The sequence below is a fragment of the Cricetulus griseus genome (genome assembly GCF_003668045.3).
Source record: "Cricetulus griseus strain 17A/GY chromosome 1 unlocalized genomic scaffold, alternate assembly CriGri-PICRH-1.0 chr1_1, whole genome shotgun sequence".
NCBI lineage: Eukaryota > Metazoa > Chordata > Mammalia > Rodentia > Cricetidae > Cricetulus > Cricetulus griseus.
The window spans coordinates 258,038,883-258,110,971 of NW_023276807.1; the positions used below are offsets into that span (position 1 = coordinate 258,038,883).

Below are 72,089 nucleotides of genomic sequence, written 5' to 3' on the forward strand. Positions count from 1 at the left end.
TGACTCGGGGAATTATCAGAGATCCCTCAGCTGTGGCAAAATGTGTCCTGAATGCTCCCATTAGTAGAGCTAAAAGGGATACTTAAAACCTTATTAGTTTAGAGCATGAAGAAAAAAAGCAAGTTTTATATGAAATAAAGTGCTGAATGTACTCCCCTGAGACACCTTTTAGGAACATTCATCATTCATCGCTCCAGTTGAGGAAGTTTTGACAATGTTCTTCGTAAGTCACCTTTAATGCTACTCTGCAAAGCTCATGAGGCTGAGCCATTGACTGCAGGTATCCGCAAGTTAGCATGAATGATTGCAAGTCAGCTTGAGCTCTTTGTTACATTCTGAAGTTTCTAAGTGTCTAACCTCGAGAAGATGACAATTAATACTCTCCATTTTCACCTTTAGGTTTGCTCTTTTTCTAGTTTTAGCTTTCATTCGTTTTATATATGACTTACCATATTTACAGTCTCTTCCACTTTCTCATTCCTAATGTCATGGAACCAAGTTCCTGAAAGAGAAATTAACTTACACAATTAAAACAGAGGAAAGTGTGAATATTACAATTTTACTTTATTTCAATAAAGCAGCTTTACGATTTGACTTTCTTCCTCTGTCTCCCATCTTCTCTATTTCTCTCACTCCATTCCTTTCTCCTCCTCTTTACCCATCTTGTTTTCTTCTTTCCCCTCATGTTCTTTGTCTTTTTTCTTCTATGAAAACACCTGGATATTTCATTATGATCAAGCTTCAATGTGCTAGGTAATAAAAGAGTGCCAATCACCATAGGTATAGATGGATAAACAAGTGTTTAATTCTTTTCTTATATGAATTTAGAAAATTTTAGGTGTACTTTCAGGCATGAGATACTGATGGCTTTCATAGAAAAGCATGTACACACTAGAAAAGCACCTACTCGCGGCTTTTTGATGAGTAATGTCAGTGTTATCAAATACATAAACAGTTCTTCCCATGCAGAGGAGGGGAATGTGCTATGCAAAAGGAAGCCAGCATCACTTCCAATACTGTTGACATTCCTCAAAGTACTTTTACATTTGGATATGACGTCTTGTGAGAAAATAGCATGTTTGTTTTGAAATGGAATAAATGTGTTTCTATAATTCTGATAATAAAATGCTACTAAAATACATTCCTGCTAATAATATTAACCTAGGAAAGTTTGAGGTATACATTTTGAATTCATAGCCTTCTAATAGTGCAACCAAATAAATAAGATGAGATATGTGAAACCTTCAACTTATACGGCACAGAACAACTACTCTTCTAATACCCTTGTATTCTTTTGAGTATTGGGATACGTGGTCAAAGAGCAAACCTTTTTATCCACCTAATATTTCCTTGTTGAGGGACTCAAAACCAAGAGAGGCATGAAAGTCCCCTTACTAATACTGTTGTTTAAATGTCAAATTTGCCTTCTGTGATTCTTTTGTTATTACTCCTGTACATCTATATTCTAGTTATTACACCCCTAAGGCACTCAATTTGATTTCTAAATTTTGATTTTGAAATTTTTATTTCTAAATTTCTTTGCCTCCTGAATTAAGTTGAGAGTATATTTTCTGATTCTAATATTAATTAATTTATTAATAGTTAAATTATTTGGAAAGACTAAAGAGATTTTCAACCTACAAATAATTCAAGGACAATGAAATTCTGTTGAAATTCTTTTCACACTTACCATTTGTGGTGTGCGTATGTATGTGTGTATGTGTTTGTTCATATGTGTTCAGTGTACATACACTAATGTTGAGTGTGGTAGTTGGATGACAGGCATCATTTACCTGGTCTCAGACAAGGTCTCATGCTGTCTTTCATAGTTTTGCTAGGCTAATAGTTTTTCTAGACTTGTGGTTCTTCCAAGGATTCTCTTGTTTCTACCTCCTGTTTAGCTAGGTATGTTGTCATTATGGAATCATGCTATCATGCCTGGCTTAGGTAGGGTTTGGAAGGGTACCCCCAGAACCACTTCACTAAACATTTTTACATTTAATGTAACTTATTCTTACTCTTATGTGGGGAAGTATGTGTGTGAATAGTGTCAGTATATTTGTGTATGTGTTTACACGTATGCATGTGTGTATGTGTGTGCATATATGTTTGTGATGGCACATGTATGACTTGGCATGCATTTAGAAGGCAGCTTTCATGAATTTGTAATGTTCTACTCCCTGATATGAGACAGTCCATCTTTTGTTGTTTATTGTGAACACTGCATATTCCAGAGTAGTAGCTTCTGGAAATACTCTTGCTCCCCTTCCCATTTCACTGTAGGAGTGATGGGGAATATCTTTCTATGGATGTTTCTCTTACTGGCTGGTGAATAAAACACTGATTGGCCAGTATCCAGGCAGAAAGATAGGCAGGGGTAACAGAGGAGAATTCTGGGGAGAGAATGCAGAGAGAACCTTCCAGCAGACACCTTGTGGCTGTTGAAGGAGTTACATGCTGGAGCATTCTACGGTAAAATAACACAATCTAGAAATACATAGATTAGTAGTTATGGTTTAATAATTAAGAGAGAGCTAGCCAGTAAGTAGCCTAAGCCATTCGCCAAACAGTTTCTAATTAACATAAGCCTCAGTGTGTTTACTTGGGACAAAAAGGCTGTGGGCACCTGGCAGAACAGAAATTCTCTCCACATAGGAGTGCTTAGATTACATCCATCTATCTTCAATGGAATGACCAGTCAAAGTGAGGTTGTTAGGCAAGTGATTTTACCCACTGACCCTCTGTGCTTCCCCTCTGTCGAATTCTTAGTACAAATTATCCATCCACTATGTATGTTAAGGAATAAGAAGCAGGAAAAACATTCAAGGTATCTCTGTTCCAAGGGCTTACGAGACAGAGCAGCAACCTAAACAAAGATTCACGATGGCTTTTCTGTTTTTGTCCATTGTCTCCCACAAACCAATTATGGGAAGCCAACTAAGGAAACAAACAAACCCACAATGTTTTCTAGTTTATTATAGTTTGTTTCCTTTCCACTTTTGATTGTTTTACTGAGGCTTGAGTGCAGATTTATGAACTGAGCCAATTTAAAGAAATGGGCTATGCTTTGAAATTTTAAGCCAAATGGGAATTTTAGAAATCCTCTAAAATTACTTAATTTGTTTAGTTAGGAAAGTAAATGTCCCACAGTTTCTTCTATCTGACAATTATTGGCTTAAAGTAGATGTTAAAAAGTCACTCTTGTATCTGGCTTTCCATGTTGTTTTAATAGATTATTTCACTCCTTCTGTCACTTGAAGGACAATCAATTGATTACCACTCTTTTGGTCCTGTCACCATCAAGAGGAGAGCGTGTTTGCAGCCTGCTCTGAGGTAATCGTATAGTTCTTCCTCTCAAACATGACCCACTGCACTCATAGCTTCACAGTGACTAGTAACAACTCTCCTCTTTGAGTAAGAGAGTTGATTAAAAGAGTGTACTAGCTTCTTACTTTTTAACCAAAATATAAGAAGGGCCTAAATTTAAATTTAAAGAAAAAGATAAGATCTTATTCTTTTAAATAAAGCAAGTGAATTTTCACATACTCAGAAGGAATGTGAAATATTCAGCAACAACTTCAGTTGCTTTTAACTTTTTCATTAATCTTTTTTTTGACAGCCTCTTCAATCTTTTTCAAGTACTTTCTTTATGACTCTTTTCTACTTGAACGTCTTAATTTTACCAGATATGTTGGGTGTGAGCATGAACATAAAGTTATAGGAATGAATACTTTGCATTGGTATAGATTTTCATTCATTGATACAACTTTAAGGTCAATTTTGTGATATGTATATGTCTCCTATTGTTTAGGTATTGTGTTTATACAAATCTTTTACCTATAATAGTCAGAACTTATAATTAGGTTAGTTAGGTTTTCTAGATATACAGAGATGTATTTGAGATGGATAGGTATTCTTCAAACCTTTCAAAGACCTACAGAAATATGGCATTTAACTGGTTTAGGGTTTTTCTTGGCAGTAAGACACAACTGCTCCTGGCACACCAATTATGTCAGAAAGGAGGATGGGCATCGAAGAAACTCGTTATGGAGTTTGCTTTCAACATGGCAAGATTAATCATTTGGGCAAGAAACTGCTCTTGCCTGGACTGTTTGTTGCTGAATAAACTGGACATGCAGGACCCACAAGAAAGTTACTGCTGAACTTACACAACAAGACAGTACTGAAGGGTTCCTGTTGAAATGGAGAAGTGTGCCAGGCACACTGTGGCCTATGGGCTGAAGATGGATGCCCCAATGTTACAGAGGAACCTTGGGTGACTGTCCAGGTAGCAAGATGTCTCTGTCAATTCTAGAGTTTATATATTATCCTTCTGTGGTCTTTGATAGAATTGAAGACAGATAGTTATGGTTATAGTTTTCTTTAGTTATTATAAAAGATAAGTTATCCTTATTTTCTTTAGACAGAAAAGAGGAGATGATGGGGAATGTACTGTGTACGTTTATCTTATTGATTGTTAAATAAAATACTGTTTGGCCAATGAGACAGCAAGTTAGATGGGACTAGGAGTCAAAGAGAATTCTGGGAAATGTAGTAGAGAAGTGGCGATCCAGGCAGGAAGTGACATAGCAAGGAGACTCATATTTAAGTGAAGGAGAAACAGGAAGGGTCCCTTTTTCCACTCTTCTTCCCCCAGCACAGTGTGATCCACCAGCAAGGAGGGACACCAATAAGGCTTCTGATAAGATAAGTCTTATAAAATATATAAATTTATGATAATTAAGACTGAGCTAACAGATGAGGAATCCTAGTTATTGGTCAAGCAGCTTTGAACCCAATACAAGTTTCTGTGTATTCATTTGGGCCCTAACTCAGGCGGGCAGCTGGCATAAAGCTCACACGTGGCAGTGGGGCTCAGGCGGCTTTTGGCAGAAAGATTTATCGTAACATAAATTCACACCAATATGATTGTCCAAATATAGGCTAATCAAAGACAACTGGACATGCTAAAGTGGGTGGGGCCAGGGGAGTTTTTCATCACTTTTAGCTCTAATATTTGCATCACTTCATGGAATCTTTTGTGAAAACACTTAGGTGTTACCAGTTTTAGGATACTGGTGTATCCCTATGTCTTTGCAGTCTCTCCATTGCTCTTCCTGGTTCTACTGGAGCAAGATGTCTTTTACTGAAGTTCCTCCCTGATTTTGGTGGTTAGGCCTATGATGTCCTGTCATTTTCTTAGAAATTTCCTGACATTTGATACATTAAGTGCCTCTGCCAAAGAGTGGTGCTTGTGTCAACAGCCATTTAATAATATTGAGAATAGACTTTCCATTGCGAATACTACAAGTATGCATGTTGAAATAGCATTTGATGTAGTGAATTGCTTTTGCAACAAGTCCAGACTCAACAAATGAATGAGTTATTCATCAAATTCTCATGATAAAAGTCACCATTTCTTGGATGAACCTGATGTGTAGTAATGTTCTCAGAAGAAGAATGGATGGCATTAGCCATGGACCCCTCAGTGCTCCCTTTTCTTGTGTGAAGGTGATCATTCAGTATCTCCCTAGGAAAAAACTTTTCACTTTAGAAGTTTTAATTCTTTCTTAAAACTTTATCTTTAACACATGATTAAGCAAGTCCTCAGACTGTTAATGTGCTCATATTAGTTTCTAGATATATGGACTTGTCTTTCATGAATATTTAAGCACTAAATGCATGAAGTAGCATACATTGTTATTATATTATGATGTATTTCATTTATTTGGAGACATCAGGGTAAATGTATTGCATCTCAGTAGAGCAGCTTTGTAGAACCATCTGTATTTATTATTTGTGTTTTTTTATTGCTCTTTTCCTCCAAGGAGCTCACAATGCTCTAGTAAGAGGATTTTTTTTGTCTAAGTGTAACACAAATTCTGATTAGTCTTAATAATAAAAACTTGGAGTCATATATCAGGATAAATGCTGAAGGTCAGAGAAGTAAAGGAGCCAACCACAAGAGAGACCTTTTACCTCTCTGAATCCTCAGACCAAAGGGGAGGTCCTGTCCCTTTGAATCTGCACATTGAAAATGCTCACACTGCATTCTCAGACTATTTCAGACTGACTGCTGCTCAGATTGCCTAGGCTGCCATGATCTTCTGTCCCCTCCTGCCTTATAGTCCTCTCTCTGCCCAGCCATATGCCTTCCTGTCTCTACACCCATAGTGCTGCGATTAAAGGTGTGTCACTCCAAGTGTCACATTTGTGTGAACTGTTTCTTTTAGACTGGATCAATCTCGTGTAGTCCAGGATGGCCTTGAACTAACAAGATCTGTCTGTCTCTGCTTCCCGAGTGCTAGGATTAAAGGTCTGTGCCACCACTGCCTGACCTCTATGGTTAACTAGTATGGCTGTTGGGATTAAAGGTGTGTACCACCACTGCCTGGCCCCTATGGCTAAGTAATGTGGCTAGCTTTGCACTCTGATCTTCAAGCAAGCTTTTTCTGTTAAATCATAAACAAAATATCACCACATCTAATGATAAACTGCAGAGAACTGACACAGGAAAATATGCACAAAGTCATACCCAAAGCTTGTTGTTTTGCTGTAGATTTCATGTTCATGAAAAAAAAAAGTGGAAGCATTTAATCTTTTGAAAGTCTAAGGAAAGACCTTGAACACATCATATAATGATTTCCCCAAAGTTAATAAAGGGCCTTTTCATTGTCATGTTAAGTGGACACATAATGGATTTCATTATGGCATCTTTGTCAACGCATGTATCCTTTGATCATATCCACCCCTATCTTTATCCTCCCAAGATTCTATTCTGCTGTTTCACATAGCAGGAGCACTAGCAAAGTGTGTATGATACAATAACTGTATAATTACTATGTGATCTTGGGGCTTGTAGCGTATCTCTTCCTTAATTATTTGTGCTTATTTTAATTTTTTATTTTTAAAATTGTATGTATGTATGCAATGAAATATGATCATATCTACTCCCAGTCTTCCTTCCGACTCCTCTGAGGTCTATCTGCACACTTTCCTTTACCTCCCACATTCATGTCCTTCCTTCCTTCCTTCCTTCTTTCTTTCTTTCTTTCTTTCTTTCTTTCTTTCTTTCTTTCTTTCCTTCTCTCCCTAAATCCTGTCAGAACTGCCCTTGTGTGCAGGAGTGTGGGACTATGTGCTGTAGCATGGAAACCTACTAGTGCCAGTATCCTCAGTAAAAAATTATTTTTCTTCCCTTGGGCAACTACCCACTGCCAGGTAGCTCTGCAATAAAGGGTAGGTTTTAGAGGTAATCGACTCATATATGCTAGGATTTGGCTGGCTTAATCTGGTGTAAATCTTGTGCAGCTAAACATAGCTGCCAGATGATGACTGTGACAGATATATCATATTCAGAAGGAAGCACCTTCAGGCCTTTTTCCCAGATGTTCATCTTTCCTTTAACTGCTATTTACTACAGCAATATAGTTTTACTGTGTCAATATAGCACACTATAATCAGGGCACTTTAATATATTTAGGTTTCTATTAAAGAACAAATTAATATCAAATAAAATTACAGTAAGTCATTATTGGTAGCATATTCAAATAGCAACAATTTTTTTACATATAAGTTTACTACTTAATTTAAAAAATAAATTTGTATTGTCTCAAGAAACCAGTTAAGAGACTCGAATTTTAAAAATACAACCTGTATTTTTCTAGTACTTAAAACTATAAAATCACAGACATGAATCTAATCAAATATAAGTATGATATGCGGTGACAATAAAATTGATAACAGAGATCAGAGATATAAATAAATGAAGAGTCATTTTTAGACAGAAAAGAGGAGATGATGGGGTGGTCCTTCTATGTATATGTTTGTCTTATTGGTTGATTAAACAAAATGCAGTTGGCCAATAGGAAAGCAAGATAGGTGGGACTAGGAGTCAAGGAGGATTCTGGGAATTGTAGTAAAGAGATCCAAGCAGGAAGTAACATAGCAGGCAGACTCAGAATATAAGCAGGGACAAGAAAGAAATCATCCTCTTGCTCTTCCTCTTTCTCCTGCTCTCTGCTCTGGAGCTGCCATGTGATCCTGGCAAGACAGGATGCATTCCACCAGTGTCCTCCATAAGATAAATCTTATGATTATGGTTGATAATTAAGACTGAGCTAGCAGATAAGAAATCCTAGTCATTGGCCAACAGCATTGTAGTTAACATAAGTCTCTGTTTATTATTTGTGGGCCTAAATTGGCAGGCAGAACTTTAGGTGGCTTGGTGGAAAGATTTATTGTTACACATGATGTCTTTGACTAAGAAAACTATTACATAGATACAAATCCAAAAAAGACATCTTAGAAATAATAATATATATCTTGCACTTCATAAATATTAAGAAAGAAGCCATTAGAGCACAGAAGGAGATTGATTGTGCATTTATGGTAAAAATAATAATGCTAAAATGCTTCTTTTTGCCTAACTCACTTACAACACAAATAATGTTAAAATACTTGTTTTTCTCTTTAAATAAAACAAAGAACTATAATACATTTTCATATTTCTAGTGTCTACTTCAAGAAACCTGATGGTGTCAGATCATATTTTCATTATATTTAATGTTTCATTATATTAACCTTAAAATGATTGACCATTTTTTTCTGTAGTCAGATTCAGACAGTGGTTTTGCATGATATAAATAGCTTCTCCAATTAATCTCTTGCATTTGGCCCAAAGGTAACCCTAGTAAAATGATACTATGCATTCCCACACAAGTTTCAATAATACTTTATTAGGGCCCAGACTCAGCTCACACACAAATATTTGATTTCTACTATATGTTTTCAACTTTTTTATAAATACTTAGATTCTGTGGGATTTTTATTCTTTGCTATTGCTATTTTATATTGAAAAATACAGCTAACACCAAAATTAGAATGAATTCAAACTTTAGTTTTAAATCTGAGACCCACTTAACATACATAGCACTGCTCTCTGCCTCCTAATTAATTCCTCATAGCTGCATCTTTCCTGAGAATATCTAAACTCTAGCTTTGCCTTTCAATGAGTTTTCTTCAGATCCTCAGTAGGACGCAACTTTTACCTTACTGTGAGTGTTAACAAATGTGATTGCTTTTTATTTTGTTTCCCTTACATTTAATTGTTTTCTCCCACAATACCAAAGCTACTTTCCACAATCTCATTACTCACATACTTTAAAAATACAGTGATTTATCATTGATAGAAGCAAAACTTGTGGAATGTAGAGGTGCTTGTCGTTAGGCCATAGTCACACTGTCATTCACTCCATTGATGTTGAGGGCACAGGCAAGCTTGTCTTCTTCGTGTTTACCTCTGATACTTAGTAGGCCCACTACCAAAGGCTGGCTCCAGCATCCATTTTGGGAGATACCGTAACCATTTGTATGCATCCACAAGTGTGTGTGTAAATTATATGTGCTTATATGTTGCTATTGCATCTCTAAAACCGCAATTCTTCTTCCAGAAAAGATTGTTTTTTGTTTTTTTTTTTAAGATTCTTAAGGCTACAACATAAACTCCTTTCTCTCATAGACAGAATTTGTCACAAATGTAAACTGTTACATCCCAGAAAATTTCCTTTCTTTAGCTTGTATGTGGCTTATAGCTTGCTTCCTCCAGTGTGAGACATATTCTTTAAATAATTCATCCTTTCTCATCTCATTCACAGCCACTCTTTGACTCTTTGAATTTCTGCTTGGCCCTATACTCCTATTTCCTGGGTTAGTCTTATTTATATGTTTCCTACTGTGAAAATTGATAACTTTCCCATTTGAGTAGCAGTGAGCACTTATCGCCCCCACCAAAGAGTGTTTTTTCCATTGCACCTTCAATTTTACAAAACTATACCCATTAAAAATCTTTTGTCTTCCTAGGGCAGCCCCATAGATCTTTCTCATGCCCATTTTCTATTATGGAGCCCAGAGTACAAAGTAGATGTCTAGCAGTAACTGGCTCATACAAAGTAAAGGATGATTTTTGTCTCATTCATCATAGAAATGCCACATGGCATTTCATCAGCAGTGTGCTTCTCTACATACTCTTGATTTATGAGAAATGATATTTGGTACTGCTATAGTAACTGAAGGTAATTGCATAAATCTGAGTGGTGAAATCACGGGGCTGCAAATTTAAGCATATCCAAATAGTTTAAGCGATCCATTGCTCACACACCCAGTCTCAAATTTGCTTTCTTGGGCTTATATATCTTGTTTGGATTTTCTTATATAAGTTGACAGTTTGGGTAATGTTGGATGGAAAGAGAAAATTAGAAGTTACTACCCTTTTAGTGCCATCTGCTGTTATATTTCTCTCTTCTTGTTACTGAAGAAGCAATACTTCCCTATGCCTTTCTAGCATACTCCACCTTTGCTTGTTATATGTTATCTATCTGTGATTTGGTCTTACAACCATGCTTCTATATTTACTATTTTGAAACAAACTTTAATGCTCTTCAAATATTTGTTATTAGTTATGATAGGAGTATAGGCTTCAATTGGGTGCTTAAGAATTAGTTTAGAAATGTAGGCCAGGCAACTGAGAATCTTTTTTTTTTTTTTAATTCATACTGTCTTTTCATCTTGCTTTCCAAGGACTAAAAATACAGATTTATATGAGGAGAGGTATTACTGCAAAAATATTTTGCAATGAATTATTTTGTTTTTAATGTGTGTTGATGTCTGCTTTTACAAAAATGACCAGAATTTCACAGTCAAAAGTAAGTGCAATTTCCCTGAGTTCAGTAACTATAACAACATGCTGTTTTGTAATGATGGGTCCTGTCTCATTTTTTCAAGAGATTAAATTTTATGAGAAAAGTATAAATCATTTATGCTAAAATATTTATTATAATTTCTATTTTTACATACCCTGTCTTTTATAAGGTAACACAGACAAACATTCCACTTACATTATTTTTCTGGTAGTTCATTTGCCTAACGGTAGTTCTCATAGGTCTCTACTGGCAACATCTCATTTTCTTCCATTATAATACATCCTGGGGTCCAACAAATATCCCTGTTAGAGAAAATTCGCCTTGGAACTTGAGGGACTATGAGCCAGGAAAGATAACCCTTGGAGAACATTAAGTGTCAGTAAGAGAACTGAGAACTCCACTAGTTAAAATAGAGAATTATAAAATATTCATTCAGAAAAAAAGAATTAGAAAAACTAACTTATTGTAAATATGTAGAAAGGATTGAAAGAGAGACATATGAGAATTGTTGAACAAACAGTTGGGAGGGGTTAATGTAAGAACTTATAGCATACAAACTGTATCAATTACTTTGAGAATTTTATAGGATGATAGCAGTAAAAGGAGAAAAAAATCAAAGGATAATTAATGGACTTTGGAGGATGGTTAGCTGTGAGAGGAAAAAAGCAGAGAGAGATTTCAACTCAGTCCATTGGAATTTCTGAAGTTCTGGGATGTATCTCAGATAGTAGAATGTTTGGCTAGCAAGCACAAATGGCTGGCTTCATCTCCAGCACAGAACAAACCAGATCTGGGGACACATTATTCATATCACAATATTCTAGGCAATAGAAGTGGGGACAGGAAGATATAAAATTCTAGGTTAGGAGCTGGGGATTTAGCTCAGTGGAAGAAGAGCATTTGGCCTGCAAATGCCAGGCCCTCGGTTCAGTCCCCAGCTTTAAGCAACAACAGGGTAGTGTTGCTTGTCTGGTTTATTACATTTGTAGCATTCCCAAAATGCTGACACAAGGCTTATGGCCAGAGGCAGGAGGATCTCTATAAGTTCCAGACCATTAAATAGAGAAACCCTGCCCCAATCTTACCCCCAGAAAAAAATAAAATGAGAAAATATTCTAGGTCATTTTCAACAATTTATTTAGTGTAAGTCCATCTTGGTATATATGAGACTCTGTGTCATAAAAGAAATGGAAATAATAAAACATATCCAGGGAGATATTTTTAAGGTCTGCAAGATATTGCACATTAATGGCAACTTTTCTAATCCTTATTATATTTCCTCTTCTCTTGAAACAAAATATTTTTAAATATTTCATTATATATAAATATTAGAAAAACAGATGATTAGAATAGTGGAAATTTGAGGAAAGTGCAGAGTGGCATAAAACATGGTATATAATTATTAAAATTTTAAGTATATCTGGAGAAACTAAATCTAAACCTAGGAGTTTTGTCTTTAAAATAAACAGTAATTATTATCCAGATTTTAGTTATAAATTTCACTAGTTATCAGTGAGTAAATAATTTAAAACCTCTTTTAGTTCACACCCATAAAATAACATTTTAGAAGTTTCCATGGTAATAATGTACACACAAAGAAAAATGTGCAAGCAAATATATATTACGCCAAATTATCCTAAATTATTTTATTCAGCTAATTGGCACCCAGCTCAAGAAACAAAATGTTATAGAGACACCAGAGCATCTTTTCTGTAATATGGCAGCATCTTTTTAATAAATACCATCACATTTCTTTCCTTTTCATAATTTGTATGTTGTGTGTATGAGTGCTTTACTGCATGTAAATCTGTGTAACACATGTGTGCCCTGTGCCCAAGGAAGCCAGGAGAGGTTGTTGGATGCCCTTTAATATAGAGTTAGAGATGATTGTTAGCCCCCAGGCGGTGCTGCGATGAAAGCCCTGCCTTTTGGACGAACAGATAGTGCTCTTACCCTCTAACTCATCTCTCCAGCTGCAGTCATCACATTTCTACCAGTACTAAAGTAGTGTCTAATACCAAGATTTGCTTTCCTTTATTGTCTTTATAAAATGGAGCCATTTGCTTTTTATTTACCATGTTCAACATTAACTTCATGGATGTTTCCTGATGTCCTTTGTAATCTCAATAAAATTTAAAGCTAAAATACTGAAATGTATAATCTAGAGGTAATGAATGTAAAAACTTAGACTCATTCAGGAAAATCACTCACAATTGTGGGGAGACACTGCAGGCTTCCACATGTTTTTAAAGTAAGGTGTATATTAGTCTAGGATGGACTTTCCGTCTATTTCTCTGACCTACAGCTATGTTGGCCATAATCACTCTGGTCAAATGTCCTGTTAGAGTAGGTCACACAACACACACTGAGTACACTGTAATTTGTAAGGAAAAAAACTGGGAAAAAAACCCGTTCTATTCCCAACAGTGGTGTTGCATGGCTTATGGGCAGGGCTGGATCAGTTCCACAGATCGCCAGCTAAATATTTTCCACATTCTCTGAGCCATAGCTAGGGACGTGAAAGACTGGAAGAATAAACGGGCTTGCGATTTACAGTTCTGGCTGAATTCCCCACTTAGCATTCTGATAGCAGCTTTAGATGTATGCTAAGTACTATGATAAAGGATGGCAATTTCTGTACATTTTAATCTCCACCAGAGTAGGAGTTCTAGGATTTGAAAAAATGATGTTCATTCTTGTTTTCTTTACTCTGACCTAATTTCATGACCCACTGACTGCCTTTTCTTACTGACTATTCATCCCAATCTTGGGGTGTAATTGATTCAGAAGCCACAAAAACACATACAGTTAACATATTCTCCAAGATTTTCTGAAGATTATATCACCTTTTAAGCCCAATGGGAGTTCAAAATAGTAAAAAGTCCATTTAGGTTCAAGGAGATGTCTCAGCAGGTAAAATTATTAACCCTGCAAACGTAATGATCTGAGTCCCACCCATAGAACTTTTGGAAAAGTGGAAGCAAATAACCTACTTTACAGACTTGTCCTCTGACCTCTCACACAAGCCATGACGAGCAGGTGCCAGCACATTTAACATGTACACATACTCATACTCACAATAACACTGACTAAAATAAAACTTAAATACTATGTTCAGTAAAGGTAAATTATCAAGCATACTGACTGTGAAGATAATCCTATTTATCATCCTAAGAAAGGCCTGCCACTGCCAGCATTTCAAGAGAGAATCAAAACATGGTATGGCATATCTCTAACCCGGAAAAGGCCAAATTCAAAGTTTGAAGTATGGCTTAGAGTAAATGTGTGTTGTTTCTTCCCATCAGAAAACCAAAACATCAGGCATCAAGCTATGAGAAGTTAATACTCATCTGTATAATAGATTTTTACAATTATCTGAGGTCAGGTCCTCATAATAAGTCTATGCTTTTCATCTTTTCCAGTTTTATATCTTGGATTATTTAATGTATTATTCTGGGGGCAATTAATTATCTCAAGTCTTCTTCAAATTTTGTGTTGTAAATACATCATAAGAATAAACTAAGTCAACTACAGATTATTTATTTTCAAATTGTAAAATACTTAAGAGTTTAACAAAGAAAATCATACAAAGGACAATTAATTAAAAATTCCGAGAAATAAAAACTTGTGAACATTTAAGTACTTTACATATAAGATACTGACAGAAATATCAAAATATTTTGATTTCATTTGACAAGTGCTAACATATTTAATATGCAAAATACATTTGCAAATAAATAGAAAACTTGGATACCACTAGACAAAATTATGAGACATAAAAGCTAACTTTAAAAAATGTCAATTTCACAGGTAATACTTCAGGTCAATTCTTTTGCAAGTATTATGAAAATTATAATGGAAGCCACATAATTTATTGTAGTAGTTTTAAGGGAAAAACCATTCGGACTTACTGACTTAACAGGATATATAAGTCTCTCTCTCTCTCTCTCTCTCTCTCTCTCTCTCTCTCTCTCTCTCTCTGTGTGTGGTGTGTGTGTGTGTATGTGTGTGTGTGTGTGTGTGTGTGTGTGTGTGTGTGTGTGTGTGTGTGTATCCTTGTATTGGCATGGACACAGACATGCATCCTCAGAGGCCAGAAGAGTGCATTTTGATACTTGGAGCTGGAGTCGCAGGTATTTGTGAACCATAAGAAGTGGGTGCTAGAATCCAAACACTGGTCCTTAGGATTGAGCTGCAAGCAATTTAAACTGCTGTGCCATCTCCCTAGCCTCAGTTACTACAGTTTTAGCATGTAATTTTCACCAAATATGGAAGCCTGTGTCAGCTCAATAACTTCACACAAGCAGAGCAAAGACATACACTGCTTTAAAGGATGAAGACTGAAGCAGGAAGTTGTAGGGGAAGCTGTAGCCACGCCTTCTTAGGGGCTGGCTACAGGAGTACCTGGGCAGGCTTGTGAGGGCGTGGTCAGAGTGAGTAGGGGGTCTGCGTTTTCAGTTTCGTTTTCTCTTTGCTTCTTGCTGTACAGATTACCACCGGCTGGCTGGTTTGCTCTGTAAGTAAGGCTTTTCCCTATTAAATACCCTTATATTTCTACCTGACTCCGTATTGGTAATTTCCTACTATAGGAAGTCATTTGCAGGAACCATCCATTCATCTTCCATTACTGACTTCTCAATATTCTCCAAACACAACTCTCCAAGGGCTTCATTTGATGGTTGGATGTCGCTTTTGGGTAGTTCCCCATATTTCACACTCAAAATAAACAAAATCTCTATGGACACTAAAGAAGAGTGAAATAAAGTATTCATCACGGATACTTGTATAGTTCAATATACTCTTGTTGAATTTTAGAAGACATTAGTCACATTATTTATTTCGTCTACTGTTTCACATTTTCCTATATGTTATATAATACTCTGATAATATTGTGGTGGCTTGAAAGAAAATGGTGCTCAAAGGAAGCCACACTATTAGGAGGTGTGATCTTGGTGGAGCAGGTGTGGCCATGTTAGAGGAAGCCTGTTACTGTGAAGGTGTGTTTTGAGGTCTCATATATGTTCAAGGTACCGACCCCAGTTTCAATCTACTTCCTGTTACCTGCATATCAATATGTATCAGCTATATCTCCAGTGACCTGTCTGCCTGCATACTGTCACATACCTCTATGATGATAATGGACTGAACCTCTGACCTCTAAGTCATCACAATTAAATATTTTCATTAAGAGTTGCCATGGTCATGGTATCTCTTCACAGCAATAGAACCCTTAACTAAGACAAAAATAATGTCTTAATTAAGATTTCTATTGATGCTACAAAATATTGTGAACTTAAAGCAAATTAGGGAGAAAAGGGTTTACTTGGCTTTCATTTCAACCTTTGCTGCTCGTTATTTAAGGAAGTCAAGACAAGAACCCAAATAGGGCAGGATCCTTGAGGCAGCAGTTGATGCAGAGGGCCTGGAGGGTAGTTGCTTACTGTCTTGGCTGGCTCTCTCAGTCTGCTTTCTTATAGAATCCAGGAACACAAGCCTGGGACGGCACAACCCATCATGACCTGGGCCATCCCCCATTGATCACTAATAGAGAAAATACTTTACAGCTAAGTCTCATGGAGGCATCTCCTCACCTGAGGCTCCTTCCTCTCTGATGACTAAAGTTGGTGTCAAGTTGACACATAAAATGAGCCAGTACAACTGACTTCTTGTCAACTTGACATGTAAACACATCATTAAGCCACAACTGTTTCTTGTTCATCCCAAAGACCTTACATTAAAATCAAAAATAATTTTAAAAAGTCCCACCATCTTCAAAAAATTTAAATTCAAGAACCTGGAAGCAACCTAGATGCCCCTCAACTGAAGAATGGATAGAGAAATGTGGCATATTTACACAATAGAGTACTACTCAGTGGAAAAAAAGCAATGAAATCTTGAAATTTGCAGGCAAATGGATGGAACTAGAGGAAACCACCCTGAGTGAGGTAAACCAGTCACAAAAAAGACAAACATGGTGTGTACTTACTCATATATGAATTTTAGACATAGAGCAAAGAATTACCAGCCTATAATCCTCATCACCAAAGGAACTAGGAAACAAGTAGGACTCTTGCGGCGTCCACCCTTGACCAGCAAGAAAGACGCCATACCGAGGAATCTTCTTCAAACACAGTTTAATCGGGAACCTCTTTGCTTTGTACAATGTATAATGGAGGCGGCGGCCCCAGGCCGAGGGAGACAGGGCCTGATATAGTCTACATCTACCAATCACCTAACCCTACGTGGCACGCCAGGATAGGTTGTCTCCAAGCAGAATTAAGAGGATACATGACCTCTACCATATTTGGAGTTGTTTACCACAGAGAGCGCTCGCCGTCGGGCTGGCGGAAGGCGGAAACCGGCGCCATCTTTTGGGTGCGGTTTTCTGCAGCTCCCTACAGTTCCCCCTTTTTGTTTTAATATTATAGGAGTAGCAGTATCTATCTGTTGTCAGATTTCAGTCATCTCTGTCTTAGGTTCAACCCCAGTGTCCCTATCTTACCCGTCAAAGAGTCACTGTGTCGCCCTCACAGGCTCATGTCTTAGGTTGAAGGGAACACATGTATGCTTATTCGCTCAGCATGAGGGTAGGTGCCCGTCATTGAGCATGACTGATTCAGATACGCATTACTCACTCAGCAAGGGTGAGACAGACATCTATTTGTCTGTCAGCATGGATAACCATGCTTGAGGGGACTGTCCTGCTTCCACAGCAGCAAAGGCCTGTACCACATCCCAATATTGATCACCAGCTGCGCGATTAATCGCACCTTGATCATTGGCAAACTCAATTTGAAAAGCTCTCCAATCCAAATATTGTCCTGGTGATAAGCAAGCTCTTACCAAATTTGTCCAATCACTGGGTGTCATACAGTAGCGACCGAGCGCCTCTACCTGAGCAATTGTAAAAGCTGCCGTCACCCCATAGGTGCGTACCGATTCTGCCAGAGCTTTGACTATTTTAAAGTCAATTGGTTCATGATATCTCTGTTGGTTACCGTCTGTAAAAACTGGATAAGCCAGTGGTCGAGTAACCCGAAACTCAGTGCGAACCGTACGCCACACTTCCGGACAGAAGGTGGAGCAACCAGGACCTCCTACTTCCTCTTTCGAGCAGTAGGGGGGAGGAGCGATAGGGCGGTGCCCTTGTTTTACAGTCGCCATTTTAGGACGCTGTTTTTCTGATACTTTTAATGAATGTTTTTCCATGAGCTCAATAATCTCTTCCTCCTCTTCCTCCATGATGTCCTCATCCTCACATATATCCTCCTCTGATTCTGAATCCTCTCCTGGTTCTTTTAATTCCTTCCTCAACCTTCCTAGAGAAGGATAGACTCGCTTCTTATCCCTTTTCTGTTTCTCCTTTGTTCTCTCACTTTCTGACTGTTCTGACCTTTCTTCTTGGAGCATTTCAAGGGCAGCCTGTCCATTTGCTATAGCTTTCTTATTTCCCCCTTTGTCCTCTAGACAGCTGCGCACCAGACGCCAAACCGGGCGAACACTCGGCTTCAACGTTCCTTGCTCCCAGGCAAAATCCAGGTCTTTCCCTAATTTATCCCAACTATCCACAGTGAGATTGCCCGAGGCCGCAAACCAGGGTGCAATGGTGTCGCATTCACTCAGGAACCTCTGTAATGTGGCTTTAGTTAACCTTAAATTGTTAGAATGAAGTAGCTCTTGAAGAGCCAGAAAAATTGGATGTGATTGTGACGATCCCATTGTGCTTTTGTCTTAGTTAGCGCGCTCCGAAGGTGTGCAAGTCGGATAACACCACCAGAAAACAAAAGCCCACACTGCTATGTTAAAAAGCAGCCAAATCACCACTATAATAGCGGGGTCCATTAACTTACTCTCACTCTGCAAATTAAAGCAGAAGCGAGGTTTTTTACTTTCGGTTCGCTTTTGTCGCGAACAGTGTTGCTCCTTTCCGGAGACTTTACTGCCTCTTCCCCGAGGGCTTTGGTACTCTTTTACTGAGACCTATCTCCTCTTTCCTGAGGACCTTGGTGCTCCTTTACCGGAGACCTATCTCCGCATTCACCGCGGACTTTACAGTTCCACTTACCTTGGGAACTTACCGGCGCCGCCCCGACTGTGAGAAGTTCTGAATTCCCCGTACGGGCCACCACTTGCGGCGTCCACCCTTGACCAGCAAGAAAGACGCCACACCGAGGAATCTTCTTCAAACACAGTTTAATCGGGAACCTCTTTGCTTTGTACAATGTATAATGGAGGCGGCGGCCCCAGGCCGAGGGAGACGGGGCCTGATATAGTCTACATCTACCAATCACCTAACCCTACGTGGCACGCCAGGATAGGTTGTCTCCAAGCAGAATTAAGAGGATACATGACCTCTACCATATTTGGAGTTGTTTACCACAGAGAGCGCTCGCCGTCGGGCTGGCGGAAGGCGGAAACCGGCGCCATCTTTTGGGTGCGGTTTTCTGCAGCTCCCTACAGACTCTAAGAGAAGAATGCCTGGATCCCAGAAAAGGGGAAGGGGCAGGATCTCCTGTGCTAATTGGGAGCATGAGGTAGGGGAGAGGAAGCTGGGAGAATGAGAGGAGGGGAGAGGAGGAAATGGAGGAGCAGGAAGGTTGAGTCAGGGGGAGAATAGAGGAGAGCAGGATGAGACATACCATAACAGAGGGAGTCATTATAGGTTTGAGGAGAGATCTGGCACTAGGGAGATTTCCAGAGATCTACAAGGATGACACCAACTGACAATCAAGGCAATGGTGAGAAGGCTACCCTAAATGCTCTTCCCCTATAATGAGACTGATGACTGCCTTATATGCCATCCTAGAGCTCTCATCCAGTGGCTGCTGGATGCAGAGGCAGACACCAACAGCTAAACACTGAACTGAACTCTGGAACCCAAATACAAAGAGGAAGGAGTAAAGAGCAAAGAGGTCGGGGACCAGGCTAGTAAAACCCACTGAAACAGTAGACCTGAACAAGGGGGAGCACATGGACCCCAGACTAATGTCTGGGAGGCCAGCACAGGACTGATCCAGACCCCTGAACGCGGATGTCAATGAGGAGGCCTTGGCACTTTATGGGGCCTCTGTTAGTGGATCAGTATTTATCCCTGGTGTAAGAAGGGATTTTTGTAGCCCATCCCACATGGATGGATGCTCAGCCTCGACACATGAGGGAGGGCCTAGGCCCTGTCCAGGATGATATGACAGACTTTGGGGAACCCCCATGGGGGCCTTACCCTCCCTGGGGAGCAGAGGGGAGATAAGGTGGGGATCTGGGGGCAGGGGAAGGAGAGGGAGAAGTGATTGACAAGTGAAGTAAGTTTGTTTCTAATTTGAACTAATAAAAAATAATTTCTTTGGGAAAAAAAGAAATTCATTTCTGAGCTGGAGAGATGGCTCAGAGGTTAAGAGCACTGGCTGCTCTTCCAGAGATTCTGAGTTCAATTGTCAGCACCCACATGGTGGCTCACAACCATCTGTAATGAGATCTGGTGCCCTCTTCTGGAATGCAGGGATACATGCAGGCAGAACACTGTGTGCATAATAAATAAAAAAATTTAAAACTAGAAATTAATTTTTATGCTGGGTGTTGGTGGCATCGGCATTTGATTCCAGCACTTAAGTGTCAGAGGCAGGTGCATTTCTATGATCTCAAGGTCAGCCTGGTCTACAGAGTAAGTTCCAGGATGGCCAAGGCAACACAGAGAAATGGTGTTTTGAAAAACAACAAAAAAAATATTTTTGTATTTGAACAAGTACTTTCTGTATACATCATTTTAGTTGATTTAGCAAGTTCTGTAGGCATTGATTTGAACACCTTGCTGAGGAGTTCATTTGTCAATAGTGGAGTTCTTTCCTGAACTAAGGTAATCAATGAAATTTACCAATGCATGTCACTAGGTTGGGACATATCTGTGCTATGCAGCACAACTATGTGAATAGTTAAGAATAAAAAGCAATGTGTGGCAATAAAGAATAAAAATTAAAAAAGAAACTCTCTAAAAATCCAAAATCTCTCTTAAAATTTCAAGTCTTTCAGCTGTGGGCTCATATAAAAATCAGAATTAAATACCTTCTTCAAGAGGGAAGAAGCTGGGCACCATTACAATCTGAATGAAGCAAAACCAAACTTCAAAAGTGTAAATAACTCAATGTACAATTATCCAGCATCTACTCATCAACTTCTGGACTCTTGCAAAGGGCGATGGTCACATCCCTGGCTCTGCCTTCTGCAGAACACACATCTCATTTTCGAGGCTCTGGTTGCCTCCATTCCACCACTGCTTCTGTTCTTGGTAACCATCCATGGTACTGGCATCTCCAAACTGCTGGATCTTCTCTGGTTCATTCTATCATCCTCCTAAACAGCTTTCTAACCATCCCTCTGTGACCACAGAGACCATCTTCTCTTAACTCACCCTTTTGACCCTATCTGCACACCTGAAAACAGTCCCTAGGCCTGTAGACAGAGTCCTCAGCACAGGTGAAGCACATTCAAGGTCTAGCCCTGTTCTTAATGCAAACTAGGAGACATTCTTCACTGAGGCCATGCCATCCAGCAGCACTTAGCCAGCATCTGCAATACAATGGAGGTTCAGTACAGCCAGAGATTTGGACCAAGAGACACTTTCTAATAGATAATTTTTGGTCCCTGACAAGATGCTGTGTTGTTTGTAGGTGGTAGAAAGGTCAAAGGAGGGTCAATAGTGTATTAGATGTGAAGTACATAACCTGAGATAGAAAGTTATTTTGATACATTATTAATCATATTACAGAAAAGCATCCAGATCTGCTTTACAAGAAGATGTTTTTGATATTTGTTCATCCAGTATTTTCCTCAACTACAATAAACACTCTAATTGCTTTGGAATTTTCCAATTCATTGTAAAACTTCAGTATCCCCTCATAAGTGATGTGGAGATGCAGCCCAATCCCACAGTATTTCTTGTATTATACGAATCTATTCATTTATTTTTCTATCAATGATGTGGAATCTGGATTTGTTCCTTGGTTATTTTTTGATTTGTTGTCATTTTACTTAACAGGAGGCAAAAGAACATGTACTTTTCTATTTGCTTGCTTCTTATCTTACAAATCATGGTTATAGCACTCACTTTCTGGTGGTAAATTTACTGTGCTACTCTATTGTGTTGGAAGTGCTCATAAAGTTCTAACCTGGCATTTTGATAATTGTGTGTCTGCTTCAGTTTCAAGTGTCTCATGAATTGATGACTTTTGTAATGGGCTGAGAAAATGAGAATATTTACTAAATGGTGGTTACATTTGGATGTTTGCTGAAGAAACGGTTTTGTAATGTGAATGTTTTAAGTAAGATTTTAGATGAGCAAATGTATTTTTGTGTAACTTTGAGAAGTATCTATGCCTCCCTGAAAACTTAATTTGAAAAAGCATTTGTTGATTTGATGTGCTCAGGTAAATCTCCATAAATCTTTACATTTCCTCTCCCACTGGCTGCTCATTAGGCAATTTTGTTGTGAGAGGTAGAAATCACCCTCTGAAAGTTATAAGAAATTCATACAATCAAGTAGTCTAGAAGTTTAAATATTAAGGTAGAAAGAAGTATATTTCCTGAGAAAATTATACTTGTTTGTGGGAGTTCTAAGTAGATATTATTTCAATAGGATATGACTTTCATAATTGACAATAGAACTTTTGCACAAATATAAATGTTCAATGAAAAAATATTTTATGATGAGAACCAAAATATGTATTCAAAATAATTTAAGCATAAATAAGGAATGAAACCAATTTAAATAAAAATCAGTCAGCAATGCAGTCAGCATTTGCATACTTGCTGGCAATCATTGTAACATCCATTACTTTCTTTTTATATTTACACAGAAATAAGCTTTGCACAGAACATGACAGAACAATTTTTATTAAAACACTAATTACAATGTGTTTTATCAAGTTAATAATCTTCTGATGAGAAAAGTTTTATTTATGCAGTATCCCTGTATTGTCACTGCTTCATAAAACCTTTTGGCAAAGGTTCAAGGAAAGACTGCCTAGAATTTAGAAGTATGTAAAGCCATAGTTAACAAACAAAGTAGGGTGCAGAAGCAAACACATTTATTCAAATAAAAAAAACTTTTTAATAAAGACTATAGGTGCCTCTTTTATGAGTAGATTGATTGAAGTATTTATATCACTTTATTTTAATGTAGGAACTGCATTTGAAAATGATGCTCAGCCCAGGCATCCTTTACTTCACAGCTAACACTCACTGACAAGTGAGTGCATACCATGTTTGTCTTTCTGGGTCTGGGTTAGTCCCCTCACGAGGATCATTTTCCAGTTACATCCACTTGCTTGCACATTTCATGATGCATTTTTTTTAATTGCTAATACTCTATTGAGTATATGTACCACATTTTCTTATCTTTGACTGACGGGCATCTAGGTTGTTTACAGGTTCTGGCTATTATGAATGAGCTGGCTTTTGGGAACCTATTCCTCATTCTGGGTTGCCTTGCCCAGCCTTGAATCAGGGCAGAGAACTTGGTCCTCCCCCAACTTGCTGTACCATGCTATGTTGACTCCCATGGGAAGTCTGCCTCTTTCTGAACTGAAACAGAGAGGAATGGAGGGGGATGGAGAGTTGGGAGGTGGGGGGAGGAACAGAAGGTGGTGAGGGAGAGGGAACTGTTGTCAATATGTAAAAATACATGAAATATTTTAATATAAAGTGATTTTCAATTATGAATTAATCAAACACAATGACATAATTAATAGTTTATTGCTGCACATTCTTGGTGTGCTCAATGACTTCTAGACAAAGGAAAAAGTAAAATAGTTTTGAAACAATTGTCTTTATTTTATTTCATGTGTAGTGTGTTTTGTCTGCAGGTGTCTATGTGTATTACATGTGTGCTTGATGCTTTAAGAGGTCAGAAGAGGGCATCACATCTGCTGGAACATGAGATAGGAATGGTTAAGCACAACTATGAGTCGCTGGGAACCAAATTTAGGTACCTTTGTAAGAGATTAAATGCTCTCAACTGCTGAGCCAGCAGCCCAAGAAAAGTTCTAAGACAGCCCCTGCATCAAATGACATGGATCCTTGCTGATAAAATGTGAGGTTGTGGAAATCATAGATCCTTCATTGTTTTACTTGATATTCTGTTCTGAGAAAAATATCTTGGGAAGAATAGATAGCCAATAAATTATTTTGTTGACTGACTACTTTGTTGCCTATTTATTGCAAAACACATGGTATGTCCTAATTGAAACAAATGTGTTCATCTAAAAGCTGAAGTGTTATGGATGTCAAATAGTTTTATTATTGGACAAAACAATTACCAAATAAATCTATGTAAGATGGTTTCTTTTTTGGGCTCCCAAATCATGACATGGAGACATAATATGAGTTGTGAATGCTTGCCCATATCTTATGCTAGTTTCTTGCTAGCTCTAATAACTTAACCTGGTTTTCCCCATCTGCATTTTTGCCTTTATTTCCTTCTGCATGTCATACTCCATCTGGATGGCTTTCAACTGCCTGTCTGCCTTCCTGGCCCTGGGCATCTCCCCCACTCCCTCCCTTGTTCTGTTCTGTCTTCTTTTTTCTCTCTTCTAGATTTCTTCTCCTATTTATTCTCTCTGTCAGCTAGTCCCACCTATCCCTCTCCTGCCTAGATAGGGTCATTCGCCTTTTTAATAGACCAATCATGTCTTAGACAAGGTGAAGCAAATGCAACACATTATTACATAATTAAACAAATGAAGCACAAGCAAATGTATCCCATCTTTATATCATTAAAAACATATATCATACCTTTATGCAGTTAAAATAATATTCTGAAGCATAAACAAAGGTAACACATCTTTACATAGTTAAAATAATATTCCACAACAAATATGTAAAAGAATAGCATTTTTGTGCTCTTTAATATTCAAACCACACCACTACTATAAGCTTACTTGGCTAGGCTTCATTAAATGTCTGTACCATATGTGATTCCTACATAAATACTTGGAAATCATTTTGAGCTTCATGTAAATTCTATTTATTTATACATTTACTCTGAAAATCCACTTCCTTCCTTAGTATTCCATACAGAACATTTTAGAGCAATATTAATTAGTGACTAAATTTGGAGAGCTGAAAATAATACTTTATATTCCATTAAAATTTTGATTCAGCAAATGAGAGCATACTTGATGTCTGATTCTGCTCAATTTCACATGTTGAAAACAAACACATCTGGTTACTAAATGTTGTTACTATAAGGTTTTTAAGCAGCCAATGATCAACTCCCGGTAATGATGCCCTTCTGTATCACTAATGAAGTAATTTCAGGTTTCCTTGTTATGTTGGCTGGGTTTTATTTCTTTTGTGTAGTGCTTTGTGATTTGAATTGAATTTTCCAATTGGACTTATTCTACTAGTTTGAATTCAACTGTCTAGTAATAGTTTTAAGGGTACCTACTTGTAATTCTCCCACTAAATAAACTTACTGCTGATAGTATACATCTTAGAAGGCCAATTAATTTCAATTAATAATAATTAATAAATTAAAACTTTTCTGGGTGTAGCTGAGTCTTTAGAACACATAGTGTTCTTTCTTAGGTGCTGAGTTCAGTTCCCAGTACCCATGTGAGATGACTTACAACATCCTTTAACTCCACCTTTGGGGGGTCTAAAGCCTCAGGATGTTCAAGGAACTGGCTTACCTACACATATACACATAAAAGGACATACATTTAAAATGACAAAAATAAACCTTAAAGAATAAAAAGAAGTTTAAGGATGACAGAATACAATATAAGTGATATTTATACAAGGGTTTTCATTTACCTATTAAAAACATAATTTTGATCAAGTTAACTATCTAAAGAAAATAAAATATACATTTGAGTAAATTAATAACTTTGTGTCTAGAACTTATATACATATGTTTTCTGCAAGTCAAGACCCCTATAAACCTAAACTTTGAGTAGGAATTGATAATTCTTCCAGGAAGATATATGATAATGTATATTATTACATATTATTAGATGACTGTGTACAGTAATATATGTTATTCTATGGCACATTTACACATGTTCATACTTCTGATCTGAGAGATGTTTCCTCACACAATGTAAATGAATGATGCATTACAGAAAAGTCCAAAATTAGATGTAATTGTTCAGTCAGAACCGCATTACATCCTGGTAACCAGGAGTGAGAGAATCAATGTTCATACCATTTTATACATATTTGAAGAAAAGTCAATGGAGACAGAAGGTCGTTTCACTTTTCATTACATATGCCTCAAGGATGCTTCCAGTCGAAAATGACCCAAAATTTTCTTTCCATTTAAATATTACAGATCAACAATTATTATGAACCCAACAGTGACAATCCAGAAGAGACATTTTCACTAAAATCTTAGGTATCACTAGATAAATGTATCTTCTGCAATAATTTATGGGTTATGAGAGCACAAACAAATGATATGGCATCAGGAAGACATCAAGTGTTCACAGCATTTCCTCTTCCTTTCTTTTTCACAATAAATAGTTCTGTTTACCTTCTTCATTAAAAATTCACAGTACATAGATTTCACATATACTGAAGAATATAGGAGAAGAAGAGGTTTTAATGATGTGTATATAGTTAAAACTGGTTCTCAAGCCATTTCCTGATACTGAGAACAGGCTGAAGTAAGAGATGAATAAAACTTTAATTTGTTGTTTCTACTTCTGTGAGCTCTGAAAAAGGAGAACTTGGATAAAGGCTTTAAAAACAAGCACTGCATTTAATTGGTTTTGCAAAGGAAATCTTTCATGTTGATAGCCATAAATATTAATGAGTTATAAGAATAGAAAAATAAGATAATGAGACTAGAAGTCTTCATCTGAATAACAATTCATGAAAATCAATTTGGAAACCAAGTTCTGGACCTGTTTGAGTAGCTTTCATCTTGCTAGCCTCTTACTGAAAACAACTATTAGGTAAGAGAATGGGCCATAAGACAGCTGCTTGGATATTATCATCATATAATCAAGGCAAGAAGGACTGTGCTTAATAAAAGGGGAGAGGATAGTGCTTCTCCTCATGGTGAGGTTTCTGTGTTTGACTTTCTTTTTAAGGAAATTGCCTTTAGAAAACTTCATACATAAAGTAGAGACACTGCTCTTAATACTTGCCCATAAAGAAATGTAAATTGGGCATTATGCAAATTTCACTCAGCCTAGGGAGGATAGCTCATTGTCAACTCAACAGATTCTAGAATCACCTTATCGATGAAACCTACATGTGTCTGAGAATTATCTTGCTTTCTTGAATTGAGGTACATAGATTTGTTTACTGTGTGTGGCATGCCTTCCTGCCTGTGACCCTAGACTGTATTAATTGAGAAATTGAAGCTATGAAGCATACTTGCAATCATTCCTTCCCTTCCTAATTATGAACCAGCTACTTCAGGATCCCACTGCCTCAACTTCCTCATAGTTATTGACTCTACCTTGAACTGTTAGGAAAAATAAATTCTACATACTGCTTTCATCAGAGTGTTTTATCACAACAGCAGGAAGAGTGACTGAGACTGGTCTTTTGGGTTCCAAGGATACCAGGAATTTTGTTAAGTGAAGTTCTAAACTACAGACTAACCTACTAAAATTCATAAAAGTAAAAAACAGATAATAATACATATATAGTTTCATATATCCTAAAGACAGTTTAGTCAACTACACAATACTATTTTTAAAAAGAAAATCAAATTCAGACAAACTCAAGTTTATGACCACTTTATGTTATTAGAAAATGACCACTGTTAAAAATGAACAGAAGAAAAAATCATTTCTTAGCCTTTCACTTTAATACAGAAGCACTGAAGATTGTAGTATATATCAACCAGACAAATGAAATGGATTCTACATCATAATTAAATTGGACTTATTCCAGAAGTTCATTTCTATTTTAACAATAGAAATCAATATTTTACTTATGAAATAAGTAACAAACCATCAGTGGTATGCGAAGGCAAACTCTGACAAATTAAATCAGAAATTTAATTTAGTTGTGATTAAATATTCCGGAAAAATAAGAATAAAATTACCCTTTATAAATCTGGTAATGTACAACTATAAGATAATGAAAAAAATAACTTCAGTTGTTAAAAACTGTTAATTTTCCTGAAAGTGATGCCATTTCCAGTGGAGTTACAATTATGATTGTAATGGACATTGACTCTACTATGTACCCTTATGGTAAGCAACTTATCACCCAATTAATATGATATTCAAAAGGTATTTCAAGATACATTTCTCACAGTAACGTAAAGAATAAATCAATAATACTTTTAGAAGATACTATAGTGGGAATATGATTAGAAATTTGCAGAGCCATCATTTTTCTCAACAAAGAAAAACAATGCACCACAAACTATGAAATTATTAGCAAATTAGACATTAAAATTTATTCAGTCATAACAACACACATTGAAAAATTAGTGTCAAGCTCTAATATTTGATATGTACAAGTAGAATTATGTTTAACATTTAATTTTTTAGGATATATGACTTCTTCATCACAAGAAAGAAAGAAAGCAAGAAAAAATATCTGATGTAGAGAAAGCAAGGAATAGCCTTGAACACATCAGTACAGGAGACAACTTTTTACATAGAACACTGATGGCACAGAAAATATGATTGACAATTAATGGGACCTCATGAAACTGAAAAATTCTGTAAGGCAAAGGACACTGTAATTAGGAGAAAATGGAAGTCTACAGAATAGGAAAGGATTTTTACCAACTCTACATCTGACAGAGGGTTTATATCCAAAATATATAAAGAACTCTAGAAACTTTGTATCAACAAACTAAACAATCTATTTAAAAATGGGGTGAAGAGTTAACCAGAGAACTCTCAACAGAGGAATCTCAGTGGGTGAGAAACACTTCAAGGAATATTGTCAATATCGTTAGCCATCAAGGAAATACAAATCAAATGACTCTAAGATTCCATCTTCCACTTGTCAGAATGGCTAAGATCAATAATGCAAGTGACGTCTCAAGCTGGTGAGGATGTGGAGCAAGTAGAACACACAACCATTGCTGGTGGGAGTGCAAACAGGTACAGCCACTATGGAAATCAACATGTAGGTTCCTCAGAAAATCAGGAATAGATCTGCTTCAATACCTAGCCATACTATTTTTGAGTATATACCCAAAAGACACTCTACTATGCCACAGGGACACTTGCTCAACTATGTGCAAAATGGCTTTATTCATATTAGCCAGAAATTGGAAACAACCTGTATGTCTCTCAACAAAAAAATGAATAAAGAAACATGGTAAATTTATACAATGAAGTATTACTCAGCTGTTAGAAAAAAATGACACCATGAAATTTGCAGGCAAGAGGATGTAAGTAGAAACAAATCATCTTGAGTGAGGTAACACAGACCCAGAAAGAAAAGCATGATACATACTCACTTTAAAGTGGATATTAGCTTTTAAGAATTATCACATTACAGTCTATAGACTCAGAGAGGCTAAGTCACAAGAAAGACTCTAGGGGCAATGCATAGAATTCCCTGGAAAGGAGAAATAGAATGGACTTTTGTCGGTGGACTGGGGGCAGGTGGGGATGGGAACGGAAGGAATCAGGTAGGGGAGGGAGGAACAGAGCCATAGAGAGAGTATAGGGAGAGAAGACTGGAATGGGGGAATTCAAGAGAAGATGTGGAAACCTAGTATAGTGGAAACTTCCTGGAACCTGTGATGTTGAACCTAGCAAGGATTTCTACTAATGGAGGGTGCAAAGCATGACCTGGCAATCTTCAGCAACCTGGTAAGGCTTCCATTGTTGGGACTGAGACACCGACCCAGTCACAAAACTTTCAGCTCACACCTATCTGTCCTTCCTGTAAGATGTTCTTGTGCAATGGTGGCTTAGAGTTTGTGGGAGGGGCCAATCAATGACAAATCTAACTTGAGGCCCATGCCATGTGGAGGAGCCCATGCCTGACACTCCCTAGATGGCTAGGAATCAGAAGCTGAATGGCTCAGAGACCTAGGATAGAACCAAACTTGGCTGGCTAAAAATAAATGTAAATAAATTGTCAGTGAATTGTTTGCTAATGGTACTATAAAAACTGAAACAATGAAGTTTGGTACAATAAATATAATGACATAAAATCTTATGTATAGTCAGAATAAAAAGTTAGAAAAAATGATAAACTATTTTCAGTATCTACTCAATTTGATGTGACACTTATTTTATGAGCCATACATTTCATTCCTAAGAGAAACACTGATATACTATCACTTAAAGACATTCCATAAATGATCCATATTATTTAAGAAATAATAGTACCAAGCAAGGTTAGCAACTCACTTTTCAAAGAAACCATTTTATAATGATCTATCTATCTATCTATCTATCTATCTATCTATCTATCTATCTATCATCTATCTATCTATCTATCATCTATCATCTTTCTATCATTTGTCCATTTTCTCTTTAATTAATCTGTCATTTATCTTTATGTATGAGGTGATGAAATCACAATTATTTATTTCTATTTCTGCTGAAAATGGAACAAATAAAAATAAACTGAAACCATGAGCAAATAAATATGCTTAGAAACTAGATAAAACTTTGTCATGAGAATAGGAACTCAAATTCAAGAGAAGGAAATTATAGACATTGCTCTTTTGATTTAGTTGCAAAATGCCTAAGCAACACTGTATATTTTAAGAGAAGCAAATTGTTCAATTTACCCCCAAATTATTGACTTTTATGTTGTCAGCACAGTTACAATTTAAAAACTTTGCAAAGGCACAGTGCTTTCCAATTATCTAGCGAGACTTCAGTCCCTAAGTAGTATCTGAATTTAGAACAAACAAATCAGGGAAATTTTTAGACAATTGGAGAGAATTCCAGAGTCAATGAAAATGCAGTCACATTTTCAATATTTGTCATTAACCATGGTGATATTTTGTTTGTGATCTAACAAATAAAGCTTGTGTGAAGATGGGGGTGCTGAACTAAGCTACTAGTTAGCCGCAGAGGCCGGACAGTGGTGGCACACATCTTTAATGCCAGCATTTGAAAGACACATGAAGTTGGAGACCTCTGAGTTCAAGATGGCCGTGGGCTACCCGAGATTGGTCTAGTCTAAAAGAGAGACAGAGACCGGCAGTGATGGCGCACACATTTTATCCCAGTACTTGGGAGGTGCAAGCCTTTAATCCCAGCACAAGGAAGATGAAGAAAGGAAGAGTTATGGCTGGGCAGAAAGAGGAATATATGGTGGGAGGAGACAGGGGTCCACTGAATTCATTTTGAGGATTCATAGACAGGGACAGAATTGCGTCTTTGTTCTGAGGATTCAGGAGAGGTAAGATTTAGTGGCTGGCTGCTCTGCTTCTCTGAATGTTTGCCATTAACCCGTATACCTGAATCTAGGTTTTTATTATTAAAACCAATTAGAATTCTTGCTACAATCAACTTCATTAAAAATATCTTGAAATGCATTAAACTCTGATGGCTTCATTGCTGACATGTTGTACACACAATAAAGGTATCTACAATCATGTGACCAAACCCACACTTGAATAAAATATTGTCCAGGTGTGTACAATCTTCACTGAAAGCATGTTTCAAGTTTGCATCTCCATATTTGGATAATCTATTTTCATATGGATTACTGGATCTCTGAGAGAAAGTTTATTCCTTTGAATTAGTGCTTGTTCAAAATATCTTAATGGAGCATGCAAACAGCCCATTTCACTCTATGAAGAAAGACCTAAAAATAAAGTTGCTTATTATCCAGGATATTGGAAATAGGAAAACTACACTAATCTCTGCTTATTAGAAAAAAGAATGCCTGAGTACATAAAGGAGGATAAAATGATAGACAAAGGTAAAGTTGGTAGCACCAGAAACTTAGAAATACAAACAAATTCTAGGAAGCAGCTTGAAAATAAACTTTAAAAATGAATTTTGTTAATCTACCTTAGTAAATGTCAACATACACTTTGTACCACAGTTAGGTAATTAAAAAATTATGAACTATTTAGTTTTGTTTAACCAAGGTTAGTTATTAAGTGATATATTAATAATATATTATTAATTATAATATAATAATGATATATTAATAATAATAATAAATATTATTAATATATCACTTAAATGACTTATGCCTCTATTTTTACTTTTCTAAACAATAATGCTGCCAAACTGCCTTCCTATTATTTGCATTTGTACACATAGACCTTTATGACTCCCATCCTACAAGTTTGAGAAGCTACATCTGGTAGTGGGTATCAGTTAATGCAGAGATTTAAAACTGGTCCAAGTGTTGACAATAAGTATCTGAGAGTGCTTAGCCCTTAAGTACCCTGTCCTAAGATTCAGGATACTCCATGGAAGAGAGAGAAAAAAATATGCAGGAGCTAAAGGATGGGGATAAGTGTTGTGAGATGCTGATTTTGAGACATAGTCTGGAAGTTGTACTCATGAACTGACATAGAGAAGTGTGCTTACTTACCTCCACAGGCCCTACATGAGATGAAGTCATTCAAAACTCTACATAGGAGAATTGGTCAAAAGGCTTTGATGGGGAATGAGCTTCTGTATCTGTTCATCTTGCCGATTGTTGAATAAAGCACTGTTTGGCCAATGAGGCAGCAATTTAGGCAGGACTAGGAGTTGAGGAGGATTCTGGGAAATGTAGTAAAGAAGTGGTGATCCAAGCAGGAAGTGACACAGCAGGGAGACTCCTATTTAAGGAAGGACAAGCAGGAAGTGGTCCCTTTTCCCCTTGGCTCTTCCTCCAGTGTGCCATGTGATTGACCGACAAGGGATGATGCCAATGGAAGGCATCTGATAAGATAAGTCTTATAAAATATATAGATTTATGATAATTAAGACTGAACTAGCAGATGAGAAATTCCAGTCATTGGCCAAGCAGCATTTGTACATAATAGAAGTCTCTGTGTATTATTTGGGGCCCTAACTTGGGCGGGCAGCTGGCGGAGACCACACACATGGTGGTAGGGCTCGGGCAGCTTTTGGTGGAAAGATTTATTGTAACAAGGCCTTACTTATCTAAGGAGCTATTGACATTTGTGGTAGCTGGAAAGCCACTTTTCTTGGCAATTATGACCACTGGCAGGTTACTCCTTCACCAGTAGAAGATAATACAGACAGTATTAACTGGACACGGGAAATTTGGAGGGGAACATGGTGGGATATATCATCATTTGAATGGTGAAAGTAGGGGTGGGGTGGATATGATCAAATTATGTTATGCCGATTTGAAATTCCCAAAGAATCAATGAGAATGTAGTTTTAAATGGAATATATTAAAAACAACCAAAAATAACAAAAAGTAGATAATGATAGACAATAATCATCGCATCAGGCCAGCAATTAATAAGCATGAGAAAGCTATCTATAGAAGAACAAAAAGAAATAAGTCTATTCATAAAGTGGCCATGCAAGACAAGAGGTATCAACTGCCTGGGACATCAACTATAAAACACAATAGTTGCTTCTCTGACATTTCTAGAATACAAAAACTCAGGCTAACTCTGGCTCTTAGGATCTTTCAGGCCCATCTTCTGTAATCATCCCTGAGCCTTAGGTATAAGGGGTGTGTTATAGATGATTCACTTGGGGCTGAAAATCACTATAAAGTTACTTGTTCTCTTCATTTTGAGGGGTTGTGGTTTTCTGTAATGGTCTATTGTTGCAACGAGAAATTTCTCTGATGAGTGGGGAGAACTGTACTTAACTGTGGTTATAACGGTAAATACATTGAATGCAGTTAGGAAGCAAATACACACACACACACACACACACACACACACACACACACACACACACACCTAAAGAAATAGAGGCCATGCTTTTGAATGACAGGAAAGAAGCAAATTAAACCCTTAACTAAAATTGCAATCATTGATGAAACTTGAAACCATCATTTCCTTCTTAAGGCATATTCTCTTACTGTAATGTTAATATACACCTATATTTTTATATTTGTTAAACATTTTATTGATACTTGAATTTTCACTATGTCCACTAGGTCTTTTATAAATATTTCAAATAAATAACCAAATATTATAATGGCAAATATTTATGTTTATAAACAATTTATATATTTGTGTAGATATGCATTCTTTTTTGTAAACCGTCATACATACTATGTACAAACATCTCAATATTAAACATTTTGAATTTTTGGAAACTTATCTTCAACTCACACTGATATAATATGAATCTCAATTCATAAGAAAAGGTTCCATTATGATTCTGATAGTTTCTTTGGAAAATTTACATTGATATAATGAGAAGGAAGAATTTTGTTATTTTTAATGCTAAGTCCAACATAATTAGCTCCTTCCACACTTTATGTTTGGCTGTTTATTTTTTTAAGAGTAACCCTGTTCAAGGACTTTTACCCCAAATGCACAGTTTCCACCTTTGCTCTGCACTTTTCTGTTTCTTGTCAGCATGAAGGTGCTATTCACAGTTATAATCTGCCACTGTAGCTATAATGCTGGGGACAGAATTCAGGCTTTGGAATTCTAGGAAGGAGATGGTTCACAATGTAATCTTTTGCCCCAGTTGTGTCTACAGTTCTTTGCTTTTTTTGTTTGTTTCTAATGAAAATTGTACTTACTATGGTGAGACTGATCCCAGGGAAGAAAAGAATTCGTACAAAGATACAGATGCTACGCAGGATTTTCTCTTGCCTTCTGATAGCAAAACCTCACTACTTAATATTCATAATATGGAAGAAACACTTTCTCTCATTTTGTTTACTCACTTTTCAGGGATCTGTGTCTAAACAGTAACATTTCCATTTTTCCAGGGAGAAAATGTGGTCTTCAGCACAGAGGATTTGCCATTGTTGCTGATGGAAAGAAGGGGATCATTACATCCATGGTTCAACAGTTGTTCTCAGCTCTCCCAGTTCTCATGCTGTCTTTCTGTTCTGTGAGATAAAGAGAGAGCCTTCTGTAAGTGGGATATGATACGATCCCATATATTTAGTCTATAGGTTACTTCCTTCAGCCACTATAGAATAATTTTCTATAGTATGCATACTCATTTGGATAAAACATAAAAAAATCTATTAGGATTTTTCTAAGTGTGCTTATAAATTCTATTTAAACAGTTCCATAAAATACCCAAGTCTTTAACATTTCTCAACAAATATGTTTTGATGATTTAAAAATAATATATTCATGAAACAAGCAACGCTAGGGAGGTTAATCACTTCAAAAGTCTAATTTAAGATGCAATTATGCATCATTCACTTGGCTTCACAGGGAACTTGAGAAACCCAAATTCAAGTGGGTGTTACTTACAGTGCTTTGTTTCCTGTTTAATTTACTTATTTCACACCTCAAGTTTTTTAATCTAAAGTAACTATTTTCTTTAGTCACTTCAAGAGAGTGGTCTCTCTTTTTTTGGTAAAAAATTCATGGAAATACAACTAGTTACAATTTTAGTTAATGCTGGAGATTGAGTCTAGGTCTATCACCAAGCTCTCTTTGCAGATGCTCTACATTCTTTAGAAAAGGTTAAAAAAAATTTATGAGCTTTCTGAAAACAGAAGTAGCATTGAGATAGTTATTAGATAGATACATCTTTAAATAATAGTAGGCTCTTGTTTCTCTTAGTGGAAACTCATCTAAATTATTGTCTCCTGAAAGATAGATATAGATTTTTTTCATGATTTGATAATTAACACTTATAATATTAAAAATATATCTTCCTTAATATAACTAATGATTTGTGCCTGCATGAACCTCTGGATATACCAAAATAAAAATATTCCTTCTTAGGATTTCTCTACTAAAGATAGAATAATTACCAAATTTTAGAAAGTGGCTCACTTGTTTGGAAGGGGACAGTTCTGCACAATTTATCCATGACACAACACTAGCTATTATTAAATTTCCTAGAAATCAGTAGGGTCTTCCTATTGCTTATATGTTTACCTAGCTAATATTTCTTTTATAGATGAAGGATCTGATCCTTTCATTATTTATATGCTGTGTACTACCAAATTCATTTGTTTTGACAAATGATGAACTAAATAAAAAGTAAAATATCCAATTTCCTAAATATTTTAAATCAATGAGGAAATATATAATTGAAAGCAAATACTTCATTAAAATCGATGGATAAGTTTAGTTTCCACTAACGCTGGTGACCTTAGTTTGGAACCTGAGACTCACATGGTAGAAAAAAAAAAACAGATATCTGCAAGTGGTTCTCTGAGTTCCACATGCATGCAGCGCCATTCATGCACACTTGTACAGATACACACACACACACACACACACACACACACACACACACACACACGTAAATACGAAAACAAAAACATACAATAAAAATGTAAAGAATTCATTAAGTTAAAGAGTTGTATCATCAGTAAAGAATATTTGGTCTTCTGACAGACGATAGGGTTCATTACCAGCACCCATATTGTGGCTTTACAACCATCTCTAATTCCAGTTCCTGGGGCTCCTGCACCTACTTCTGGCCAGTGCAGGTAGCAGGAATAACATGGTATACATATATCCATGTAGTAAAATATTTATATGCATAAAATGAAGAATTTATGTGTAAAGGATGAACTTATAACTATTCTCTCAACATATTTAATCAATTCTGATAAATGGTTTGTTTGTGAATACTACATAAAATATATTGTATCTCACAATTCAGCAAGATATGTTGCAACTTGCTAATATTTAAATATTTTTTCTTGATGTGACTTGTTCACTGTTTTTTATAAAAATGATTGAAATGATACCATTGTATAGGCTTTTCTGAAGCAAAACATATCATATATGTTGTAGGTTAATCTTTTTGTACACTGTGAACTTGTGTCTCTGTTTTACCTCATTGGCTTAGAGCACCGTCTGGTTAGTTTAATGAAGAGTTGAATGGCCAATAGTAGGAGAGAATATGTGTTACTTCCTGGGAGGGACAGGAACTGGAGATAAATCTAGGTTCAGGAGATACCAGAGAGATACTGTGGAAATTGGGTGTACATTATGAAGTATAGGTAACAAGTCAAATGGCAGAATGTACATTAATAGAAATGGGTTAATGTAAGTAGTAAAAGCTAGTTGGGAACAAGCCTAAGATAAAGGCCAAGCTTTCATAATTAATAATAAGTCTCAGTGTCATTATTGTGGAGCTGGTCTTCCAACAAGAAAATCCAACTACAAAAATAATTTCTGTGATGAATCTTCACAAGTAAAGGAAATCTGAAATATGATAGAGACACTGTTTCTATAACAGCAAATCTAACACCCATATCATAATGTTTTAGGCAGTACATTCAAAAGTTTAATAATCAAACAGTTCTTAAATTCACCACAGAAAACATCCCAGAATTTTGACATTGCTATCACTGACATCCACAACAAGCACTTGGTAACATGGTACCACACAACTTGTTACTCAGGTCTTCAGAACTTCCCCCAGCTTTCACTCAGCGGGTCATTTGGCATTGGAACCCTCACCTGTTCACTGACAGCTTGTCAGTTGTGTTTTGTGTTTCTTTCCTGATGTTTCACGTTGGACAGTTTGAGTGAGGTTGAAGAATGGTTTGAGTTAGAGAAGCCCCTAGGGAATTACTGTGGGAGGTTAAACAATCATAAGTCAGGAAGGGACTGAAATGGAGATGAAAAAGATCATTGTGACAGTTTTCAGGAGGTGAACTCCCAAAAGAGTGTCAGGCCAATGGCTCTGGGAAATCTCTGCTGCACAACAGGGAGGCTAAAGTGTTCTCCAGAATCTACCGTGTTAGAAAGGGCATACACAGTGTTTTGATGAGACTTCTGTCAGGTCATTAAGAACCTACAGCACCCTTTGTAAGACCCCATGCAGGAAAACTTCAAGGTTTAAGAGATAAATCCTCAGTAACTAATGATGAGCATAATAGTTGTGAAAATTTTGAATAAAAATAACACAAAGCAATTGATATGATCCAGAAATTTTCTTATTGTGGGAAATATAACTCACATAGTCTCTTCATTCTGATGGACCATCAAGGACCAATGAATGGAAATCTGTGACACACACACACACACACACACACACACACACACACACATATATATATATATATATATATATATATATATATATATATATATATGTTTATTCGGTCATCTTCTCCCAGATTTTCTTTATCTTCCCATCCATCCACTGTCAGGAAACTTTATTTCTCTTTGTCAGGGAAAAAAAAGGCAGGAAAAAAGGAAAGCATAATTTAAAAAAAGAAAAATCATGAAACACACTATCATAAAAACACAAAATTGGAAACCATAATATATGTGAAAGACCAGCAAGATTTAAAAAAAAAGAAAAGCCCCAAAACAATAGTGACATTGTGAGGCCCAAATAAAACTTCAACAGTAACATTGGATTTGTTTTGTGTTGGCTTTCAAATGCCGGGTATATGTTCCTGGCCATTAAAACAGTGTCAAGAACTGGTTCCTCTCATGGGTTATGCCTTATATGCAATCAAATAGTACTTTTATTATTTCAACAAAAAGAGGAAACTTTATCCACTATGAGGCAGCCCTTCTAAGTTTTTGTTGATACAATATTTCCTCAAAATTCCCCATTCTCCCATTCAAGTTCACAAAAAAATACAATGTATCCAAAGGGGGAAAGATTATTATATTTCAATTGTTTTAGTGATTTCTGACAACTTGTCCAGAAATCTATCCAGGTAATGTTTCCTAGTCCTGTTACAATAAATCTTTCTGCCAAAAGCCGCCTGAGCCCCACTGCCATGTTTGCACTTTACACCAGCCGCCTGCATGAGTTAGGCCCAAATGAATACACAGAAACTTGTATTAGGTTCAAAGCTGTTTGGCCAATGACTAGGACTTCTCATCTGTTAGCTCAGTCTCAATTATCATAAATCTATATATGTTATAAGACTTATCTTATCTGGCGCCTTATTGGTGTCCCTCCTTGCTGGTGGATCACATTGTGCTGCTGGAGCAGGAGCGGAGGGGAAAAGAGGCACATTTTCTGTTTCCTCGCTTAGATATGAGTCTCCTTGCCATGTCACTTCCTACCTGGATCATCACTTCTCTACTACATTTCCCAGAATCCTCTTTGACTCCTAGTTCTTGCTTGCCATTGTCCAAACAGTATTTTATTCAACAATCAATAAGATAAACATACAAAAAAGTACATTCCCCATCATAGACCCATTCTATTACCAAAGGAAATACAATAATACCAAACACTGAAACTAGATTAATTACATGAGGAATAATCTTTCATGCACAGTAAATTCCCTATTAAAGGACATACTATCTGCATTAGTTTCCTTTTCATTCCTGTGACAAAGTGGCTGACAAGAGAGATGGGGCAGAGAGATGGCTCGGCACATGCAAGTTCCTACTGCTCCATCAGAGGACACAAATCCACTTCCCAGCACCCACATTGAGTAGCTTTGCTATCTGTGACTCCAGATGCAGATTTTCCACCCCTCTTCCAGTTTCAATGGATACTGCATTCACACACATAAACCCATATAAAGACAGACACATACACAAATAATCAATATTACTATTCAAAACATGTTTTAAAAAAAGAAAGCAAGAATGGTTAATTTTTGTTCATAGTTCAAGCATACTTCAAGTGAATATAATCCACCAAATTAGGAGAGGCCTGGAGGCAGGCCAGGGAGGGAGATTGTTGATCACATTGCATCACCAATCACGTAGCAGAGACAGAAAGTTGAGACAGCTATGGGAGCTCAAAGCCCATCCACTTATCAACTTCCTTCAGCAAGACTTCTCTTCCTAGAAGTTTTCAACAGCAACACTAGGCAAACTAATTTAAAACACAAGCATATGAGATTTTTTTTATCCAAATTAGAGTCTAAAATATTATGACAATTGTAACAATATTATTAATGTTGACTAGCTTAAAGTCATTTGTGTGAAAGTTCAAAGCGTTTCCTTGTCATACTGAATGACAGACAATAAACACAATTAGCAGTTACAGCTTATAGTCTCTCAGCCTCATCTTTCTAGTTTCAGCAAGTTAGTAAGCATTCTTTGAACAATAAACTTATGTTGGGAGAAAAAAATAGTGTACAAACATTAAATTATGCTCTTAATAGACTCTGCTGTCTTTTGGAAGCAGACATGGAATATGCAAGTATCATATAATATACCAATAGAGAATATATCATATCTGTGTCTGTTCTCAGTGCGTAGGAAGAGAAGAATGAAGAGCACTATCTGGTGGAGTTGCGATTTTCATCAATGTTAGGAGAGAAGGTTTTCATAGTAGTGTGATTTTTAAGCCTAATAGAAGGTATCTTATGCCTAAAGGACAGCATTCTAGAAAAAATCTTCCTTAAGTGAGATTGCTACAGGCAAATAGAAGGTCAGAATATTGGTCATGGTGGAAGAGTAAAGTGAGTGAGTCAGCGGCAGTAAACCACATAGACGGCATTGCTACATAGCATAGATGTGCCAAGAAACCAGATACTCAAAGCCAAGCTTAGTGGGGTTTCTTTAGATAAAATTCTAACACAGAGCATGAAAACACAATGTTTTTTACAGCAAGATATCCTTCTATAAATTCAATTGACCAGATTTTATTATATGTGACTTTTATATAGTGTCTCTTGCCTGTTATGGAGTAGTCATTAGTCATCCTGTGCAAAAGTAGCATTTCCAGTTGTGGCAAGAAATTACCAATATGGGGCCAGGTAGAAATACAAGGGATTTTAATAGGGAAAAAGCCTTACTTACAGAGCGACCTAGCCAGCTAGTGGGCAGCAGTCTGTACAGCAAGCCGAAAGTGAAACCGAAACCAGAAACCAGCCACCTGACCAACTCTCACTCTAAGTCACCCTGACCAAGTCCTTTCAGGCATGGACAGGCACACCTTTAGCCAGCTCCTAAGCAGGTGTGACTACAGCTTCCCCTACATCCAGTAATTGAGATGTTGTTCAATGCTTGTTGTTCTTACAAAGAACCAGAGTTTACTTCCCAGCACCCATGTCTAGCTGCTCACAGCTGCCCATAACTCCATTGCCAGGGGCTCTGACACCATCTTCTGGAGTCCAATGGCATCCTTATGCATATGCCAGTGTACACAGACACATTCCCTTTTAAAAAAAATAAAACTTATAAACAGCAATTTCCTAGAACTTTGTACGTTACTAGAAAGAAGAGTTAAAGTAGAGCTGAAAATGCCAAAAACAATTTTTTATACAGTAAAGAAGGTTAGAAAATAAATGCAAATTGTATCAAATGTGATTTTGTAGAAACACAAACAGGATTGCCACAAGAAATATGGATACACTTTCTTTAGGTAATGAGCTTCAGGTGCCATTCATAATCCAAGCACAGGTGTGTTGAGCCCCAGTAGCCTCTCATTTTCCAAGTGTCAGGGAAAATTCTCAGCTGGAATTCATTTCTGACAATCTTCACTATATAGGAGGCAGCTGAAACTAGGAAAGTAGACGTCATGATTTGGATAAAGCAGAGCTGAAGATAGAATCCAAACCTAAGTTAACATTTGTGAAAACAGAGAAAGGAAGAAAGTGAGCTTTGCTCTCAGAGTTCCCAGGGAAGATGATGAATTAGAAACACTATATTTGGAAAGGGGCCTGCAATCAATTACAGTTATTTTCTCACCATCTGTGTTATGTTGTTCAGGGTTCCTTAAAGGTAAGAAATTCAGTGATGCTCATGCCCTGTACAGAATATGACTTGGAACCTATGCTTGTATTTTAATTCACCCCAAACTACCTATAACACATACTGCAGGGTGAATGCTCTGGGGAAAGTTTATTCATGACTAATAACAGTAAGAAAGTCTACAAACTGTGTACATAAAAGCACACACTTTTTTTTCTCATAATCTCACCTGAAGGTCCAGAAGACAATGAAAAAGAGTGGAGAGGAGAGACTTTTGGCTAGATTCTACAATCAGTAATGCTCATGTTTTACAATGTGGACTTCATTCTTCAACATGGATGTAATAAATTAAGAATTACAATGTATTAATTACTATGTTTTTACTGCATATTATATTTTAGTAAAACAAAACCCCACAAAATATAGTACTTAGGTGTATACAGGTAATGTATAATACACTTATACATTCAACTGGCACTCATTAAAACAATAGAACATATATAAATAAAGTGCCTGAAATTTTTCATATTTACTTAAGTTTCGAGAATATAAGTCAAATGTCACTAGGAAAGATATTTTTTAATAAACTAATGTATAATTTTATCTAGTGAATGGGATATATGTGTATAATCTATATTGTGTATAATGTTATATATGAATACTTATGAGTATAATATATGAATAGACAATATATATTATACACACATATGTGTGTTCTATACATAAAAATCACTTTGAATATGATATACATTCTCTTTTTATTGCTGTAAATTCTATGCAAATACTACATGTGGGTATTCCTGCATCAAGCAACTACAGACACACATAACAAGAATTAAATTGCTTCTCAAAATTTGTCATCATGAAACCTTTACAAATGTAATTGGTAATGATCCAGAACTGATTATGACATTGATGCATCTATGGTTTGGCAGCAGTCAGAAACTGTGTAACAGATAAAAGTTGAAGATTGTTTTTTTGTTGGGGAAATCTTATTTGATGGAGGATGCTACAGATGGCAAACACTGTATCCCTTCCACTCTTATGTTCTTCAGCTAAACCACAAGTGATCTGCATCACTGAAGAGGGGAACAGGGCAAGAATTTGATATTTTCAGGTCACACATCATGCTTCTGAAATGAGTTTTATTTGCTTTTTAATCACAGACCAAATAAAAAAGAGGCTCCGCTGTATGTAGTTTCTTTAAAATATCAGCCTGTGAGTCATGCGTAGTCAAATTCCCTGGAGAGAATTTAAGAACCAAGGACTCTGAGGGTGACAGAAGAAAAGCTGCTGATTTTTCCATTGGCCCATATTTTCACTGATGCGTAGAGCTCCTGTAACTACAGTTATGAAAAGGAGTGTATTTATTATCAACTTCACCCCCTATGGTTGAGTAGCAATTGTTTATATGTTTCAATAATAAATTATCCAATAACATATATTGTTGAACATTTCCTAATTCAAACATTTATTTACATTTGTATATTATTTATTTATTGTTTCTCTGTTTCTAGGTTTTCCTGGAAGCATAAAGCTAAATACAATTATCATATTATTTCTTAATCATATCACTCCCTTGAGTTGCTAATTGCACTGAATGTTGCGACATACAGGCAAAGGAAGAAAGGGAAGTTTTAGTTCTTTTTGTTGTTGTTCTTTTTTTTTAGTTTTTATTTAAATTAGAAACAAGCTTCTTTTACGTGCCAATCCCAGTTCCCTCTCCCTTCCCTCCTCCCCTGTCCCTGACAGACCTATCCCCTATTCCAACCCCTTTCTGCTCCCCAGGGAGATTGGTTCTTTTAAGCCAGGGTTTCTCTGGGTAGGAGCCATAGGTTTCCTGGAACTCACTCTGTAGATCAGACTGGCCTCAAACTCACATAGATCCCTCTGCCTCTGTCTTCCAAGTGCTGGGATTAAAGGTGTGCATGACCACAGTTTTAGTTCTTATTCTACTTATTTCATCTTTTTGGACAGTAACTGTAGAGAGTATAGAATGTGTGAATGAAGAAGTCAACAGAGTTCTATGTCATATTTTTACTTTCCCATGCATTACTGGAAGGAACAGATTACTTCATTTGTTTAATTCAATTGAACTTATACAAGACTGTTGTGAACAGTTACATTCAGATAAATGATTTAAATGTCCCACCACAAAGAACAATGTGAATACCTTGTATCATGAAAGAAAGAATAAAAAAGAAAGCACACGGTAATACCAGTAGTATAATATTGACCCTTTGTGGAAGCTTCTCACAACTAGGGGTTTTACTAATGTAATCTTCTATTTTACTTCCAAGTCCTCACTCACCCCAACCCTTGAAGGAACAACATATTTAACTTTAGTACAAAGTATGCAAGAATAGTTGAGTTTTTCCTTTTACTTAAAAATATCATCTAAATGGACTTAGTTCATAGGCGTTTAAGACTACAGTCTATGTTCACTAAAGTAGACCAACAACCTAAAATAGGTTTTCCTATTTCAATCATTCATAGTTTAAATCCTTTGAGAATTTATATTTTAAAATGTTTTCTGTAGTCTCTGAGACATCCAGAACATGATTTTTCAGTGAATCAACAATTATTGACACTATGTCCACGGTGAGAAGACATTCTTCATTATCTCTTATTCAATTCTAACTAATATTACTCTGAATTACACAACTGAATTTATCAGGGATTCTGAATTAACATAAAAAATAATGAAGAAAATAAAATGAATAAAGATATGGAAGTAAAAAAAAAAGCAATCAACATAGCTGACACTATTTGGGTGTCCACAAACCAGAGACTAGATAGCCCAAAGACGATGTAGGGTAAAAAGTAAATAAAGTAGTGGTAAAATGGCTCTTTGTGTTATACTTCTATACTCATAGATCAGTGCCTAAATCAACCATCATCAGAGAAGCTTCATCCTGCTGCTGATGGAAACAAATTCAGAGACATACAACCAGAAATTAGGCAGAGAGAGAAAGAGACAGGGAGACAAGAGAGGGGGGAGAATAAACAGCTCCTCTAAATGGGATGTTTCAATCAAACCCCTCCCTTCAGAGATCAGGGATTCTCACTGAAGGGGAGATGAAGAGCCAGAGGGAAGGTAGGACACTAGGAGGACAAGGCCCTCTAAATCAGCTGAGCAAACTCACATACTCACAGAGGCTGAAGCAGCAAGCACAGGGCCTTTGTGGGTCTGCATAGGTCCTTTGTGTATATATTATAGTTTTCAGTTTAGTGTTTGTTATGGAACTCCCGAGTGTGTGAATGAGTGGCTCTGTGATTCGTGTGTCTACTCATAGGTTTGGGCATTTTTCTTCTGTTGGTTTGCCTTGTCCAACTTTGATGTGATAGTTTTTGTTTTGTCTCATGTTTTATTTTGTTATGATTTATTGTTTTCTCTTAGAAGTTTATTTTTTTAATGAAAGACAGAAAGGGAAAGCATCAGGATGGGAGAGGAAGTGGAGAGGAGTAGAAGGAGGAGAAAATGTAATCAGGACATATTGTATGAGAAAAAGAATCTATTTTCAATAAAAGGGAATAAATAAATCATAACTAACAAATAAATAAATAGGGAAGACAAAAATCAACATAGAAATTACTCAAATCTAAATTTAAATCCATTTCCACTATCAAATTCTCATGGAGATTTTAAAATACTGGTCTAAAATCATTTATTTTTTTAAAAAAACTACAAGTTATTACAAAAGAAACTTTTTCCCAAGACTTTATCCATCCAACAGTTGCAACTTGGCTTTTAGATACCGTAATCAGGGTATCTTTAATTGAAGTGCTGTAATCTATTCAGTATTTTCCTTAACACCACTGATTTGATGAGTACATCTCAAAACCATTCCTGATTAAAATCTTTTATGTTACATAATAATAATAATAATAATAATAATAATAATAATAGAGAATAATATACTAATCATCTATACACATTCAATGTATTTTTCATTAAGTAGAAACATTCTGTGCTTACAACTTAGACTTAATGTCAAGGGGCACTTGAAGCACTACTAGAAAACACAAGTTTGTTTCCCAGCACACTTGTCACAAGCACCTATTACTTTAGGTGATCCGACATCGTCTTCTGGCCATTGGAGATACTTGAAATCAGTGGCACAAACACAGACAAACACACACACACACACACACACACACACACACACACACACACACACACTAAATAAAAATAAATATTTTAAAGAAAAACCAGTGTAACCACAACATCCCCTACCTCCTCACCTCGGTGTTTTCTCTTAAATTACTGCTTATTATTCTTAAAAGTAATTTATATCTTAATTGGTAATAGGCTATTTTACTTTGTGAGACTGTGGATACAATTTTTATGCTTATCTTCATTCACAAAATATTTAACTTATAATGTTATCAATGTTTTTCCATGTATATGTGGGTTGCATGTGTGCATTGATGTATCATATGTTATACATGAGGTTAATCTAGCTGGTCATGCTACCATTGGTTAAAAAATAATGTTTCATTTTACTTCTCTCTATATATATTATATAAAATTTTTAGTTGCATTTAGCTTGACTTGATTTGAAAATCAAGTGAAATGTGTTTTTCACTTACACTCTGTTGTCTCTGCTCCTTGAGCCATATAATGGTTTAAATTATTAACTGGAGGTCACTTCATTAGATGGTCTTATATACATAGAGTATTCATAAAGGCATGGTTATTGCCTCCAGATTATACTTATTGCACTAATGGAATTTTTAATCTAAAGAAGAGCACCTTCTTGTAATTGGAGCTAATTTTGAAGTACCTTTTCAATTGCTTCTATCTATAAATTTGTGTACAGCCAGCTCTCATTAAACTGCCTGAGGGATACAATTTTGAATAAAGACAGCAATATAATTAAACTATATTCATGTTAATCTTCTTTCCTGAAAAATTCATAATAGGATGTACTTTATAGCATTCAGATTGTCTACAATAATTGTGATCCTTATTAAGAAACTGTAAACAGAAAAGTATTAAATTTGGTTTCTATTTTGTATTCTATAAACTAGAAAGTGCTTTCCAAATATAAAGCTGTCTTCAAATCAACTTTATATTTGCAAAACAACTCCAGGGATGTCACTGTCTATTACTGATGTTAGGAATGATCTTCTAAATTGCGCTGAAGAGAACAGGGGAGAATGAACAAAATTACTGATCTAATTCTTTACAGCAAATATGTGCTATTTAAAATAGGATGGAGTAGAAAAATGCATTGATTTTGCTACAACTTCTAGTCAGTGGAGAATGTTTACTGTAAGCATAAAATGTGGGCTGATGTCTTAAAAGGAGCTAGATATCCTTAAAGTTTTTGTGCCATTTCCTCTGCTACAATTTCATCACCAGAGTTCTATTATTGAAATTATCATTGATCAGTAGAACAGGTTTCCTACTGTCTACAAAGTCAATAACAAGTATTTAGGCTGAAAGAAAACTGCTAACAGTTTTCATCTTAAATTCCTACTTTCTGATTCAAAAAATAAACACATTAAAAATCTTTACCCTCCCAGAATACTCCACATTGAATCTAGGATTGATCAACAATAAAATTATTACATTTGTTTAAAAGATGGTGATAAAGTGTTTAAAAACAACATGCACGGTACTGGGAAATATGGAAGAGTAGCACACACCTCCCGGTTAAGAAGCAGGCATTGGTACTAATGTGATTAACACAGGTGACAAGCAGAAAGATGTTAGTGCTATTGGGCTCATGACTTTTCAGGGCTTACACTACTTACTTTAGTGTAACTTGTTCTTACTTTATGTCTGGGAATCCTTCAAAAGGCATTTTGTTCTTATTACAAAAGAATGAACTAAACTGGGTTTAGTTCTGAGAGCCCATGCTTGCTGATAAATGAATGTCTAACAAAGTTATGTTGTATTAAAAGACTGTGTAAGTATAAATCAGAAGGACATGACCATTGAGGAAGTATTTACTTTTAATTTGCTTTTCTCATTCCAATAGGCTCACATTTATTAAATCCACATAGCATTCTGAAATGATTACCTTCTCTCCTGTAAATACAGACGAAGCTAGAGAGAGAAGCAACTGAGTTCTAGACATGGCCTGGAAAGTCCCAAGAAAACATCATGTTTAGGTAAAGAATGTTTTCAAATCCCACTATTCCAAGGCCTGCTTTTGCCAGGTCTGGTTTTAACAAAGCTGACAAGTGAAGCTAATCTCCACTGCACTTTATAAACCATGTCTTTCAAGGTAATTTTTGAAAGGATAATTTTGGTTATTGCTGTCAGTCTGCAACTGATCCTAGTCTGTAGGCACATCTTATCCAAAAGGGAATAGTTGTTTCAAGCAAACCCATATATCATGTTTTAGAAAGTACTGACTGTGTTTCTCTTCAGATAACTCTGATGTGAAATGGTTCACTGAGCTCATTATTTCCCATAGGATCCTGCTCTCTTCAAATTCAAACTGTTCTTTATTATAAAGCTTTGTCAAAGGGAAGGGAATACTCATTCAGCAGGTAATTTTAACCTTTAAAAATCAAATGTGCTAGAGCTCAATGTGAATGTGAGTATGTAGTGGAGGTTGTCGTGATTTACACCCCACTAAGAGCTATATTTTTGCTTTATATTAGCATGCAACTGCTAGTGCCAAAATATCGAAGCCTACTAGTTTCTCCAGCAAAAAGAGTCACATCTAAATAGAAAAGTGATGTGTCTGAAGATAAATTCTGGGGACACAATTTGCTCTTCTAAATCATTTCAGTTATTTTCACTTTGATATCAGATGAAAAGTTCAATTTAATATGGAGCACTTTGTATTATTTTCAGAATAAAGAGCTTTCTATAAGAGAAATATTTAAGGCAGCTTAATCTGTAAGTAAAGCTATAATAGCTCTTCCCAATATGTCAGATTCCTCCCTGTAGATCCCTTCAAATATGGAAACTGAAAAGTATAGTAGGTTTCTTTATGGTCATTTTTAATAGAAAAAAATACCATATAAAATACTTGAATACTGTCTTATGCTATAGGAATAAATTTATAAAAGTGTCATCAGTAGTAGCAGCAGTAGCAACTATAAGATTGTAGGACATACTGTAACATGGCTTGATGAATGTTTAGAATATTTAGAAACGATTATTCAATATAAATTTCAGACTGAGAAAGTCTTGGAGCTGTACACTTAGCCAAGATTGCTCTTTAAATTTTATTTAAAAATCTATGACTAATTTTCAAAACATCTAAGAAAATTATTACAAAATTGATACCCTTGTATGTTGCATTCTTGAATTTCTTGGAAAGTTAATATCTTCCTCATTATATCTTTGAGAGCCTGATGCTGAAAATATGATAGGAATCACATGAAAAGAGAATTTGAAACCATAATTCTGTCTTCAGAAAATTCTGGCTTCAAGCTAGACATGTAAGGGAAGAGGGTGCATATTTCTACAGTGATGGATGATCAAGCACCATCTACATGGTAATAAAGATGTAGACAAGCTTTACAGTAGATGAAAAATATAATGATTCAGTCTGATAGTGCTTATTTTTTATGATTTTCCCCTCTTGTATAATATAACAACTGTTGGCCTTGTGAACTTTTTATCTCCTGAGAAAATAAACCAATTAAAACATTTGATTAGTGAATAAAAAATTGGCGCTGGAAATTAGGTGTGGAGAGTCAATAGGCGGATAAGGTAGACAGGGGGTAAGGGGAGGCATAGTTAATAATGAGGATATACGGAGAAGATGAAGAAACTTCTTTTTGTGGACTTTCTTGAAAATATAATTTTTAGGAAAGGAGTTTTGGACAGAGGTACTCTACATGGTAGAATAACACTTTCAGAAGAGAGATATCTAAACAACAAAACTCTCAATCCTATTTGTAGATTTTTTTTCTAGGAGTTGTTAGTTTGGGGAGTGATTGCTCTTGGTTTCCCATCAGAACTGGATGTTAAGATGCTGCTACTGAACACAGCACAGGTTAGTTGTATGATATGAATAAATCAAGCTGAAACTGACCTACAATCTTCCTTCTGATGGCCAGTTTTTATGGTGTCAGAGGTTGCTAGACAGGCTACTGGTATTAATTCGTGAGCTATAAAAATGACCAGCCTTTAATGATGCAATAGTGACAAATAGGTTATGGAACTAACAAACTAATATCTAATTGAATTCATTCCTGATACTATAAACTTGTCCAAAAATCTGTGCTAGGGGAATTCATAAGCCCTAGTGAATAACCTTTTATCATTGTTTTGCTTAATCATTTGAGTGGAGTTAATGTGATTAAAAAAAAAAAAACTCTTTTTTTTTATTTAGAAACAATTTTATTTTACACATCAATCCTGGTTCATTCTCCTTCCCATGCTCCCATGGCCCCCACCGACCCCTCCCATCCCACCCCATCCACTCCTAAGGGATGGTGAGGCCTTCCATGAAGGATCAGCAAAGTCTGTCATATCATTTGGGGGAGAGCCTAGGCCCGCACCTGTGTATCTAGGCTGAGAGAGTAGCTCTCCATAGGGAATGAGCTCTTTTTCTATTATGTTTTCCTCTTGATATATAGCTTTCTGGGGTATAATAATCTGGGTTGATATCTCTCAGAACTTGAAATATACCATTCCAAGATCTTCTGACTTTTAGAGGCTCAGTTATATGATATGCTACTATCCTGGTGGCCTGCCTTCTTGTGTGACTTATCATCTCTTGCTGTGTACTTAATGTTTTAATTATAATGTTAATGGAGAGGTTCCTTTCTGGTCTTCTCTGTTTGGTCCTAAATGTCTCCCATATCTGACTGACATCATTTCCCAACTGTGGGAATTATTTGTGATGATAATGTTGAAAATATTTTTATGTCTTTACAACAAAAAAATTCTTCTTCTATGCATGTAACCATAGACTTGGTGTTTTCAGACTGTTGCAAATACCCTGGAACTCTCACTCATAACTTATTATTTGATATTGATTCTTAATTAATTGTTCAATCCCTCCACCATGTTTTAAATATCAGATAGTCTGTGATTTCCTTAATCCATTCTATTAGTGAGAGTTTCCACCGAAATTTTATTTATTGTTTTAAGGTTCCATAATTTTATGATAATTTTTATTCAATATTTTTGTTTTATTTGTTGAATTTTTCTTTCACATATTATACTGCATTCTTGTACCATTTGGTTGTTTGTGTTCTTATTCAGGACCTTATTTTATTTTATTTCTTTGAAAATCACTCTTTTTTTAAATCTTTAATTACTACTCATATTTACATATCCATCCCCCCATTTCCTCACCCTCCCATCCTCCCAAGTTTCCTCCCAACCCCCCAACCCAACACCCAATTCCTCCCCAGGGATAGTGAGGCCTCCCACCAGGGACCTTCAATGTCTATCACATCGTTTGGGGAAGGGCCTAGGCCCTCCTTGCTGAATCTGGGCTACAATAGTATCCCTCCATATGGAATGGGCTCCCAAAGTCCATTGTGCTCTAGAGATAAACACTGGCTCCACTGTTAGAGGTCCCACAGACTGTCTTGGCCTCCTAGCTGGCACCCACATTCAGAAGGCCTGGTTTGATCCAATGCTGTTTCCCCAGGTTTATGACAAGAGTCTCAATGCTATCAGTAGGTCAGGTCCACTGTTTCTGTAGGTCTCTCCACCCCATCTTGGCTCCTTTGCTCATCCCTCCTCCTCTCCACAACTGAATTCCAGTAGTGTGGTTCAGTGCTTAGTTGTGAGTGTCTGTTTCTACTTTGAAAAGCAACAGGATGAAGGCTCTCTTTCTTCTCCTGACCCTAGGCTCCCACTTTGGCCAGAGGTTCTTGTCCCTATCCCCTTCAAAGAGGGACTATGTAATCTTCAATTGGAGTCCTCCTGGTTTCCTAGCTTCTCTGGCAATGTGGACTGTAGACTAGTGATCTTTTGCTCTATGTCTAAAAATCAAAAATGAGTGAGTACATACCATGTTTATCTTTTTGTGATTGGGTTACCTCACTCAGGATGGTTTCTTCTAGTTCCATCCATTTGCCTGCAAATTTCAATATTCCACTGTTTTTCTCTGCTAAGCAGTACTCCATTGTTTTAATGTACAACATTTTCTCTATCCATTCTTCAGTTGAGGGGCATCTAGGTTGCTTCCAGGTTCTGGCTATTACAAATAACGCTGCTATATAACATAGTTGAACATATGTCCTTATTGTATGAGTGTGCATACTTTGGGTATATGCCCAAGAGAGGAATTGCTGGATCTTGAGGTAGACTGATTCCCATTTTTCTGAGCAACCCCCATACTGATTTCCAAAGTGGTTGAACAAGTTGGCACTCTCACCAGCAATGTAGGAGAGTTCCTCTTTCTCCACATCCCCTCCAGCATACATTGTCATTGGTGTTATTAATTTTAGCCATTCTGACAGGAGTAAGATGGTATCTCAGAGTGGTTTTGATTTGCATTTCCCCGATGGCTAAGGATGTTGAGCACTTTCTCAAGTGTCTTTCAGCCATTTTGAATTGTTCTGTTGAGAATTCTCTATTTAGTTCTGCACTCCAACTTTTAATTGCATTGTTTGGTGTTTTGGTGGCTAGCTTCTTGAGTTCATTGTATATTTTGGTGCTAAGCCCTCTGTCCGATGTGTGGTTGGTGAATATCTTTTCCCATTCTGTGGGCTGGTGTTTTGTCTTGCTGACTGTGTCCTTTACCTTACATAAGTTTCTCAGTTTCAGGAGGCCACATTGATTAACTGTCGATCTCAATGTTTGTGCTACTGGTGTTTCTCAATGTTTGTGCTACTGGTGTTTCTCAATGTTTGTGCTACTGGTGTTATGTTCAGAAAGTGGTCTTCTGTACCAATTCGTTCCAGGGTATCACCTACCTTGTCTTCTAGGTGGTTCAGTGTGGCTGAATTTATGTTGAGGTCTTTGATCCATTTGAACTTAAGTTTTGTTCATGGCGATTGATATAGATCTAACAGCAATCTTCTACAAGTTTGAATCCAGTTATGTCAACACCATTTGTTGAAGATGCTTTCTTCTTTCCATTGTATAACTTCAGCTTCTTTGCCAAAAATCATGTGTTCTTAGGTTTGTGGGTCAATATTAAGGTTTTCAATTTGATTTCATTGGTAAACCTATTTTTGTGCCAATACTAAGCTGTTTTCAGGACTATGGCTCTATAATAGAGCTTGAAGTCAGGGATGGTGATGCCTCCAGAAGTTCCTTTATTGTGCAGGGTTGATTTGGCTATCCTGGGATTTTTGGTTTCCATATGAAGTTGAGTATTATTCTTTCAAGGTCAGTGAAGAATTGTATTGGGATTTTGATGGGGATTGCATTGAATCTTTTGGCAAGATTGCTTTTGGCAAGATTGCCATTTTTACTATGTTGATCCTACCTATCCAAGAGCATGAAAGATCTTTCCATTTTATGGTATATTATTTAATTTCTTTCTTTAAAGACTCAAAATTCTTACTACACAGGTCTTTCTCATTTTTGGTTAGTGTTACCCCAAGATATTTTATGTGGTTAGTTGCTGTTGTAAAGGGTGATGTTTCTCTGACTTCTTTCTCAGCATATTTATCTTTTGTATATAATGGAGCTACTTATTTTTTTGGTTAATCTTATATCCTGTCACTTTGCTAAAGTAGTAGTTCCCTGGTAGAGTTTTTCTGGGTCACTTATGTAAACTACCATATCATCTGCAAATAGTAAAAGTCTGACTTCTTCCTTTCCGATTTTTATACCCTTGATCTCCTTTTGTTTTTATATTGCTCTAGCTAGAACTTCAAGTAAAATGTTGAAGAGATATGGAGAGAGTGGGCAGCCTTTTCTTGTTCCTAATTTTACAGGAATCACTTTGAGTTTCTCTCCATTTAGTTTGATGTTGGATGTTGGTTTGCTGTATATTGTTTTTATCATGTTTAGGTACGTTCCTGTTATTCGTGATCTTTCCCAGACATTCATCATGAAGCTGCATTTTTTCAAAACTATTTCTACTTCTTGCTAGAAGTAAGATGATCATGTGGTTTTTCTTTTTCAGTTTGTCTGTATGCTGGATTACATTGATAGATTTTTGTATGTTGAACCATCCCTTCATTCCTGGGATAAAGCCAACTTGATCATGTTAGATGATTTCTCTGATGTGTTTTTGGATTCAATTTGCCACTATTTTGTTTAATATTTTTGCATCGATTTTCATGAGGGATATTGGTCTGTAATTCTCTTTTTTCATTGTGTCTTTGTGTGTCTTGGGTACCAAGGTAATTGTAACCCCATAGAAAGAGTTTGGCAATGTCCCTTCTGCTGCTAATGTGTGGAACAATTTGAGGAGTACAGGTATAAGCTATTCTTTGAATTTCTGATAGAATTCTGCACTGAAACCATCTGACCATGGGCTTTTTTTGGTTGGTAGATTTTTGATGACTGCCTTTTTTTATTAGGGGTTTTAGGTCTGTTTAAGTTGCTTATGTGTTATTGATTTAATTTTGGTAAGTGATATCTATTCAGAAAATTGTCCATTTCCTTTAGATTTTTGAATTTTTGGAGTACATGTTTTCAAAGTATGACTTGATGATTCTCTGGATTTCCTCAGTGTCCCTTGTTATGTCCCCATTTTCATTTCTGATTTTGTTAATTAGCATGGTCTCTCTCTCTCTGCCTTTTGATTAGTTTGGGTAAAGGTTTGTTTATCTTGTTGGATTTGTGGATACATATTGCTTAAATTTGGTTTTGTCATGGAATGTTGTTTTCTCCATCTATAGTGACTGAAAGTTTTGCTGGATACAGTAGTCTGGCTTGGCATTTGTATGACATCGATCCAGGATCTTCTGGCTTTCAAAGTTTCCATTGAGAAGTCGGGTGTAATTCGCATAGGTCTGCTTTTATATGTTACTTGGCCTTTTTCTTTTGCTGCTCTTAATATTTTTTTTCTTTATTCTGTAAGTTTGGTGTTTTGGTTATTATGTGGTGAGGGGACTTTGTTTTGTTGTCCAACTATTTGGTGTTCTGTAAGCTTCTTGTACTTTCATAGGCATATCCTTCTTAAGGTTGGGGGAGTTTTCTTCCATGATTTTGTTGAATATGTTTTCTGTACCGTTCAGCTGAATTTCTTCACCTTCTTCTATACCTATTATTCTTAGGTGTGTTCTTTTCACAGTGTCCCAGATTTCCTGGATATTTTGTGTTAGAGATTTTTTTGGACTTGAGATTTTCTTTGTTGGATGACTGTATATCCTCTAATGAGTCTTCAACACCTGAGTTTCTCTCTTCCATCTCTAGCATTCTATGCTTACATCAGTGGTTCCTGATCGTTTACCCCCTTTTTTATTTCCAGAATCCCCTCATTCTGTGTTTTCTTTATTGTTTCTAATCTGCTTTCAAACTGTGAACTGTTTGAATTGTTTCCTTCACTTGTTTGGTTGTTTTTCTTGGCTTTGTCTACATTCTTTAAGAGATTTATTTATTTCTTGGATTGTTTGGTTTGTCTTTTCCTCTATTTCATATAAATTTTGCTTGGTTTTTCTTCTATTTCTTTAAGGGATTTTCTTGTTTCCTTTTTGATGGTCTGTATCATCTTCATAAGATAATTTTAAGGTCAATTTCTTCTTCATCCTTTGCGTTGGGCTTTTCAGTTCTTGCTGGTGTGGAGTCCCTAGATTCTGGTGGTGTCATATTGATCTTTCTGTTGTTGACTGTGTTCTTATTCTGTTGTCTTCCTATCCATTCTTCCAGTATGTGCAGGTGGGGTCTTTCCCTCTCTCAGACAGCAGGCAGAGGACTCAGGCTCAGACAGCAGGCAGATGGTGGAGGGGTAACAAGGGTGAGGTGCTTCTGGAGTCAGAGTCTGGGCAGGTTCACTCTTGTCCAAGGGAAGGCTCAGGAAGAAGCAAGCAGGGGGTGATGGGGAAGATTGTGGGCAGATCATAGCCCAGACTCACCTCAGGCTCAGTCAGCAGGCAGAGGGCATAGGGTGGAGGGGGGACAAGGGTGAGGTATGTCTGGAATCAGGATGGAAATAAAAAACTTACATTTTCTTTCTCCAGCTCACCTCCATATACAATGACAAATATATTACATAGAAAACAGACTTAAGGTAGATGTTCAGATTGTACAGTTCATAGACTCAAAGTTCCATGCATAAGCATATGGACTACATGCAGTATATGAAGATATAAGTAGGTTAAAATCAAGCTTATAGAGAAAAGTACACTGAATTAGCTTTATTCCTTATTGTGTGTTGTCTAACTCAGTAACATAAAGGTCTTTTTACCCTTGAAGACATTGCTTCTTCTTCTTCTTCTTCTTCTTCTTCTTCTTCTTCTTCTTCTTCTTCTTCTTCTCTCTCTCTCTTTTTTTTTGGTTTTTCCACACAGAGTTTCTCCTCTGTGTAGCTTTGGAGCCTATCTTGGCACTTGCTCTGTATACCAGGCTGGCCTTGAACTCACAGAGATCTGCCTGCCTCTGCCTTCCAAGTGCTGGGATTAAAGGCGTTTTCCACCAATGCCTGTCTTTTGTAGTTATTTCTAATAGTTATACTTCAGCTTATTTAGACTAAGAATATATATATATATATATATTTAAGTATACCCACAGCTTTAGTATTCACCCTTCTCCCTGTCAAAGACATAATGTCTCTGTCATGAGAAACAAGCCTCTATAGGTGTCTGTATTGGGAAGTCACACACAGGTTCAATAAGAAAAAGGTTTAGAGATGAAGTATAAAGATACCACTATAAGATATATGTTGTAGTCTACAAAGCTGAGAAGAGCTGAAGATCTGAAGAGCACTTTGGCATTAGATTTAGGTATACAGAGGTTAAGGTTTTCCCAGCTAGTTTTTGGGCTTGCTCTGGCCCAGTGTTTCCTCACTATGATCCCTTCCCTCGCTTTTGTAATAGAAAAATGTATATTTGGTGTGCTTTTTTGTTGGAAATATACAATTTGCTTTTGGATTTTGATTACATAGTGATTACAGCTAAGAAATAGCCATGAATATTAGAAGAGACTTTGAGCCTTTAAACAGTGTTGAGACTGTGATAGACTACGAAGACATTTACAGTTGAACTAAATGTGTTTTGAATTATGATATGGCTATAAGCCAATGGAGGTCAGGGAATGGAATACATTGGTTTGAATGAAAATGACACCTATAGGTTCATCAATCTGAATACTTGGTCACCAAAGAGTAGTGCCCCTTGAAAAGTAGAAGCATGGCCTTGTTGAGTTCCTGTGCCTCTGTGGGTGGGCCTTGATATTTGAAAAAGCCCATTCCAAGCCCAGAGTCATTCTTATAATCAAAGTTTAGTTCTCATAAGAATTTAAACTCTAGCTAGTTCTCTCAGATTTCAATATAATTTATAATATTATTACAAAAATCTATCATCTATTTGCATTTTTGTATTTTAGCAGATAGGCAAAGTAAAACTTGCACACAAACAGGAAAATGAAGGACAATAGTGAGACTTTAGTGTTATGACTTTAACTGCACAGAAAAATGGAAATCTGTCATTTCTTTTCTTTTTCAGAATATGAGCTAAAATAACATTTTAGACTTAGTCAAATCCCGGTTTTGGATCTCATTTATTTACAGTATACTTTCTCTTGTTGTCACTGACAAATGATGCAGAGTTTTTACTTTATTTTTAAAGCAAATAACAACCAATAAGGACACATGCCCCCAATTTCAGCTACAAAGGTACAGAGTCTTCAAAGAGTGGGTATGTATTGGAAGTATTACTGAAACTTTTAGCTAATGCAAGGACATCGCAAGTTTAAGCATTATTTTATAAAGGCTGCTTTTTTTTTGTTCTTTGATCACTAGCCTTTAAAGGCAAAAATTGTCTGGAAACAAAGCATTTATTCTGCTTTGGAGTGGAAAGACAGTCAGGATTCACTGACAGAGACTCTGACTCAAGTGCTAAGCCTACTTCAAATGTGAGCTCTGCCTGTCTTCATCTGCAGCAAGGACCTCAGTGCAGCTCAGCTAATTAAAAAAATTACATCAGACAATATTCTCAGTGTTTGTCTCTGTCATGAGGAATTCCTCTGTGGCTAGAGTTTCCCATTTCTAACTCATTTTCAGGTCCACATTTTGCTGAGTTTTATGCTGAAATATATGTAGTGCTAATGTGAGACATTGATTTGAGGTGAGTATCCAATCAATTAAATTACCGAGATGAATATGAACCTGACCTAAATGCATACTTAATTATGTGCTAGAATTGAATGAAGGCATTAATAAAGTACACTGTTTTGAATATTTATCATAAGTAACGTTAATAAAATTTGAAATATCAGGCAATAGTAATGACAACTAATAGGCAGAGTCACCAGAATCAAGGAATTAGCATGACTGTGGAACAAAGATACAATACAATATTTTGGAAATTTATATGACATTCTTGGGTACTAGGGTGTTTGCTGTTGTGGAATATGTGTTTGCACTGACACTCTGAGATTGATAATAAAGTTTACCTTGAATCAGAGGGCAGATTCAGCAACTGATTGGTGGAATTAGCCATAGAGGTTTTGGAAGACCCATATGGGTCACAGGAAGATATAGGGAGGGAAATTTCCTATCTTGGAAGCATGGAGAGGCAGGGTCAGCTGATCGTTCCTCTGCTCCTTTTTGTATCTATCAGGTTTTACCCCAATATCTGACTCCAAATTTTTTTATTAATAATTGAAAAATATGAGTAAATGCTTCATTGAGTTTCATTCATTCATATCTTCCCATGTATCAGGCCACGTTGAAGACTGGTTATGGCTCAGTGATTAAGATATTGAAATAGTAGAAGTACTACAATGGGAGATGTGGCCTTACTCAGGGAAGAGAAAATAATTGGTTATTAAGTGCCAAAATTCATCTCTGAAAACATACATAAAAGTTATATTATATGAAATAAACAGGTTGTATTTAGAAATATTTATTTATGTAATATACATATATGCACACAATAACAATTAGTTTAAGAAAGAGGGCATGAATTTGGAGGAGATTAGGAAGGAGTATGTGGAGGGTTTGGAGAAAGGAAGTGAAAGGGGAAATATTTTAATTAACTTATAAACTCAATTGTTTTGAAGTTGGGAGGAAGTGGTAGACATAAATATGTAGAAATTAAGAATACTTGCAAATTAATCCTGAGGTTTAAAACTGAACTATATATTAGAACACCTTAGAATTAAGCTGTAAAGTTGAACAAATCCAATGTATACATAGAATATATAAGAAGGCTATATAATAAAGACACTTTAAAGATTTATCACAGAGGTAGGCAAATTTAAGTCACTTTGATTTCTCTATAGAGAAAAATAATTGTCTTATGTAAACTTCGTTGATGACACCACTGTTGACAATATAGTCAATCCCCAAACTTTGGAATTCAGTAACGCTTGTTCTGAATGATGGTGGTGCAGTTTCTCTAGGACTACATAGTAACCAAGCACTCCCATTTAATTTCTGTTTAAATTCTGTAATTCAAGTAGAAACTTTTATAAAGGCTATGTGTCAAAGTAAATGGCCTGTCTCAAAATAATCATATGATATGATAATATCTTCACACATTTCCACAAACTTACACGCATGCCTATGCTCTGGCATATTTCTTTATACTGTGTGAATATATGTCACTGTGATTGGTTTAATTAGAAAGCTGACTGGCCAATAGCTGAGGCAGAAGTTAGGTGAGAAATCCAAACTGAGAATGATGGAGAAAGGAGAGCAGAGTGAGGAGTCACTAGCAAGAGGCAACAGAAGTAGAAGAACGTGCCATGGGTTAACTTAAAATGTAAGGTCTATTTAGTAATAAGCCTGAGCTATGGCTGAGCAATTATAATTCATATTCAGCCCCGAGTCGGTTATTTGGGACCAACCAGTTGGGATAGGAAACGTCTGTTAACATGTAGGTATACATTATATATTAAATATTTGTGTATATTATAGAAAAGATTATAATTATTTACTAAAAGTAGATGTGTATATGTCGATTTTTTATATTTTTTAAATTTTAATGATATCACATATAAATCATGGAATTTGGTGCTCTACTTTCATATCAACAGTGTGTAATTTCAAGAAAACATTCTGCACAGGTATTCCAGGAAGTGGTTTCTGTATTTGCAGCAATATTAATAAAATACTAGGTTTTCAGGACATAAATCCCTTGTAACAAAGGAAAAGTAAAGACATTTGTTCATTTACTGCTTGTCCTTAGACATACACTGATAGTATATGGGATGGGCATATAACATACATAATTTCTACCCAGTAAAATAAAGAGGGAATTACTGCATCACACTCCAAACTGTTTCTCTGCACAGTATCTAGTCTCCTGATGACAGCAAATTCATTTTGCCCAGTTCTTCCCCATTGGTCTTTATTTCATTGTCTGAAGCATAGAATGACTAGTCACTGAATGGGATTAGAAAACATAATGATCACTGCAGGGGTGCTGCTTTAGTAAGGAAACCGATGGTCATGGAAGAACTGCACTTAATCTTATGCACAATTAAGCACAGCATCCAGCCTCTAAGTGCCCCGGGGTTGGTCTTCATGTTTCACACTTTATTCAGAGTCTAAGAAATTAGTCATGGCAGCCAACTACCTAACACATGTATCTGTCTATGTCTATAGCTACACATATATTTTTCTATATTTTTTATGGATAATAAAGCCCATTTCCTAAAACTTGGTGACCAATATTTTTGTATAATCTCTGTTTTGTTCTTTCATAAGGTATAGAAAGTCAAAACACATAGTTAAAATCAGTTGAGTGTTTTATGATGAATAATGTGCAATCCCTCGAAAACTAATGCTATTAAATTTAATAATGCATTCACTTTTAAATATTTCAGGCATTTTTTTTTTTAGATTTTCATTCATTGCTGTGCTGGTTTACAACATGAAGGATATTGGCAAAATAAATGTGATTAAACCAAATTCATATTTATAAATGGAATTGAATCCATGAAGTAAGTTGGACAAAATTCATAAAGATAACATAAAATTAAAGGTTTTCATGAAAACTGTTTATGTAATTTTACTACTATGATTATTTCTAGAAAGATTTTATTTGATAACAAAACTTGAAATAAGAGGAACAATCTCTAAATTAAATTTTTCTATTGGTTAGTAAAAAATAAGAAAAAAATCTTTAATACCGCAAATAATGGCACCATATCTAATCTGTATTCCTCTGATCTGCTGTCTGTATGCTGATCTTGGAAGCTGATATCAAAATACCAGTCAATTTAAAACTTCATTTGACTCAGAAATATGTATACCAAACCAAGATTTATAAACCTATGATTAAATTTATTTTATACTGTTTAAGAGTCTTTTAGAAACATATAATGAACATTAAAATTCATTCAGTCTCCAAGACCCATTCTTGAGCAACCTTTATTTCTCTATATCAGCCTAAAACTAAACATGCATTCATTACCTGTTCAAGGGCTATAGGATGATCTCAACTTATCTCATGATTTCAAAAATGTCTTGACTTTGTCTTCATAAAATTATGTCCGAAACTATGTTATCATTTTCTCCCTCCCCCGAACCCCCTCTCTCTCTCTACACACACACACACACACACACACACACACACACACACACACTGCCCTACTGATGTTTCCATGACCTATAAAGGAAACTAATGTGCTGACAATATAACAACCAACAAAATTTAGGGCTGCAAATGTTCCAAACCAAACTTCTTAATTAACTGTTCCAAAATTGAACGTTTTATGAATTTATCTTTCCTATTGCCTGAAATATTTACCATCTCTATTTTGATTTATTTTCACACTAGTAATCTATCCCATCTTCTAGCATCTCATCTTCTTTAATTACATACTTTATTCTACTAGCTATTATTACTCCTCGTTTCAGCCACTGTTATCTCTATGTTAAAACATTTCAATGATTTATTAAATTATGTATAAGTTTACATCTTGCCTCTTATAATCTAGTTTCTGTATAGTTATTTCAAAAATTTTAAATAAATCTGAATCAGACGATTCCAAACAGTTATTAAAACTCCTTTTTGTTTTCTATGCATTTTAGAGCAAGATATATTTCATATATCACATATTTTTATTCCATATCCATTTTATCTTCCAATATTACTTCTAAGAAGCAGGTTGCCAAGGAATACATAATCACTCATGACTTTGGATGGTGCCATAAATTCATGGAAGTGACAGCAAGCTATTTCAATATTCAATATTGACCCTTGATAGTCATTAGTTTTCACTCGTAACCATTTTATTCTGTGAAAAAAGTAAATATTTCTTCTATCCTAAACAAATTGTGTACCATGGCTATGTAAGTCACAAATAATGAACATATTTATGAAAAACAAAATGTATACATGGCCTATGGAATGAGAGAAACATATCTGTAAGTAATGACGGATACAGCGTAGGCAAGGAGGATGCCTCCTCTCCAGGCATGCAGATCTCTCCAGTAGGTATGAGACATGTTCTCAACAACTATGTAAATGCCAGAATATTCTAGGTGTCTTTTAGTTCCCCTTTCATTTCTTCCCTGTGCTCATGAAATGAAATTGCAGACAGCGTATCAAAGATAGAAATGCTGCTGTGGAGAAGTCCTGAATATGCAGCTTCATAATAACTTCTATGGATATATCGGTATAGGTGGCTTACAGAACTTCTGTCCCTTTCAGATAACACTCAGTAAGTTCAAGGTCTTAGATTCAAACAATGTAAAATGTTAAAAAAGGAAAAAAAAAAAAAGAAAAGAAAACCAGCATGGACGTCATAGCAGAAAAGGGTTAATGACTATCAACCTGAAGATGAATCTTCTTTAGTTCGTACTTTCCATGTCTATTAATGCACATGTTGTGAACAGTACTGATAAAAAATCACAAGAAAATTGAGAACTATGCAGCTGTTCATCACAAATTTGCATTTAGAGTGTAATATATCTACTTAGTCTTAAATCATCTGGGAAGAAACACCAGGTATTTTTGCCAAAGCTAAAGATAGATTCCGCACCTAGTTTCCTATAACTTGTTTGTGTGTGCCTACTATTAGAGTAGAAAATGCTGAGTGAAACCAGCTGTGGGTTTTACTTCCCAGAAGCTATTTTAAATCACCCAGTGATGAATGAATATAGTCGACCACCTTAACCTCCAGCCTTTTTATTATTGTTACCATGGAGTTTGGGATACAGTACTCAAAAGCAATAGATGTCTACTCCCAAGGGTTGGACATTGTTGCTCATTGAATCTGCAGATATAAATAACACAGGGTAGTGCACGTGACACTTACAGTACTGGTTTGCCCTTATAGTACTGGTTGTTTGCATGATTTTGGCAGAGAAGGAAATGCATGAAGGTACCTCTAAGTCTAAGGGAACCATACAGGTAAACAACAACTGCTTTGATACAAGAGTTCTTACTTGTCATATTATTGATACCATTTTTGGTGTTTTGAAAGAAAATGCCCCCCAAAGGAGCTTATTAGGTGTGGCTTTGTTGGAGTAGTTGGTGTGGCCTTGTTGGAGTTGGTGTGGCCTTGTTGGAGGAAGTATGTCACTATGAAGCTGGCTTTGAGGTCTTATCTATGATCAAGCCATGCCCAGTGAGACAGAGCACTTTTTGTTGCCTGTGCAAGATGTCGAAGTCTCAGCTACCTCTCCAGCATCATGTCTGTCTGCATGCTGCCATGTCTTACCATGGTGATGATGTATTGAAATTCTGAAGCTGTAAGCCACCGAATTAAAAGTTTTCTTTTATAAGAGTTGCCATAGTCATGGTGTCTCTTCACAATAATTGGAAGCATAACAAAAACACCATTAAAGAAGATGACAATTTTGTATCTTTCTTTACTACAATGGAATCACCCCATATAACATCAGCTCAATTTGACAAATAATGAGCCTATCGCCTACAGAGTGTTGCAAAGTACTTCTCTGGATATGCTGTTTTCTTGCAGATCTAATCTTACCAAATGAAACTGAGGTAATGAACTTAGAGAAACAAATGAAAGTATTCTGAAGGTCTGAGGGCTACTGTGATCTTTTGAAGCAATGTTATATTTTAAAAGTTGCAACTCTTTATGTATTTTAAACTGGGCAAAAGGGAACTCGAGTTTGTCTGAGAAAGTTTCCATTGTTTGAGTGAACCTTTTCTTAACATGGATATACTGATTTTTATCAGGGTGTTAATCCAGGTAATGTGGTGGCTACTGAAAGAATGAGGAGAAATTAATGCCCCTCCCATAGAGAATAAGCATGTTCTAATCTGATGGTTCAGATTTGTGTGGAACATATATACCACAGCCCATCCTCCTCAGGCTGAGGAGTCATTGCAGACGGCAGACATACATAAAGACAGAAAGAACTAGAGGAAGTGCATGCCTAGAAAGAAATAATGTCCTCTGGAGACAAAAGGACAGCTGCACATATAAAGTCATACATGTGACCACATGCACAAGACATGTGCAAATCCAAACCAGGCCCAATTAAAACATGGAAAGGAAATTGGGTACACAATCCTACCACCTGATAGCCCACCATTCTCCAGTGGAAGACCATACTTCTAAGAATACATGGGCAGCAAAAATTGGTCCTGATGGGTTTAGATTAAAATAAGGTTAAAGAATAAAAGAATGCTAAGTTAGGTGGTTAGGGATGGATGACCTGGAAAGAGTTTGGGACAAGGGCTAAATAAAATCAAAGCACATAGGTCTCAAAGAACTGTTAAATTTTTGTTGGAATTTAAAAAATATATGGTTTTTCTTACCAGGAAATAAAGAAAGCGCTGAGTAAGTGAAGTCCTTGATGAATGTGCATTCTTAACCTAGATATGTAACTTGCCACCAAGAGAGTGGCAAAAGTGTTGCCCAAGGAGAGGCTCACAGAAATGGCAAAGACCTCCTTGGGATCTTTGAGAATAGCAACCGAACAATACATACAAAATCTGGGACTTCAGCCTCTTCTCCTTAGATCAAGCACCAAGCCAAACAGGGCATGAAGAGAGACACTTGAAACAGGGCATCTAGGCTGCAGGGAGCTCACATCCAAGCTGAGGAGTGAACTCCACTGAGACAAGCATGCAAGAAGCAAAATCAAAGACAAAATTTAAGGAGAATAGAGGCAGGAAGGCAATTCCACCCATTACACCTAATTAGGTGTAACACCTGTGACAAGTAGAATCTAAAGGATAGGTAGTTATATGTTGGTAGTTTGAAGGAGAGTTTGGAAATGCTGATAATTCTGTAGAAACCTTTGCAGCTTCATCTGTTCTACAGGCAGGGTACATGCTCTTTGTTTGCAAAAGAAGAGACACTAACTGTGGATGCTTGGGAGGAAATGGAAATGTACTGACAGATAGATACATGGCTACAATACAAGTGTGTTCCCACTTTCACTTCTGGATTATGGGTTTTCATTCTGATTACATACAACCATGAGAATTTCTTCATGAAAAGGAAGGCTCTGAGAAACTGGATCCCAGAGGATTTGGGGCTCATTGGCCTAATCCCTTGAGCATTGGTAAGTTCTTAATACAATAACATCCAGTCTGTTTGGGTCCTTGCCACCTGTAGTTTCATAAGAGTTAGTAGTATGCATTTGGTGCAAGGGTGGAGTCTGAGCCTTGCCTACATGAGTTCTGGAAGCTATTATTGGAGCTCAACTGGAAAGGCAGCTAGCTTGAAGTAACTTTGTTAAAGAAGCTAAAAGGGAATCCATACCCAAAACAGATAACTAGGGCTAATTATTTGTTATTTGTAGGAACAATAGAGAACTGCAATATTTTGAAAACATACTATACATAAAATTATCTTAGTACTTTTATATGATGTCTGTCATCCAGGAGGCTCTTCAGAAGTATATTTTTTGATCAAGTCCCTGGATTATATCAGAACAGATGAACCTGATTGTGTGAGTTATAATGTCCATTATTTCATAGAACATCTGTTCAAAAAACCCTTTTAGGGGATAATTTACTTTGATCTGGTTTTCACTTGTGGCAGATTGGAAGGAAACTGAAGAAATCATGAGAAATAAGGTGGAACTATACTGCTGGCCAATACATGTGAACTTCATTTTGTAAAGGAATGAATAAGACAATGTGTTGGTCGGATTTGTAACAATATTACAGCTTAGCCACTGCCTTGGTAATAACAATAATTCCAGGTCCACATATTACCAAGGGTGACAGACACTGGCTTTAAAATCTGTTGTAATTACTGTTCATATTCCTGAAGCAAGAGACAAACTGTTAAAGTATAACAGGGAGAAATGTTACACTTGAGCATGCTACAGATATTATTTCAGTGATGTCATATCTTTCTCTCTGCCAGGTGATGCTTCTTTTGATGGATAACCTTTCAGAGGTGAGTAATTTCAATAGTGTTACAGTATGAAAGCCTAGTGCAGCCTTATGTTATTTGAATACTGCCTTCTCTCTGATTCAGTGACATGTCTAGCCTCTACCTCACCATCCTTCAGGGACAAGGTCATGTTTTTTCACCATGCCTTCTTAGTTATGATGCACTGTACTTTCTGAATGATAGGCCAAAATAAACCCTTCCTGTAGTGATTGCCAGGTATTAGTTATAACAATGAGAGTAGTAACTATTACAAACAGATAGACACCATGATTTATCATGACCTGAATCATTTATGATGTGAAGTCATATCCTCAAATAGAGTGGAGACAGTTTATGCCACAAGCATCCAAAATGTCAATATTTAGGAGAAGAAAGACATGGTTGTTGGTGCCCCAGTGATCAGCTATAAGACTTTTATGTGAGATGGGTAAACCATAGATTATAACATTTCCCCCAAACTCCTGAGGTTATTAGCTTAGTCATAACTTTTCAGGGGCCTGAGATTATTGTCATAAAATCTCAGTATGGATTAGTGTGAAATAGTTTTCTTTCATTTTTTTAGGGTCATCTGGATATTGGACTCTAGAAGGGGCAAGATACCCTACTCTTCTAATCATTTGTTCAGTACCCAGTCACTGTTTTTTTTTTTTTTTGCAGATTTTTTTATTTGAATTAGAAACCAGTTCCTTCTCCCTCCCCTCTTCCTCTAGCCACCTCCAAACTAAAACCCTACCTATCATATATCCGTTCTGCTCCCCAGGGAGGGTGAGTCACCAGGGGGTCATCAGAGTCTATCATATCCTTTGCCATAGGGCCTAGGTCCACCCCTATGCACATTGGCTCAGGGAATATCCCTTTCTGTGGGATGGGCTCCCAAAGTCCACACCTATGCTAGGGATAAGTACAGATCTACTACAAGAGGTCCCATAGATTTCCGAGGTCGCCTCACTGACACCCACGTTAATGGGGTCTGGATCTACAAAGGTAACACCAACTAACAATCTAACCAACAGAGGAGAGGCTACCTTAAATGCTCTCCTCTGATAATGAGATTGATTACTGACTTATATGCCCTCCTACAGCCTTCATGCAGCAGCTGGTGGAAGTAGAAGCAGACACCCACATCTAATCACTGACCTGACCTGAATCCAGTTGCAGAGAAAGGCGAGTGATGAGCAAAGGGGTCCAGACCAGGCTGGTGAAACCCACAGAAACAGCTGGTCTGAACAATGGGGAGCTCTTGGTCCCCAGACAGATAGCTGGGAAACCAGTCACTATTTTTAAATGAGAAAATCTCATGGTACATACTGCTGTGTTGAGATCATATTTTCCCTTAACAAACTTGAGATGTTGGGAAGCTAGCAAACCTTGACTCTACTTTCACTGGAATGCATGTTGGACTTTCACGTGCTGTCATGTGAGATTCTAAAATTGTCTTTTTTTTTTGATAAGGGACTTAACCTTCACTTTGACGGACACTCTTGTGGAACATTGGTGAGGTTTTCTAGGGGTCTTATTGAGTTTTCCTTTTTTCTTTCCCCTCTTCAGCAAACATAGTCATATTTATCCATAAATTAGCTTTTCCTCTCAACTTTTATTTCCTGTTTGTGAATATATATTTGTTTATTTTGGTAGCTTCTTGCTTGATTTCATTTATTCAGACTTGAGTCTCTGAAAATCACTGGAACAATTTTTATAATTTTCATGCTTTAGTAAGATACTTCAGTGGAGCTTATTTCTTCATGTTGCCATGGTAATAACAGGATGACAGAGTTCAGGGTCATCATTTACTTGGAAATCTAGCTTCATGAAGACTCACAGTGTAGTCTAGGATGACATGAGGTTTTTCACAGTCCAAGGTTATCTTGATTTAAGAAAGTATCTATAGCTTGAACCAAGAGAATCACTATAACTTTAGGAATGTGTTTTTCAGAAAGTCTTACTCATTTTCATTTGTTTGTTTGTTTTTGAGACAGGACTTCACCACTTAGCCCTGGCTATCTTTCAAATCACTCTGTAGACTAGACTGGTCTTGAACTCAGAGATCTGTCTGCCTTTGCCTCCCTAGTGCTGGGATTAAAGGCACACACTACCACCAACTTGTTCTTATTGTTAAGAATGTTTTCCTAATTAGCAACATTCTTGTTATACTTCCCTTAGCCCAGAGCAAGAGTGGCACAGCTTTGTATCAATTTCTTTCTTTTTATTTTTCTTCTGTTTTTGGCAAAAATATGTGTAAGCAGAGAATGAGCTGTTAGCTTAACTTCTGCCACTTAGACTGTGACACCCAGGCTTGCAGTGACCCTCAGTAAACATCCTTACTAAACCTACCCAGTCCCATTGGCTCCCTCACGCTTTGGTCAATATAAGTTCTACTGTTCTATTGCAAATCCTGTCAGTGAATTTAACAGGTTTCCTTTCTCATTTCCAGGAACTGAATTAGAAATAACTACATATGATTATTTTATATGTTTAGATGAATGCTATTTACTAAGAAGTTGGAGTCAACATTAGAATATTGTCTTGAGAGACAGGCATGTATTCACATTCAGTGAAGTAAGGCTCATGTCTCAGGCTAGTGTTATATCAATGAGCAGTTTTTGAGCTAGAAGAGTAATGTATGGTTGATTAGATAAATGAAAATGAAGAGTAGGCCCATTTTTGGAAATTATCAATATATGTCCAATTAGGACTATTCCATAAATAAAATTAATCAGTCAAAATGATATGAGCCTCCAAGATATGAATCATTTCCCTCAAATTCTTCTATATTGGTTTTATATTTACCTTTTATAAAATTGTATTTCCCAATATGATAAATTAGGTTGGGGCAGAAGTAGCATCAATAATAGAAATTTTTGCTTATTGTGTCTATACCTATTTGTTGCACCATATAAATATGCAAATTTTAATTGAATGAACTTCAACATATGAGATTTACCGTCCACTTTGTTGGTACTTTTCTATTTGTGACAGATAAAAAAGTTTTAATGACTAGTCCCTTTTTCATGATTAGGAATTCTGATACAATAATAAAACATTAGGAATTCATAATAGGTACCATGTCATGGTATACTATCTCTATCTACCATGGCTGTAAACACTAATAAACTTTTTAAATTATAATTGCTCAAGAGGATAAAATTATTGTATATTATTATGAATCCCAAAGCCATCTTTTCTTGTATTGTTTACTGAGTTTTATATTTAAATGGTGCTACACTAAAATCTTGAGATACAAACATTGGGAAGTACTTCACCCTTGACATTGCTGTTACCATATAGAAAAGCATTTATTTCAAAGTATTAAAATTTGCAACTATTAATATTTTAAAAGTTGCATGACTAGATTACGTAGTATAGAAGAAAAATGGAATTCATGTTGCAAGCCAATAAAATAAATTAACACTAAGGACAAACATATTTGCTTCAGAAAAGAAAAGTGAACATAAGGAAAATACTCTTGTCAAATAAATGGATTATTCAAGAAAGTTCTGAAACATGATTTAAATTTGATCTAGTTATCCTAATAGGAATGAAGGAAAGCATAAAGAAAAGAAATCAACCATGATTTAGAAAGCCAGAAAGAGAAACAAATGAAGTTTGATAATTTTGAAGTCTATAGGGAAGGTTATTACAATGGTTTACTTTTTTCCAACTTTTTTATTTGAATTAGAAACAGGATTGTTTTACATGACAATCCCAGTTCCCTTCCCCCACCCGTCCTCCCCTACCTCCTGCCCCCAACTAAAACCCTATCTATCATGTATCCTTTCTGCTCCCCCTGGATGGTGAGGCCTTTCATAGGGTGTCATCAGTGTCTATTGTATCCTTTGGGATAGGGCCTAGGGCCAGCCCCATGTGTCTTGGCTCAGGGAGTATTCCTCTATATGGAATGGGCTCCCAAAGTCCACACCTTTTCTAGGGTAAGTACTGAACTTCTACAGGAGGTCCCATAGATTTCTGAGGTCTCCTCACAGAAACCCATATTTCTGAGTTCTGGATCAGTGCTTGGTGTTCCAGCTATCAGTCTGGAGAGCAAGAGTTCCCAGATGTTCAGGTCAGCTGTTTCTGTGGGTTTCACCAGCCTGGTCTGGACCCCTTTGCTCATCACTCCTCTTCTCTGCAACTGGATTCAAGTTCAGTTCAGTGTTTAGCTATGGGTGTCTGCTTCTACTTCCACCAGCTGCTGGATGAAGGCTATAGAATGGCATATAAGTCAGTCATCAATCTCATAATCAGGGGAGGGCATTTAAGGTAGCCTCTTCTCCATTGCTTGGATTGTTAGCTGTTATCATCTTTGTAGATCTCCAGACATTTCCCTAGTGCCTGATTTCTCTGTAAACCAAAAATGTCTCCCTGTATTATGATATCTCCATTCTTGTTATCATCTATTCTTCTCCTGACTCAGACTTTCTGTTCCCTCTTGTCCTCTGCATCCCCCTTCTTCTGCCCTTCTCATTCTCCTAGCTCCCTTACCCTTCTTCCCATCCTCCCAATTTGCTCAGAAGATCTTGACCCTCTCCCCTTCTCCAGGGGACCATGTAGTCTCTCTTAGGGTCCTCCTTGTTTACTAGCTTCTTTGGCAGTGTGGATTGTAGGCTGGTAATCCTTTACTCTATGTCTAAAATCTGCACATGGGTGATTACATACCATGTTTGTCTTTTTACGGTTGGGTTACCTCGATCAGAATGGTTTCTTCTAGATCCATCCATTTTCCTGCAAATTTCTATATTCCATTGTTTTTTTTCTGCTGAGTAGTACTCCATTGTGTAAATGTACCACATTTACTCTATCTATTCTTTGGTTGAGGGGCATCTAGGCTGCAACAAGGACATCCGTTCAACGATGTTCATAGCAGGACTTTTTGTAAGTACAATGGTATTCTAGTCAAGAATTTTTATTAACATTAGATAAAAGCCTCAAGAAAAGTCACTCTTCTCAGATAAGGTATTTATAAGACAGAGACTGCATATGAATCCCCTGTGATTAGCTTGAGAATAAAATGGATACACAAAAAACATCAAGGTGAGGAATTTCAAAGTACTTTGCAAAAACACAGGAGGAATTGCATTGGGAACTTATCAGAAACATCGAGCTGATAGGCCAACAAATACCCTAGCTTGTTAAGGTAGTGATGAACTGACTAGACAGAAAAAAAATCAGAAAGTGTGTTAGAATATTAAGATTATCTGAAACAATTACAAATTTTATAAAATAAAGCAACTTACATTCTACATTAAAAGATTTCAAAGCTATGAAACATCAGACACATTGAAATACATTAAATTCTGAAGGAAATCTAATTGCTAAAAAGTAAGTTGCTTCAAAAATCATGAACAAAATTACCTTTAAATGTAAATAAATTTTAACACGTTTTAAGTGTTTTGAATGGGAAAAGATGCTCAAAAAAGAAGGAATCTGGATATGTTAGTGTCCCGATAAATCTTTCCACCAAAAGCCACTGAGCCCCACCACCATGTGTGTGCTTTATGCCAGCCGCCCGCCCAAGTTAGGGCCCAAATTAATACACAGAGAGACTTGTATTAGGTACAATGCTGCTTGGACAATGACTAGGATTCTCATCTGTTAGCTCAGTCTTAATTATCATAAATCTATATATGTTATAAGACTTATCTTTATAGAGGTTGCCTTTCGCTGACACCCTTTCTTGCCGGTGGCTTACATGGCACCGCTGGAGGAGGAAGGGGAAACGGGAACACCTCCTGTTTCCTTTGCTTAAATATGAGTCTCTGCTATGTCACTTCCTGCATGGATCATCACTTCTCTACTACATTTCCCAGAATCCTCTTTGACTCCTAGTCCTGTCTAACTTGCTATTTCATTGGCCAAACAGAACTTTATTTAACAATCAATAAGATAAGCATACACAGAAGTACTTCCCCATCATGTTAGCATTTAAATAATGACTCAATACATATATATATATATATATATATATATATATATATATATATATCCAATATTAAGATATTTTAAAGGGAAAATAAAGACTTCAAGGAACATTGTTGTTCCACTAATCTAAGCAGGTGCTTGGTAATAAGGGTTGAGATACAGACCATAGGGTTTTGATTGGTAGTACACAGCAGAAAACACAAAACAGTACCTGACCTGACAGTTAAGAGATTAAAACATCAATGTCAGCAGAAAATAATATGATGTAAGGAATTAAAAACATGGCATTTTATAAGAATATAGTCCCAACATGGAGATTTGATCCTACAGAGGGACTGTAATTCCATATTGTCAACCAAAATAAGCTCTTTCATTGACTTAGAAACAATGTGAAAATAAAAAAGAACTGTAAAGACTGGCATACATTTATTCCATTAGATAGCATAAGTATCAATTATTAACAATGTCA

The 72,089-nt window shown here is 36.4% G+C and overlaps 1 long non-coding RNA gene across 1 annotated transcript; it reads right to left on the reverse strand.

Annotated features, from left to right (window-relative positions):
- Positions 1-20,198: 20,198 nt before the first annotated feature.
- Positions 20,199-40,625, reverse strand: LOC103162932. Its single transcript, XR_003480864.2, has 3 exons — positions 40,474-40,625; positions 34,482-34,649; positions 20,199-21,260 (listed from the first exon to the last, which is right to left on the reverse strand). It is a non-coding gene; the product is annotated as an uncharacterized LOC103162932 (long non-coding RNA).
- Between the last annotated feature and the right edge of the window lie 31,464 nt (positions 40,626-72,089).